The sequence below is a fragment of the Lactuca sativa genome, chromosome 5 (assembly GCF_002870075.4).
Source record: "Lactuca sativa cultivar Salinas chromosome 5, Lsat_Salinas_v11, whole genome shotgun sequence".
Lineage (NCBI taxonomy): Eukaryota > Viridiplantae > Streptophyta > Magnoliopsida > Asterales > Asteraceae > Lactuca > Lactuca sativa.
Genome location: NC_056627.2, coordinates 90,435,952 through 90,508,040, shown reverse-complemented (window position 1 = coordinate 90,508,040; position 72,089 = coordinate 90,435,952). Strand labels below are relative to the sequence as shown.

Below are 72,089 nucleotides of genomic sequence, written 5' to 3'. Positions count from 1 at the left end.
TCGTTCATTCATTCATCGTAGATTCAACATTACTCCTTATGAAATTATCAATAACCAAAAACGTAATGTCAAATTCTTTCATGTTTTTTGTTGCTGGTGTTTTATCATGAATCTTAAGTATAATCTTTCGAAATTTCAGTCTGAAGCTGACGAAGGAATTTTCTTGGGCTATTCTCATAATTTGGTTTCATATAGAGTGTTGAATAAGCGAACACGAAAAGTGGAAGAAACGTTTAATCTCACCTTTGATGATTATTACGTTAAAAGAAACGACAAATGTTTTGATCACAAACCAGTTATTAATGAATCAAATGTTGAATATGAGATTCTGAATTCGACAGATTTTGATTATGAGTTAATTTTTAGTGTTCCAGATAGGGTTGCTGATGCTGAAATTAGTGCTGATGATAATCGAATGTCTGAAGCATCAAAGCATTCTACAAATTCAACATTGACCCAAGATGATACAAATTTGAGTTCAAAATTGAATTATCCAAGAAATAGTGAAAGTCTGCTAAATGATCAAGTGGATGGGGAGCACTTACATTCTTCTTCTCAACTTGAGGGGGAGCATCCTTCCGAGGGGGAGAATAGGAGAATGGATGATGATGTTGAGAGGGAGCATCCTAATGATGATAATGTCGAAGGGGAGCAAAGTGATCCTAACATGTTGAATTTTAATCAAAATGAATCTTTTCATGATTCGAATGATAATATTTCTATTGCAAAACCTGAGAATGATGAAATGTTTGAAGATGCACCATTGGATTATGATCCAGCATATCCACCATTGAAGAAATGGACAAGAAATCATCCAAAGGAACAAGTATTTGGAAATCCTCAAGACGGTGTGTTAACAAGAGCTCAACTACGTGCAAAGAATGAGGTACTTAATGCTCATCAAGAGTTTTGTATGCTTAATGTTTTTATTTCGAAAGTTGAACCAAAGTCAGTTAAGGTTGCAATGGAACACTTGGATTGGGTTGTTGCAATGCAATCTGAATTGGCTGAATTCGAAAGAAACAAGGTTTGGAGATTAATTCCTAAACCAAAAGATGTTTCAATTGTTTGGTTAAAATGGATTTTCAAAAATAAAACAAACAAAGATGGTAATATTGTTCGAAATAAGGCTAGGCTTGTTGTAAAAAGTTATTCGCAACAAGAAGGTATAGACTATGAAGAAACCTTTGCCCCTGTAGCAAGACTCAAGGCTGTTCGAAGTAGAATACGTGGCTTTTACTGCTTGCACTTCTCAAATCATATGGATTCAAAGTCAATTGCATGATTATGCAATCAATATGAAGAAAATTCCTTTGTATTGTGATTCACAAAGTTAAATATGCATTTGTCACAAACGTGTGCAACATTCGAAAACCAAGCTTATTGCTCTTCGTTATCATTTTATCAAAGATCATGTCGATGATGGAAATATTGAATTTCACTTTTTAAAGACAACCGATCAGCTTGCTGATATCTTTACTAAACCATTAGATGAAAAATCGTTTGTTAGAATTTTGACAGGCTTGGGGATGATGGATGCGAGTTCAGTTCCAGGAACTATTTCGAAAGAATAACTCACGGAAGCTAAGAAGAGGATGTCGATTAAGTGGTTATTGTTCATTGATCAACGACTACTGTTCATAGTCAACGCTTCGACATGCTTCACTTTCGACATCATGTTGAGTGGCTAAATGAAAAATCTTCGCAAGTTTGGTACATTTACTTTTCTTATTTTTATTTTCGAAATTTCTCTTTTGAATATTACTTCTTTTCGAAAAATCAAAATTAACAAAAATATTTTACTTTTGTTTAGTCTTTAAATTTCAAAAAATCAAAAACTCCAAAAAGATTTTCTTTTGTTTATATGAGAAAATTCAAAAATCACAAAAAGATTTTCTTAATTTTTGTTATTTTCTTTTCCTAAACAAAAATACAAAAAAAATTTCTTGTTTTTGGTGTTCGTATTTCATATTGTTAATATAGCTTTCAGCGAGGATCATCAATGGTTCATGCTTACAGTTCTAGGGTCAAGTATATTTTCGAAAAACTTTGTACTAGTTAGGATGTCCCTAGAACCATGATGCAGCATGTCGACCCAAGCCTCCTTAGACTCAATGTGAGTTTTCGAAGCCTTAATGAAGTTTTCATCATGAAAATTTCTTCCCAATCAGGCTGTATTCACATTAGTCATTGAGCTACCTTACTCTTCTCATTTGAGTTAAGAGTTTTCTTTTTGGTCCATACATAGCAGAGGTACTTTTGAATCTTTTACCCAATCTTTTTCATCCTAAAGTTCTTGCACTGTCACACAAAATGACACATGTCCAAGAGATTTATGGTATAAACCAATCAGGATCTAGACATATCAAAAATCTGTATTTATGATTTAACATCATGAGACCATGATGAAAGTGAAACCCTAAATGTCGAACCAACTTAAGGAATTGACGAGGAACTTTGTTCCAGATTTAACGAAACATTTGTTTCAGTACGAACCTTTGATACTCCAAATCGTATTCTATCGTTTTGAGTGATCTTGATCAAATGTTCTAATCCCACAACATTTGTTGCCCAACAGGATTCAGCTAATATTTTTTTTCATGAATATGATTTCCGTATGAGATTCATTTGTTATCTTTGTCACTTCAAAAAGTTTTTCCAAAGCCTACTTGTCACTGACTACACTGGTCAAACAAGTAATTTCAGTTACAATTACTCACACTTATGTTAAGTGTTGATATGTAACAAAATCATAAACCACCCAAGAAGCTTGTTAAAAAGAGGCCCTTCGATACTTCTTTACAAGCATTCAATTGTAATTCACGTGAAACCTCGTAAGCTATTAGTCATCTCTCTTGATAAATAACGAAGAAATCTTTGCCCGGGATTTATCTCCCTTTATGTCGAAATAATTTTTATTTACTTGCTTCTTATCTATTTCTTTGGCAAACTTTTCACTCACGAAATCCTTTAGGTTCTGAGTACTACCAACTATGGCTGATGATTTCGAAAGTCTGACATATGACTTTTCTTTTTAACCCAAAAGTGAAAGAGCCTAAACCTCCATTCCGAAGGTTTCTGACGGTTCTCATTCTCTTGGGGAAAGTTAACAGGCTGTATGAAGTGACGCTTTGTATTCTGATCCGGGTTTCAAGGAAAAATGATGATCACTTTATCAAGCGTGGCTATTTTATTGGCTAATTGGTATGATTTTCAAGGAGATACGTTAGTTTTCATTAATGCTGAAACCGCTTCAAATTCAAATTCATGGTCACCTGTATAAAGGGTTTAAGGGGTAATTTCCAAGTTTACACTTTCAGAATATCTTCAAAGTATAAGAACTCTTTTTCTTCTTCATTATTCTTCAAACCCTAATCTTGGCTGCTCCTAACACCGTTGTTGATCCATCCCAACTACTGAAGACATCTCTTCGCAACCATTGATGAAGATCCAGAGTACCAACTTCCAAGTTCAAATTGATATTTTTGTGTATCCAACGGAGTTTCAAATTTTGATAATTGCTCTATAAAACTCAGTTCTTTCAAAGGCGATGCTTGATGCTTTTCCAGTACCAGTTTCATGGCTATCACTTGCTAGATCAACTGCAACATACAACAAAACACCGGATATAGTTACTTTTTCTCTTTTGAATGAGAAGAAATTTCACTTATCAAAGAAGAATTTTGCTCAAATTCTAGGCATCCCTAATGCTGCTCCTTTCTACAAGGTAACCAATGAGCAAATTCTTTACATGTTCAATGAGATGGGTTACCAGCCACCTCTTACCAAAATAAGTGATTTTAAGAAGTCTAAATTGCCATGCTTATGGAATTTCTTCTTTGGCATTTACCTTCAATGTCTAATTGGAAGAACAGTGGGTTTAGACAGGGTAGGTTGGAGGTGTATGTGATGGTCGCAGGGTTGTATTATGATCTATATGTGGATTATGCGACTCAATTATGGAATGAATTTGTTAAAAGTGTTGGGAACATTAATGCTATGGATAGAATTTCTTATGCTCGCTACTGGAGCATCATCTTAAAATTTGCTTATAAGAAGGAGGGTATCGAAGTTCCTCAAGACGAAGAAACTGCATCATTTTCACTATTTCACTTTCCTAAAACAGTTGAGGATGATGTGGATGTTTTTCCCACAGTTGTTCGCATTCTTGATGCGATGCTTCGCAAAATTGATCCAACTCATCCGGTGTTGGTCCAATATTTGAAAACAATTAATCCAGATATCGAAACTGGAGTATTGTTATCTCATTCGAAGACGAAGACGAAGAAAGGTTCCAAGAAGAATGCTAAGAGTACTTCGAAACCATCACCTCCTAAAGTTGTCAAGAAATCCAAGAAGCATGAACACAGTGAGCCACCTCCAATTGTTGCTAAGAAACCAGAAGTAACTTAAGCTGAAGCTACAATTTTACCATCCAAGTCGGGTGTTTTCATGAAGTTGAAAAAGAAGGCTTGTAATCCTCTCCTACTTACAAAGTTAAAACTCGAGTTACTCGAAATGGGGTTATTTTTAGAGAAGTTCAAGAACTAATTTCTCATGCATCAAAGAAACGACGGGCAGAAGATATGGCCAAAAATATTTTGAAAAATCATAAGAAGAAACTTCGAAAGTTGGTTTTAATGATGAATCTACAGAAGACGAAGTGATTCCAGATTCACCTGTGCCAAACTCTCCGGTGAGATCGAATGTCGAAACTTATGTTCCTGTTACAATATCTATTGTTTCTTCGAAAGTTTCTACACCCGAGCAAATTATTCTTACTCCACCTCCGGTGTCAACTATCTAAATTTCCCAAGATCAAGGTACTTCTCATCTTGTTGTTTCTCCTACCCTCGATACTTCCACAATTGATACTTCCACTTCATTGCCTCCATTTGTTTCTACTCCAATTTTTAACCACTCACCCACATTCAAAAATATTCTCAATCAACCCATTACATCATTATTTTCTTCCTAATCCACAGATCCACCCCTTACTCATGAAGAAGAGCAACATCAAACTGATGATGAAGAGAATGAGTTCGATGAAACTTTTTCTGATATTCCATTTTATCCGGAGGAGGAAAATATTCCGGATAATATGCTACTAATTGGGATACAGTTCAAAATCCCCAACCGAAAGCTTAATTCAATTTTACAAATTTAAGCGGATGGTGGTGGTAAACATTCGGTATCTAGTTTAGAGATTGACATGTTGTTAAAACATCAAGAAAATCGTCTTCATGATGCCATTCAAGATGTGGATCGCAACAATGAAAAAAGGGTGAAGGCACAGTCCTCGAATTTTGCTTCTGATCTTAAAGAGTTAAAGGATGTGGCGAAGGAGAGACATATCTTGTTTATACAAGATGTCAAGAAAGTTCGTGAAGATGTAAACTTCAAACTTCAAGTACTCGGAGAGGATATGGGCAAAGAGGTTGCAGTTCTTCAACCAAATTATTCTTCTCTTCATTAGAAAGTTGATATTATCGCTGATGTTGTCACAAAGTTTGTGAAGTTGTATGAAGCTTTGGGTCCAAAGGTCTAGCTGATGGGTGTGGATGATATTCAAAAATTGCCGAACATCAATCAATTGTTAGTCGATTTGAAGGGTTTGGTGCTTAAAATGAGTTTGGTATCATCTCTTTAATCACTCGGGAGCTTCTTTCTCAAAAATTTCTTTGCTGTAATCCACAATCCAAAAGGAGTTATCTCCTTTGTCAAAGTTTCTGACAATACTACCAACAGATGCCCCACCTTTTTCAACAGGTTTGTAAGGGGGAGAGAAAATTGGTGTTGGCGGTGAGTCTTTGTTTGGAATTGGTAGTAGTGGAATGGGTGGTAGCTCTTCAAAGACAAATGAAGAAGATACGAATGTAGTGGGAAAACTGTCTTCAACTCATATTCATACTCCTTTAGTATCTGCTTCAACAATTTTGACTTCCACAACAACAACAACAAGGCCTATAACTAAAGGAATTTCTATTGGTGGTCCTGTTGTTGTGGGATCAAGTTTGAAACCACCTCCCACCACAGAAGAATTACAAAATAAAGGGAAGGGTGTTTTATATGAACCTTCGGCTGAAGAGAAGAAGGTTGCAACTGAACATGAAATGGAGAAACAAAGGCAAATACAAAGCATCCTTCGAATCAGAGAAAGTGATCCTCATGGGATGAACAAAAGAGATCATGCTAAGTATTTTAATTATGAATAAATCAAATCCACCGTTCTATCTGGTGAGATGCATTCTTTTAGCAAGATTCCTAAAAAGAGCTATGATATTGAGAACACGAATATTAATCAGTTAGAGTTTCCCATAAATCTGATGATGTTTTGTGATGAGCAATTTAAGTTGGCAAACAAGTTCAAGGACAAGGAGGAGTTTAGACACTTGAAGTATAGAATTCATGCGGTTTTGGGAAAGAATGAAGATGCAGTTTGGCCTTCTGTGAAAATTGTTCGTATTCTTAATGTTACCAAGGATATGTTATTCGAGGGAATGTTACAGAATTACAGATATGTTTCAGTAAGGGCTAACAATATGGTGTTTGATTTCTCAGTTGCTGATTTCCTGTTGATGAACCTATATGATCTTTTAATTGTTGTGAAGATCTTGAAGTCAATTGATTATTCTAAGATTCAAGAAGTTAACAAGGAGGACTTCATGATAGGTTTTGAACATTTGAGGGTTTTCATTGATGGTTACTATGGAGCCCTTGCCTTAACTGATATTGATCTGGCTACAAAATTGGGAAAGAAAATTTATGTTCCCAAATCAATGATCAAGAATCAGGCTTTTCTTAAAGATTACGAAGATGGGGAAATTTTCTTGAAGCCCTTGGGGATTGTGTTCGTAGGAAATAATAAGAAGGGTACAATAACAAATTTTCTGTTTCAAGTAAACTAAATTGAAAGATATACTTCTTCGAATTATACCAATTTGTTGATTTATATGAAGAATTGTGCGAAGAATAGTGAACAAGAGAAAGCTGAAACACAGAAGATTGTTAAATGGTACACTGAGATAAGAAGAGTGTTACACTAAGCTGCTCAACTGTTCACAACCTGGTTTCGATACTGATTACAAATGGGGAGATTGTAGATGTCGAAGTGTGTTGTAATGTGTCAAAAGTATTTGAGTAGTTTTGAATGTTAGTTATTTATTTACAAAGGCACTTGAGTTTCGAATATGTATTGTAATAGTCCTTTGTATTTTTTGTATGCTTTCTATTTATCCTATAAATAGGGGTTGATACTTAGAGATAGAAAGAACTAAGGCTTGTATTCTGTCTAAACTCTCTCTATATTCTGAAAGCATAAATGAGCTGAAACAAGATTATATTTACTCTCGGTGTTTATAATTCTTTACAACTCTGATTTCATTTCATTACTCGATTGAATTGTTTCTTCATAGTTAACAAAAGAAATCCAAGGTCATCATTGCAGGACATTTTTAAGTTTAGTGTTTTTAAATCTTAATCATAAGAGCTATTTGATTTAACTTACTGATTTATTATTTCCTTTATTCGTGATGTTTTTAAGATGATTCATTTTTCTTAAATTATTACCAACTGAAAATTGTATGTAAGTTGCTATTATGGGTAAAAAGTAAAGCATAAAGATTAAGCATATTGCTATTTCTCGCAACATTAAAAAAATCAACGATACCTATAGGAGTCACTTTCCTTAGCAATGTAAATAAACTTCCAAATGGGTGGTTGCCGACTCTTTCCTCTCTCATCGTCTTTTCTTATACTATTTGAAGCTTCAAAATCTGAAATCAAACTAAAATCTATGAGATTATGACTTGTCAACAATGATTTAGTTATGATTTTGCAGCAAATATGTTTGGGGATGTGCATTTTGAAAGTGATTCTTTCAACTTGAAAAAAGCAAATCAGATAATTAGTCTATTGAACCTATAAATAGTTATATATGCTTACATTTATCTCAATCATTAGTTTTCTTACATTCACTTTTCATCTCCTTTGATTATCATGACCCTAAAAATGGCATAAAGTATAATCATTATTATTTTTACCAAAACACCAACATAACTTTACTATAACCTCATAATAAAGTTTAGTATCTTTGATTGTAATACAAATTCAAGTAGATATTGATTAAATGCAAGTCACTTTCCAAGATATTTTTCATGTACCTCAAGGGCAGTTCCAGTCACATAAGTTGCTACAAAAAGTATACCATTTAGTCTAAGAAAGGTATTAAGTACCAAATCTCCCTTTTACGTGTATTTAGAATTACAATCAAAGTAAAAGAAAAAACACAACCATGATAGATGATAAAAATACTAATAATTTGCAACTGAAAAAACCCAAGAAGCAGAAAGTTCACTTGCCTAATTAAAGAAACTATCAAATATTCTTCATGTTGTTTATAATGAGTTGTAATTTCCAAAACACTTTACAATAACATAAATGGGAAAATGACAAAAACCTTTGAGTAGAGAAGGCGAGATGGAGAGTCTAGAAATAAACTTTACATTTTCTAGTTTTCATTTCCTGCAAGTTAAAGAGAAAAAACTTTTTTGAACCCAATTTCGTTATAAACCATCAGTATCATATAACAGGTGTTGACAAATGGTCTATGGTCAGCTTGACGTTGTTTTATATAAAACCCATGAAAATTGTATACATCAAAGACAATTCAGAATCATTACTGATGTAGAAAAGAGGATGAGAAATAATGATAAAACGAAGTAAGAGGTACCTTGGTCCTAGGTTAGCAAATGAAAGCATCAGGTGGAAAGTTCAGAAAGGGGTATTGGTAGCATTACAATCCTATGCTTCTACACAGTTCCCCATTGTTCCACATGTAACCTGTAGATGAGAGAAGTGTTTGTGGAGTAACTGAATGAAAGGGAAAAACTGACTGTACGTGATGAAATAAGAACGTAAACTGAGACACGTACCTTAGTCGATTTCCTTTTGTTGCCTTCCAGGCTCAATATTTGATGTGTTGGATTTAATCAGTTGTTTAAGGGTAATTTGGATCCATAATTTTCTTTATGCTGAATTTGAATAAGGAAATGTAGGATAAAGTTAATTCACTAATTCTTAATGGGCATGTTGGGTTTAAGAATATGGGTCAATCCTTCTACTGGTTCTTTAGGTAGCAGTGGCTTAGTAGATAGTATTTTATTGCTTGTTTTATGTTGCCACGATTGCTTATTATTGCTAGTTTGTAAGGCTATATAAGGCATATCTTTGATTTAGTTAAAGTAACCCAAGAAAAGCACCTTCAATGCACATCGTGAGTTTTGAGTAGTATGTGTTGTGTGTGTTCTTCAAGGGCCTGTGCCAACATTTGTATCAGAGAGAAGGCTGAAGGTTGAAGAGGGTTGGTTTTTGAGTCGACATTCAAAGGAGGGAGGAAACTTTGACTATAGGGTTGCAAGAGCAGCAGAAGCACGGGTTAAAAACTTTTTTGGAGGTTAAAATTAGAAACAATGTTTTTTTGGCACCGATTTTTTTTCCTGTGGGGAGCAGCAATAGAGGAGCTGTTTTAGGACTCACCTACAGAAGAAGGCGGAGATGTTAAAGTTTCAGCAGGTCAACCGTTGTCGTGGGAAGACGTAGGGTATAGTAAGAGACAACAGGTTCACCTGGTGATAAAAATAAGTGGTCCGTACTTGTTAGTTGTGATCAAAGGGAAGTATATGTGATATTGAAAGCTTCCGGCACTAGGTTGCGGGTATGTCACCGTAAATAGAGAGAGTTACCGGTTATGCATGAGAAAACGAACTGAAAAGATCTGTCAAAGATAGTAGCTTTGGGTTTTTTTTCGTTTTGCAGGTGAAAGTAGACGGGAAAGGCGGGTTGCTTTTTTTTTCTTAATCTATGGAATAAGGCTCTCGTTTCATAGATGTGTTTGGTGAAAATAAATTCTATGTGGCAAGAAAAACATTGGGCGGGTGTGGAACATTTTGGACGTGACCGAGATGAAGGTCGGGTGTCCGGGAAAAGTCAGGATTTGGTGATGACTTTAGATGTGACTGAGGTGGAGGTCGGGTGTCTGGGAAAGGTTAAGAATCAAGTTGAAAAAAGGGGGATTAAAGGCTGTTTTGAACAAATGCTATGAACAACCAATTAAAGGGGCGATTGATGGATTTAATCGATTATTTAAGGGTAATTTGGGTTCATAATTTTCTGTATGAAGAACTTGAATTAGGAAATGTAGGATAAGGTTTATTGACTAATTCTTAAGGGGCATGTTGGGTTTAAGAATATGGGTCAATCCTTGTACCGGTTCTTTAAGTAGTAGTGGCTTAGTAGATAATATTTTATTGCTTGTTTTATGTTGCCACGAATGCTTATATGTTGCTAGTTTGTAAGCCTATATAAGTGTTGGGTCGTGTTTTGTATAAAGTGTTGCGTCTATTGGGCTCGTTAGCTAGTCCATTTTGTATCTCCGGTATGGGCCTGTCCATCTGTGAGTTTAGTAGGGTTTAGTATAAATAAAGGTGCTTGCATGCATCTTAGAAGTTAACGATAGAATAGAACGACCAGAGATTTATTTCAGCAAGTTTATTGTTATCGTTCTTGTAACCCTAAATCCTCTACAGCGGAAGTTCTTAGTCGAGCTCTGCTCGGGATTGTTTGATCTAATCATTCGACATATTTTGATCCACACTTGTGTTATTTATTGTTTTTGTGTTCATCGCAATACCTGTTACAAAGATCTAATCGATCTTCAAGTTTGTTTTATAACTTATCAATTGGTATCAGAGCAGGAGGCTGTATAATTCATACACATCTTTTCTGTAAAAAAAAGGTTGCGATTAGGGTTATTCCGCATTAACTAATATTTATTGAGTCGTCATCTCATAATTGACGTAACTCAGCATTTATTTGTTTTGCCCTAATTTAATATATTACAAGTATGATCTTTCAAACAGGTTATTCGATCAAGCATGGACGAGTCACAATCAAATCCCATTAACATCTCAAACAGCATTGGATCGACGACGAAGATTCCCATCCTTTACACCCAGGATTACGAAGTCTGGGCACATCACTTTGAAGATTATGTCATTGGATTTGAAGACAATGGATATCTTATTTGGGAAGCAATCGTGTCTGGACCATTCGCTGATTCAGCAACGTCAAGAATCAATAAAACTCAGAAAGAGTATAATGATCTGTTGAAAGACATAAAAGATATTGCCCAAGACGAAAAGGATAAATTTCAGTGCAATATTAAAGCATTGAGACTAATCAGATTCACTCTTCAATCTGATACTTTCAGGCTAGTGAGTTCGTGCAGCACTGCTAAAAAAATATGGGATAGGCTGCGAGAGCTATATTCCACGGACAAAGATCTCGAGCATTCCATTCAAACCTTACTTTTGTCTGAGTTTGGTGAATTTAAGCAGAATCCTGAAGAAACTGTTACTCAGACGTTCGATCGCTTCAATCATCTTCTTAGTAAGATGATTAAACACGATATTGAAAGGAAGTTGATTGAACAAAAGGTTACGTTTTTAAACGGTCTTAGATCTGAGTGGAGAGCGGTTGTATCCACTGTTAAAGCACATGAGCAGTTCAAATCTTACTCATTGGCAAAGTTGGTAGGGATTTTGAAATCCCAAGAAAAGATTGTCTTACAAGAGAAAAATGTGGTTTCAATCTTGGGATCATTGGCCCTTCTGTCCAAAGGCAAAGGTGTGGTGGAAGATGAAGACCTTAACTTAGAAGACTATGACCTTACCTCAGAAGACTATGCAATGATGGTGTCAAACCCGAAGAGGTTCATCAAGAAAAGGTTTCCTACCAATAAGAACCGAAATTGGTAGGGAAGTTATAGTTCTGAAAAGGTCAGGGAGGAATCGAAGGTAGAAGAACCAAAGAAAGAACCAAAAGCTGAAGGAGATTCGGGTGTGAACTGCTACTATTGTGGAGGAAAGAACCACTATGCCAAAGACTGTGTCCTAAAGAAAATGGTAGAAAAGGATGAGGAGAAAGATGAAGAAGTTGTGTTAATGAAAAAGTTGGAAGAGATCAAGAGAAAGAAAACTGTCACTAACCCTTCAATGAATGCTCTAATTGTGCAGGGTTTGGTAGCGGATGATGAGTTCGGTGGCGTGGAGGTCTGTTCAACCGACTCTGAGGATGATGAAGTCAGGAAGCCATCTCATGGAAAGGATTATGTTGTGAAAGATGAAGGAAGCGGTGGAAAGTGCTTGATGGTGTCGGATGTATCTCAAATGAGGGGATACAACACAGACGGTGGGAATGAAGACACGAAGGAGCGAGAGGACTTGTGCTTCACAGCAAAACCTCTTAGCGTGCAGTTTAATGAGCTTGATGAATTAATCAAGAAGGTACAATCTATTTTTGCTTCATTCAAATTCCCATAAAATTCATATGAAAAAGAATTAAAAAATGTAAATTCAAGAATCCCTCATCTAGACAGCAGTTTAACTCAAACACGGGTCACCAATTCTAACCTAACTGACCAAATAAGCAGGGTGTCTTCAAAGAGTGAGGAAAGGAGGATGTGGATAGAGCTGAAGGAGTCGGAGTTAATCAAATCCAAGGACGAAAATATTTATTTACAAAGAGACAATTTGAAACTTTTGAAACAGAGAAATGTCTTTTGTTTAATTGCTAAGCGTCTTTACACTAATATCACTCAACTTCATTTGAACTGTGAAATAGGGCAGAAAATTCATCGCATGATTTTGCCCTTCCTTGAGTTTAAGGAGGATGAAATTGACGCTGAAGCATATAATTGCGAAAGTGTAGTTTCGTCTGAGGATGTAAATCCGACATATATGTATGGTCTAGACAAAATCGAATCTTTCATAAAGTCCAAGGGCCATAAGGACATGCTGAAAAATCTTTTGGATGAAAATGATAAACTGAAACTAAGGACCGAAACCATACAAAATTTTGACTCATGAATGCCAACTTGAGCTCAGAAAATAAAATTGATGTTGAAAATGCATCTGAGCTTAATGAGGACGATGATATGAGTGAAATTTCTGTAGAGGATGAAGTTGACTGTTCTGAGTTTGTCAAGAGCGAACCCGAAAACCACAAAAATCTTATTTCAGAAAATTCTGTGGAGTTTGTTCGTCTATCCCAACAAAAGTCCCCGATCCTTGAAGAAAAGGTTGTTGTATACCAAAAGGTAAGGACGGCTCCAAATCAGGTGTATAAGGTCACAGGTGTAACCGAACATCAGACAGCCGAACTCACAGCCATTGTAAATGAAGATAATGCAGATGGTTGTGATGAGTTCTTCTGGTCCGCCCCTATCGACAATGCCGACGAAACCGTTGGTCTGTCAGAAAGGACGTCTTGGAAAACCAAAGGCAGATATGTGCCAGAGCCTTTGAACAAGACTGATAACTTCGACGTGCCAAGTACTAGTGGTACAAAAGATGTTCCTGAAGAAAAAGGAGTTTCTGCAAAAGAAGTCACTCCTTCAGGTGAAACATCATCAGTTCAAAGTGAACCAGCTGACAAAAAGCAAAAGCAAAAAGCGAATATTCATCGACAGCCGAAGCAAGTGAAGAATCAAAAACAGCAAAGGAATCAAAGATACAAGAAGAATCTCTCTGAACGAAAACAGTTTTGGCAATCTCAAAACGCCCATTTCTCTTATCATGACAGAAATTCGAAGTCAGAGAAAAGTACTGTTAGATCGCAAGAAAGTAATACCAACCGAAAGGAGAGGTTCGATTCTGAGGATCATAACAACCGAAAGGACAACTTCGGTTCTGAAAAATATGACAACCGAAGGCAAAGGTTCGATTCAGAGAACAGAAGCTACCAAAAGCATAGGTTCGGTTCCGAGAGAAAAAGTGACCAAAGTTCTAGGTTCGGTCCCACTAATGATCAAAAACAAAAGGGTCACTTAGAACCTCAAGTCAAGAAAACATCTCAGTCTAAATTCTCTCGTTCTACTTCTTCTAATTCTTCTAATTCCTCTCAACCTCATTCTAAATTCAATTCTGTTCACACTCAAAAGCCAAAATCTTCAACAGATCTGAAAGGAAAATCGAAGGTTTCATCAGTCAAGACAGATCAAAATCATCCCAAAGTCCAAATACCTAAACCAGAATCCAAACCGACAGCAACAAATCCCAATAAAATTAAAGTTTTCACCATTAAAAAGAAAGATGAAACAACGTTAATAAAAAGAACATATCTTGTTGACATCTCTCTTACTATTCCTGTACCTGTGAAAGGCTCACGTGGACCCAAGAAACTTTGGGTTCCTAAATCTACTTAATTTTTGCAGGTTATCAGTGACGAGCAGTTCGACGAAGAATGGTATATTGACAGTGGCTGCTCACGTCACATGACAGGAAGGAAGGAAGAGCTGAGGGAATTTCGGTCTCTTTCAAACGGTGGAAATGTCAAGTTCGGGAACAACTCATTCGGCACAATAAAAGGCTATGGAATGATAACAAATGGTGACTTTACGATTAGAAAGGTCGCATACATTGAAGGACTACAGCACAACCTCATCAGTGTATCTCAGCTTGTTGGAGGTATCGGTCTCAAGGTCTCATTCGACGATGAGGGTTCGGAAATAATAGAAAAGAAAACGAAAAAAGTTATTCTCAAATCAGAGCGCAAAGGCGAAATGTTTCCCCTGATTCTCAAACCCATCAAAGGAAATCCAGCTATCTGTCTCTTATCCAAAGCACAATCTGACGAAAGCTGGCTGTGGCACCGAAGGCTCTCTCATCTCAACTTCAAGGATATCAACAAACTTGTCACCGGAGGTCATGTTCGAGGTCTTCCATTTCTCAAGTACGATCGAGAACATTTATGTGTTGCGTGTGAAATGGGGAAGCAGAGTTGTCAAAGTCACCCATCAATTGTAAACACTAAAGTTGTTGAACCACTAGAGTTAATTCACATTGATTTGTGTGGTCCATCATCTATCGAAAGCATCGGCGGTAGCAAGTATATTCTTGTCATTGTTGATGACTTTTCACGTTTTACATGGGTGTACTTTTTGAAGCAACTCTGAAGCTAAAGATGTTTATCAAGCAAGTTGAAGTGCAGCTGAGGAAAGTCGTTCGCAACATCAGGAGCGACATTGGTCTGGAGTTCAAAAATAAAGAATTCGAAGATTTCTTGGCCGAAAAAGGAACCAGTCACAACTTCTCAGCTCCCTACACCCCTCAACAAAACAGGATTTTCGAAAGACGAAACCGATCTTTGTGTGAGGCGGCACGAACCATGCTAAGTTTTGCTTCTTTACCTTTATATTTTTGGGCTGATGCTATTGCTGCAGCATGTTTTACGCAGAACAGGTCATATCTCAATAAGCGCTTCACTCTCACTCCTTATGAGATCATCAACAACAGGAAGCCCAATGTCAAATTCTTCCATGTATTCGGCTCACGGTGCTTCATCTTCAATTCTAAACAACATCGTAACAAGTTCGACGTCAAAGCCGATGAAGGGATTTTCCTGGGATATTCTCTCACTTCGAAAGCCTACCGGGTATTAAACAAGCGCTCGAGGAAGATAGAAGAAACTTATTATGTGACTTTTGATGATAGCTATGTCAAAAAGCTGAAGGCCACCGAAGACACAGTTGGAGAAATTTTTTCTCAAACAGGCCAAGTCACAGCCTCGATCGCAAATCTATTTGAGAAGTTTGTTGAGTTATTCGATGAACCAGAGAAGGCTACTCTCTCGGAAGCTAGTGCAGCAGACAACAAAGTAGATCATCTGAAGCAACTCATCGAAGATGCTGCCAAGCAAATGAATGAAGGAGGATCAAGTCCAAACGAACCTCCACAGCACGAAGCTTCAGTTGAGGGGGAGGATCTATTTTCTTCATCACAGCCGAGCTCACATGTTGAGGGGGAGAACTGTTCTCCAGTTGCTCCTGAAAGCCCTGTTGTACCCGAAAGTCCTATAGTACCCAAAGGTGCTACAACACCCGAAGGTGCTACAACACCCGAAAGCTCGACACCACCCGAAACTCCTGTAGCTCCAGCAACTCAAGACACACCTGATAGCTTATCTGTCGAGGGGGAGAATTCCGTTATGATTTATGACGATGATAGTCAATCCGAACTAGAAGAGATGGTAAATGCTGAATTGGATCCATCTTATGATCCAAATTACCCTCCTCTTGTCAAATGGACCAGAGATCATCCTGTTTCACAGGTTGTTGGTAATGTCTCTGAAAAGGTCCTGACCCGATCACAACTAAAGGCAAAGCAAAATTCCTTATTTTCAAAAGTAGAGTTCTGTATGTTTAACTCCTTCGTCTTAAAAGTTGAACCAAAGACAGTTAACACTGCTCTTGATCACTCTGATTGGGTTCAAGCTATGCAAGACGAACTTAATGAATTCGAAAGGAATAAAGTTTGGCGCCTCATTCCAACTCCTCAAGATGCCTCAGTTGTTGGTCTCAAATGGGTCTTCAGAAATAAGATGGACAAGGAAGGCAATGTGATACGAAACAAAGCTCGTCTAGTGGTGAAAGGATACTGTCAAGAGGAAGGAATCGACTATGAAGAAACTTTTGCTCCTGTAGCTAGGCTGGAATCCGTTAGAATATTTCTTGCCTATGCTGCACACAAGAACTTTGAGGTCTACCAAATGGATGTCAAGTGCGCATTTCTAAATGGAGAACTTGAAGAAATGGTGTACGTGGAGCAACCTCCTGGCTTCGTCAATGAAAGGTACCCCAATCACTGTTATATTTTGGACAAAGCGGTATACGGACTGAAACAAGCTACGAGGGCCTGGTATGAAACGCTAACCAAGTTTTTAAAGATGTCCAAATTCAAACAAGGTTCAGTTGACCCGACCTTCTTTCGTAAGAAGGAAGGTAACCACCTTATGATTGTTCAAATCTATGTCGATGACGTCATCTTTGGCTCAACGAATCCTAGCTTAACGGCTGAACTCAGAAAGCTGATGGAGACTAAATTTGAAATGAGCTCAATGTGTCCGATTAATTTTTTTTCTTGGTTTAAATATTAGACAGGGACTCGAAGGCATCTTTATTAACCAGGAAGCCTACACCAAGACTCTCCTTGCGAAGTTCGGAATGATGGGAGACTCAAAGGTTAAAGTTCCAATGGCGTTCGACACCAAGCTCACTCCATCCTTGGATAAGCCAGCAGTTGATATTACGCTATATCGCCAGATGATCGGCTCTCTAATGTACCTTACTGCTAGCAGGCCTGATATAATGTTCTCTGTTTGTTACTGTGCTAGATTTCAGGCGAATCCTCATGAACCTCATATGCTTGCAGTGAAGAACATACTCCGGTATCTCAAGCGAACTACCTCTCTAGGCTTATGGTATCCATCCAACTCAGGATTCTTTGTTCAAGCCTACTCCGACGCAGACCTTGGAGGTTGTGGACTAGACAGGAAAAGCACCACGAGAGGCTGCCAATTCCTTGACAGGAAGTTGGTTAGCTGGCAATCAAAGAAACAGACTTGTGTGTCTTTGTCTACTTCTGAAGCAGAATACATTGCAGCTGCCTCCTGTACATCTCAAGTGATTTGGATCCAAAGCCAACTCCGGGACTATGGACTCAATATGAAAAAGATCCTACTATATTGTGACTCTGAAAGTGCAACACTCCAAGACTAAGCATATAGCACTGAGGTATCACTTCATTAAGGATCACGTGGAAGATGGGAACGTCGAAATTCATTTTGTTCGAACCACTAATCAACTGGCTGACATCTTCACCAAAGCTCTTCCTGAAGCATCGTTCAACAAAATTCTACAAGGGTTAGGTATGATGAAATCAGAGCCAGTACCAAAAATTACCTCTCAAGATCAAAAGTAAAGAGCGAAATAGACCGAACGTTCGGGTTCGGGTCTTGTACTAATGTACCGAAATGAACCGAATGCTCGGGTTCGGTTGCATAATCTGCTTTTTGCTCATCACTCAAAGGTAGTTTCCTTGGTTGTAGATCTTATGTATAATTGTTCCAAATGCATTTATCTTATTGTCAAAGTTATTCTCTTTTTCAAACCTATTTTCTTTGGCAACCAAAATAAACCGAACGTTCGGGTTCGGTTCGAAAAAAAAATTTCTCACCCGAAACAGACCGAACACTCGGGTTCGGTTCCAAAGTTTTTCTCAACCGAAATAAACCGAACGCTCGGGTTCGGTTCCAACATTTTTTTTGTATTTTTTTTTATGTCTTATTTTTTTTTTATTTTTCATTATCATCAAAAATTCCAAATATATATATATATATATATATATATATATATATATATATATATATATATATATATATATATATATATATATATATATATATATATATATCATAAATTCAAAAACTCCAAAAATATTTTGTTATTTATTTTCTTTTTGGCTCTAATTTTTTTTTGTGTGTTCGTTTATGGGGAAATCGTTTAATTAGCTAAGTGTCCCTAGAAGCATGCTGCTGTATGTGTCCAAAGCCTCACCTGATTCTGAATTAATGACTTGGTATAAACAAACCTTGTCTTCCCAATTAGGCTCTCATATTTATTCTAATCATGAGCTACCTAACTCTCTTCTCACATGAGATAAGAGTTTTATGCTTGGTCCTTCTCTTCACAGTAGAGGTACTTTGGTTTCTTTACAACATCTACGTTACATTTCTCCATCTTCTTCGTTTCACCAACGTAACCCTTGAGACTCTCAAAAATTACCACTGAGGTTTATGGTTACACAATTTCTGTGTTTATGATCTTAGTTTCGTGACTCTACGAACTAAGTGAAATCCAAAATTCAATACCCAATACGCATTGACGGTGAACAATTAATTTGCTCTAGTTTTCACTAATGAATTGATGGACGTACCTCCATGAAATCTCAAAATTTTCTTTTGTGTGATTCCTATGAAATTGTTAAAACCAATAACATATTTTCCCTTGGGATCCAGTTTTAATTTTTGTTGAGATTTTATTTATATATTTCCTAGCCAAATTAAATTATCTCAAACCTACTTGTTCAACAGACTACACCGGTCTCACAAGTACTTCGTTCGATTTCTGTCTTATTTCAAGATTAGGATTTCTGAATCGAAGCGAAAGCCACCCTCATAAGCCTAATTAAAAGAAGCCTTTCAACACTTCTTAATAAGTGTCTGATCGTTATTTAACGGGAAACCACACAAACACTTTAAAGTCTCTCTTGACTTTGAAGGAAGAGATTCGTGCCCGGGATCCATTGTTTCGTGTCTTTATTGATATCACATAATCCCACAAAAAGTGTTGCTTTATTTCTTCTTAATTTTTTTTACACACTCCGCACGAAAATCTTTTTGATTTTCCAAAATTCTGGTTTCATTAATTTCAAGGGGTTTTAATTGGCTTGGTTATTATAAACGATTGTGGTGGATTTTAATCCACGTGGACGAATTTTTAAAAGATGCCGTTACAATTTAAAGGGATAAGATGACGACATGATGACTCAGGCGGGAGTCCAATCGATTTGATTTCAAACGGCGCAAAAGGGAAAGCGTGCGAATCGGAACTGTTTCATCTCCAAACGGCGCCTGATGGGAAGGCATGTAATTAGGGCCTGACACTCTCTCTCATGCGTGATCATCGCCAGCGCCAACTGTCACGCGTCAGTCAACTCCGAAAAACCCTTCGTTTTTCGATCGAAGATTTGGAAAGATTTTTCTCTCTCCTTTACCCTCACTATAAAAGGCAGTGTAAACCACCATTTACCTCTTTACCGTGCCTATATTTCCAGAGAGCCATAACTTCTTCTCCCTTCACGGTTCATCATCTTCTCCACTTTCTTCAAAGCAATGGCAGATTCTTCCTCAGTTCACGCAACATCCCACATTTTGCCCATTCGCCCATAGCAAAGCTTGATCATCGATTTAACCCCACATTCGTATGATGCGTTCATGTTCCCCATCATGGAGTGCCTGAAGTTTTCTCCAATCGCTCCTGCTCTTTCCAGGGTTGAGACTATTCCAATGGAGTTCCTGTCACAGATCTTTGCCACCGCTCACTACGACAAGGTCGTCGACAGAATCTTCTTCGATGTCTTTCAGCACAAGGCGTCGATTTCAAAGCAGCGGTTTTGCTCGCTGTTAGGGTTTGACGCGGATTCTTCCAGGGTCAATCCGGAATCAATCCCCATGGGTCATCTGTTCAACATGTTCTACAACATGGGCTACACGAAGGTGCTTACTACGTTGACGAAATTCAAGAAGTCATGCCTACCTCCACAGTGGAATGGGATGTTCACTGTTTTGTTCAAGGGTTTATCTGAACGAAGTGCCGGGTCCGATGGAGCCAGTCATTTATTTCTCTCCATCATGTATGGAATCTACAATGGCATCAACATGGATTATGGGTCGGTCCTATGGCAACAACTTATTCAGAGTCTCTCCTCAACTTCCCGACACTCGGAGATCTTTTATGCCAGGTTTTGGACTATTATCACGAAATGGGTGATGGACAAGTACCACGTCCCCATTGTCGGTGGTGCTCCAATGTCTTCAATTGGTACCTTCCATACCACGAAGATCATTGTGTCGGACGCTTCAAAGTTTCCTTTCAACGGGTCTATCCTGGAAACCATGTATGGAGATGTTCCTGCTGATAGCCGGATTATCAAGATGTACAAGGAGTTCAAACGTTCGGGTCCGAGGGATCTTACTCCGGAGATGCTGAAATCAATACATGACGCTGACAAGCCTGCTCCAAGAGGCAAGAAGGCTGATAAGGGAAAACAGGTGGCCAAGGGGGCAAAAGGCCCGTCTCCAAAGAAAAGGAAAACCACTAGGCCTGCTCAGTCTCCACAGCAGAAGAGGAGAAAAACTCAACTGAGGCGAAAGCTCGTTATCGCTTCCTCCTCAAGCGAGTCAGAGGGTGAGAGTTCTGATTCTGAAGGCTCTCAACGTGGCAACACTCCACCACGTTCTCCAACCCCTGAAGTTCATGTCTCTACTTCTCCTATTTCCTCTCCACTTAAAACCATTCCTATTTCTATTCCCCCATAACTTCCACTACTCAAATACCATCCACCTCCATCCCAGTACCACCACCAATATTCACTGAAGCAACCACAACAACCACTGCAGATGTTAGAGCCAACGTATCTGATATGGGGGTACATACTAACGCACCAAAATCCACTCCAGCACCCGAAACCACCCAAGCACCCGAACCCACACCTACACCCGAACAAACAACCCAACCCGAACCTACCCATACTACCGAACCACCAGCTTCACCACCACCATCTTCTCCTGGTCATGCATCAGAGGAAGAAGAACCACTCCTTGGCGGGGAAAATATGACTTTTGACTCGGTCTACTATAGCGCGTTTCAAGTACAAAGTGATGACGATGACGACGCTCCTGTCACCAAAAGGCATCTCCAGGAGCTCCATGACAAAATTGACTCGCTCATCGCCTCCTCTTCCACTTCTCAGTCATCCCTATCTGAAGCTGCAGTTCAGAAAATTGTTGAAGCTTTCTCCAAAGCTCAGCAAGCTTCCCTTGCTTCTGCCACCACCGCCATCGATGCCTCAACAAAAGCCTGTCAGGCTGCGACCGAAAAAGTCGATAAACTATTTACTGATGCCTCTTCCCTGTTAAAGTCTAGAGGTGATAAAATTGTGTGTTTCGGATGTCCACTCTGCAATTTCAAACATCCTAGAAGCACATGATCCAATTCTTAACTACACTGTGAGTCGTGACCTTGCAGAGAAGCTCGCTCCTGCTCTTGCCCTGCTTAGCAAAATCGAAGGGCTCCTTGATTTCGTGTCCATTCCGAAACAAGGGGGAGAGAAGGAAACAATGTCTCAACAACCTCCTACCTCAACAGCAACTCACACAACCGAACCTCCTCCAGTAGGCCAAGCCTCCAGTTCTAGTGTGAAAGACAAAGGCAAAAAGATTGCTGAGGAGAGTGAAGATGAAGATAAAGCGACAATCGCCGACCTATTGAAGAGTCAAGGTCGAGACAGAGAGGCTGATATCAGTGCTCGTGTGGCAAGAGAGGCTGAAGAAGCCGAACGAAAACAGAAGGAAGCCCACGACCTTCTTGAGAGTAGGAAAACTCTTTTTCCTGCTTGGACTCTCGAGAGGATGATTAAAGAAGCCATTGACACACCGAGTATCTTGTGGCTGGAACCTGTGATCTCTCTAGATTGTTCCAACACTGTCGACTCACAGTTCGACATGCCACTGACCCGAAAGGCGTTTATCTTTCATGGCTTCTCCAATGTTGCAGAGTTCCCTGATCCTCATCCACAGGTTGATCGGGACTTAATCAATTTCTATCTGAAGGCTGCTCAACCACAATATCAGACTTGGAGCGCTCAGAAAATTGTCAACGTTCGGGTCTTGAAGCCGTACAGTGAAGGTAACTTCATCAACGTTCGGTTCAAGGTACTTTGGGGATCTGCCAAAACCGAACATGCTATTTCCCTTGCAGATGTTCCCAACCTTAATCCCCATGATTGGATTATCTTGCACAACATCCTCTTCACCAACGAAGCTGAATACGGTCCGATCATCGACCATTTCAAGAGGATGCTCGTGTGCTACATCATGGAAGTTGCACTGATGGATCAGGAGATTGCGAGAGTATTTAAGAAGAAACCTATAATATCTCCTGTTGGCTCTGCCAGTGATCTCAATCTGATGCAGATGGGTAAAATTGACCCGAAGAGGAACTCGGTCATGTTTACCAGGAACGAAGGACAGAAATGTCTTTTCGCCTTGGCTGACAAACACCTCTACACCACTTCCTGTTTAGAGCACGTTTTGGGGATCATCCACAGATGCAAGCAGAACACAGCGGATGATGTCAAGTACTTTGATGACATGATTCAATGGTACATTCGGTTTAGACAGACTATCCTGGCGCTAATCTCACGTCTGTTTGATACTACGAAGAAAGTTCCCGCTGCTGGCCCAAGCAAGAAGAAGAAGTAGTCTCGCTCCAATTTGACGCAAAGGGGGAGATAGTTGGGTCGTGTTTTGTATAAAGTGGTGCGTCTATTAGGCTCGTTAGCTAGTCCATTTTGTATCTCCGGTATGGGCCTGTCCATCCGTGAGTTTAGTAGGGTTTAGTATAAATAAAGGTGCTTGCATGCATCTTAGAAGTTAACGATAGAATAGAACGATCAAAGATTTATTTCAGCAAGTTTATTGTTATCGTTCTTGTAACCCTAAATCCTCTACAGCGGAAGTTCATAGTCGAGCTCTGCTGAGGATTGTTTGATCTAATCATTCGACATATTTTGATCCACACTTGTGTTATTTATTGTTTTTGTGTTCATCGCAATACTTGTTACAAAGATCTAATCGATCTTCAAGTTTGTTTTATAACTTATCAATAAGGCATATCTTTAATTTAGATAAAGTAACCCAAGAAAAGAACCTTCAGTGCACATCGTGAGTTTTGAGTAGTGTGTGTTGTGTGTGTTTTTCAAGGGCCTGTGCCAACATTTGGTATCAAAGTAAAGGTTGAAGGTTGAAGAGGGCTGGTTTGATAGTCGACTTTTAAAGGAGGGAGAAGAGTAGCAGAAGCAGCAGGTTAAAAACTGTTTTGGAGGTTAAAATTAAATCAAGGTTTTTTTGGCACCGGTTTTTTTCCTGAGGGGAGCAGCAGCAAGGGAGTTGTTTCAGGACTCGTCTATAGCAGAAGGTCGAGAAGTTAAACTTTCATTAGGTCAACCATTGTCGTGAGGAGACGTGGGGCACCGTAAGAGACAACGGGTTCACCCGGTGATAAAATAACTTGTCCGTAGTTGTTAGTTGTGATCAAAGGGAAGTATATATGGTTTTCAAGGCTTACGGCACTAGGTTGCGGGTATGTCACCAAAAATGGAGAGAGTTACTGGTTATGCATGAGAAAACGAACTGAAAAGATCCGTCAAAGCAGGTAGCTTTGTGTTTGTTTCGTTTTGCAGGTGAAAGAAGACGGGAAAGGCAAGTTGCTTTGTTGTCATCATCTATGGAAAAAGGCTCTCATTTCGTAGACGTGTTTGGTGAAAACTGACGAGATTTGTAATCGAGTTTAAAGATCAATTTATGTAAGAATTAAGAAAGAAGAATCACGATGAACAAGAGAGTAAATATAATCTTTGATCAGCTCATATTATGCTTTCTGATTTACAGAGTATAACAGAATTCTCTGTAAAGTGTGTGAAAGTTCTATTCTCACATCGTACAGACTCCTATTTATAGTTGTACAAAAGCATAATAAAATACTAAGGACTAGACATTAAAGCTTGGTTAAAATGCCTTAGTAAATATAACGTTACATTCGAAGACACAACTTACGAAGACTAACAACCCTTCGTAACAAAAACAATACTTCGACATATTACAATACAAACCCTAACAATCTCCCCCTTTGGAATAAAGGTCGAAGTCTTCATGAAGTAAGTAGTTGTACAACATACATCAGCACTCTTCGAATTTCCATGTACCAAGAGATAACTTTCTTTATCTCCTTCTTGTCTCCTTCTGAATTCTTCTTGCAATGATTCATACGAACAATTAAGTTCGTATATTGGGAGTTTGTATATCTTTATACTTCAGAGGTTTGAAACAAGAATCTCTTGGCCCTTCCAGCTTTGTCTTTTCCAGCGAAGACTATCCCCAACGGCTTTAAACAGATTTCTCCGTCTTCGTATTTCTTCAACTCCACCTGCTTCTTCGTAGGAGCCATTGGAGCAGTGATGTCGATGCCTTTGACAGTAGCAAGCTCGATATTAGTTTGAGCTAGGTATTCGAAATAATTTTCCAAGAAAACTTTTATATGCCTACACCCAAGACTGAATACATCGGGTTCTGTTTCTTGGAGGTATGAAAAGGACTTGTCTTTGAGAATCAGTGCAGCATTGATGAGATCATAGGTGTTCATCAACGGAAAGTCAGCTATGGTGAACTCTTGTATCTTCCCACTTGCCCTTGTCACAACATACTTCAAGTTCTGAAACTTTCCTTCGAAAATGACATCCCTTTTTATGGATATCACCTTCTTAATCTTCTCCAAGTACCAGACTTCTTCTTGAGCTTTAGCTAACACAGCATGAAATCGAATTTTCATCTTCTTTCCTTCTTCGACATCCATATTCTTTGACTCTGCTTTAAACTGTGGCATGACAAACATCATTTCATTGATTGGAAAGTCGAGTTGCCCATAATCAGTGTTTGTCACCACATAACTCTTCTTAGGAATCTTCTCAAAAGAGTACATATGGTCAAACATCACCCTTGATTCGATAGTTTCATAATTGAAAACTTTCAAAGGATCTCCCTTATCGACATTCGAACCTTCAAGAACTCTTTGTCGCATAATGCTCTCCACATGCCTCATTCGTTCCACTTCAGCTGCCACCTCAGCTTTCTTTTCTTTGTTTGTCTTCTCAATCAAGACTCCTTTTCCTTTGTCTTTCACATTCGAAGGAGCTACACTTTTTGATGAAGAAACATTCGAAGAAACAACATTCCCAATTACAATACCTTTTGTACTAGGTCTTGGAATCGGAACCGTTGTAGTCACAGTCGAAATGACTGGAGCAGCTGAAACAATTGTTGGTTTGACTGGAGTTTTCGAAGGATTAACAACTGTTGGTTTGATTGGAGCCTTCGAATCTTCTGGTTTCATCTCATGTTCCCCAGCCTTTGCTTGAACACTCTTTTCTCCCCCTTGCACCCATGTGACAACAGGTGGGGCATCTGATACACTTGGCAATAGGCTTGAGATTCGAAGTAGCGGAGTAAGATGCTTTTGAAGAATGGCTTCGAAATGAAGAAATTTCTGAGATAGAAATTCTTGAGAGATAATCGGAGAAGAGGATTTCGAAGAGATTTCTTTGATTTCCTTCAGCAGATTCACCAACTCTCCAAAATGTTGAACTTCAGTTCCTGAAAGAGAGATCATTTGTGGGTTGAGTTGTTCAAACATCTTGACACACTGAACAACTGCATCACAAATGATGTCAATCTTCTGATGTGCGGAATCATACCCCTGGTGAATAGTTTGAACTTCCTTCGTCATTTCTTCACGAAGTTCTCTAATCTGCATATTCACATCCTCTCTAACCTTCTTCACCTCCTGTACGAAGAGCACATGATGCTCCTTCGTAACCATCTTCAAATCTTTAACTTCCTTCAGGAAATCAGTTCTAAGAGAATTAATTCTATTCTCAGTAGAACTATCAGACTGATCAGTCTTCTCTAAAATCCGGCTTTCTGAATCACGAATGAGCCCTGAACTCTTCGATAGCAGCCTGTTTTCCATCTCTTTCATCAATGAATCAACTTCCAAAAGATTGATTCCAGCACTTCCAACATCCGCTTGAGATTGCAAGATTGAATTCAATTTTGAATTCAAAATCTTGAACTGCTTCATCGTCATTAGCATATGATCCGGAAAATCTTCTTCTGTTTTATCAAAAGAAAGGTCTTCAAAAGTTCCTCCAAACCCTTCGTTGTCGGTTTCTTCATCAATTGCCATTGTTTCAGCAATAGGTGATGAAGGATGTGGTGGTTCAGTGGATTGTGTTGAGAAAATGGTGGTGAAGGGTTGATCCATGATAGATTGGAATGTAGGAGAATCGGTGGTAGAAGTAACCTGTGGTAGAGTCGTTGATTCAAGAATCTTGACGTCAGTAGGTTTCGAAATCTCAGTAGATTGAAAGATTTCGACTTCTTTTGGAATATCATCTTCAGGGGTCTCAGGCACACGTTCTTCATCTTCTACACGTTTGGTTTTCTTCAAGAACTTAGCCATTTCTTCAGCCCTTCTCTTTTTCGAAGATGGAGACACAGGAGCTGGAACTTCACCAACTGTAACCCCTTGGTGAGTAACCTGCGTTTTCTTCACCAATTGAGACTTTCGCTTTTTCTTGATTCTTCGAAAAACCCCCGTCTTCGAAGGAATCATTTCCTTTGATGGAGAGGCTTCAATTACCGGTGTATCTGCAACTGAGGTTAAGACCGGAGACACCTCTTCGATAGTTGTAGAAGTAACAATGAGTGCCTGATTCTGTTGTTCATCTTTCACCCCTTTTTCCGAAGAGTCCCCTTCCGTCTTCTTGGACTTCTTCGACTTTTTCTTGATTTCGTGTTGTAACATCCCAGTCACAACTGTTGTGTCAATTGATTGTAAGTATGACACCAACACGTTGTTCGTAGGATCCACCTTCTTTAACATAGCATCTGGAATCCGAGCTACTGAGGTAAAAATGGCCGGATCGTCATGTACTTCCTTCGGACTCCCGTACATATGGAATACAGCTTTTTCTTCGTAATCCGGTACCTCAACCTTTTCCTTCTGATATACATATTGGACAATCAAACTCCAATATCGAGCACAAGAAATTCCTTGTTTGGCACTTGTCTTCGAAATGCTTGTAATAAACTCTGTCCATAACTGCTCAGAGTAATCCACCTGTAAGTCATAGTATAGCCCTGCAACCATTGCGTATACCTCCATTCTTCTTTTATCTAACCCCACCGTTCTTCCAGTAAGACATCTAAGGAAGATGCCAAATAAAAAATTCCAGATAGTTGGTAGCCCTGACTTTTTGAAATCACTTATACGTGTCAATGGAGGTTGGTGACCCATCTCATTGAACATGTATACCACTTGCGAAGACGTGAGTTCATCGTATGGACCTGAATTTGGAATTCCCAAAATCTTGCAAAACAATCTTTTGGAAACCCTAATTCTTGTGTCGGTAACCATGGTGAATTCCACGCACCCGGTTTCTTTGTTGTAGGAAGCTGTAGAACCTGCCTTCGATAACCAGGACATTGGTGCAGCAAATGATTCAAACATGGCTTTAGACAGAACAGAGTTCTGTAAAGCAACCACCAGCATCTGTAGTTCTTCCGGATATTTCGACAAATCCGATTCTACTTGATAGTTTGAACCCTGGATCTTCAAGATTGGAACACTGATGACCTCATCGGTTGTTGGTGATGAAGTAGCCGCCATTGTAGATGAGTTGAAGAAATGAACTTTGTGAAGAAGATGATTTGCAGAGAGAGTTTTTGTTTTTCTGAAAGTTTGATCGCGTAAAGGGTTATGAAGTTGTAATTTGCCCTTTTATATGTAACCCTAGAATTTTTGAATTTGAAGCGGGATGCATTAAATGCTTGCTGACATGGCACCTTGAAACCCGGAATGCACTCATCAAAAAGTAACAATCGTAACTGTCAACACGCCTTACACGCTTATCCTACACCATGCGTCATCAAGAGATAGGACTGTTTGATGTTCCCTAAAAGAATTATAACCGTCGGATACCTTCGGAATTGAGGTCAGGCTCTTTCACTTTGGGGTTTAAAAAGCGAAGTCATTTGCCAGATTTTCGAAATCGTCAGTTTAAGTTGGTGTTACTCAAACCTCAAGGATTTCGTGTGTGCTGTGTTCCAAAAGAAATTAGATGAGAAGCAAAAAAAACTTTTGAAAACTCGTGATGTCAACAATTTCTTTGTGACACAAAAACAGTTTTATCCCAGGCAAAGATATCTTCGAAAATTATCAAGAGAGATAATTATCAGCTTGTGTGGTTTCCCGTGAAATACAATCGATAACTTGTAAAGAAGTTTCGAAGGGTTTCTTTTATTGGACACAAGGGGTGACTTCGAAAATTTTGTTACATATCAACCTTAAAATAAGGTGAGTAATTGTAAACAAAATTAGTTGTATGACCAGTGTAGTCAGTGACAACTTGGTTGCGAATGATTTTCAAATTAGCAAAGATTTTGAAAATATACTCACACGGAAATCATATTCATAAAAAAATTTATGCAGGATCTATTTGGGAACAAACATTGTAGTGTTCGAATGTTTGATTAAGATCACTCAAAAGAAATGAATATGATTTGGAGTATAAAAAGGTACTAAAGCAAAAGCTTCGTAAGATCTGGAACATTGTTCCCCGTCAATTCCTTAAGGTTTATGAAATTTTGGGTTTCACTTCTATCACGGACTCATGATATTAGATCATAAACACAGAGTTGTGATTTGTCTAGGTTTTGATTGGTTTGATCAAAGACCTCAAGGACAAATCTCTTCAAAAAAAAATTTGGATTTTAAGAACTATTTGGTTTAAAAAGATTGTTTAAGAATCGAATTGTACCTCTGTTATATTTGAACAAAACAGAAAACTCTTAACTCATTTGAGAAGAGTAAGGTAGCTCTTGTTGATTTATGCGAATACAAGCCTTGTTGGGTAGAAATGTTCATGAGATAATTTCATCAAGACTTTCATTTCTCACACATAGAATCATTCGAGGCTTTAGGTCTACATACAGCAGCATGCTTCTAGGGACATCCTAACTAGTTTGTAAAAGAAATTTAATACCTTCCCACAGAAACACAAATGTATGACCTCTTCGCATTGTTGCCCTGTATTAAATTCTCAACACACACAGTTTAAAAAACAAAAAAATATATATTTTTGTGATTTTTGAATTTTTCAAAATGAAAGAAAAAAATAAAATCTTTTTGTAGTTTTGATTTTTCAAAATTAAAGAACAAAAATAAAATCTTTTTGGATTTTTGATTTTTCAATTAAAAGAAAATATTTTTGATTTTTCAGGTTTTTCAAAAAAAATAAAAAAATCTAACCTTAGTTGGAATGTGTTAAAAATGTTTCGAATACGAAGCGTTCGAAGCGTTGACCTGAACAGTAACCTCTTATGATTTGTTAAAAACCTTCGAATGCGAAGCGTTCGAAGGGTTGACCATGAACAGTAACCTCTGAACACTTAATCATTCTTTCCACCCATTCACCAAATGATTCAGACTACCACTCTTCGTTTTTAGCGGTCTGAAGAGAATTTCCATCAATCATTCCCAATCCATCTAATATCCAAAGAAACGCTTTTTCATCCAAAGCCTTTGTAAAAATATCTGCCAATTGATCCGTTGTTTTCACAAAATGAACTTCAATATTGCCTTCTTCAACATGATCTTTGATGAAATGATATTGAAGAGCAATGTGCTTTGTCTTTGAATGCTGCACAGGATTATAACAAATTCTTATTGCACTTTGTGAGTCACAATATAAAGGAATCTTTTTCATATTAATTGCATAATCTCTTAATTGACTTTGAATCCAAATTATTTGTGATGTACACGCAGCTGCAGCAACATATTCAGCTTCAGCGGTTGATATTGATACACATGTTTGCTTCTTCGATTGCCAGCTGACTAGCTTTCCATCTAGAAATTGACACCCACCAGTTGTGCTTTTACGATCAAGACTACATCCTCCAAGATCCGCATCTGAATAGGCTTGTACAAAGAACCCTATTTTCGAAGGATACCACAATCCTAACGAAGTAGTGCCTTTCAAATATCTGAAAATATTCTTTACTGCTATTAGATGTGGTTCTCGTGGATTGGATTGATACCTAGCACAATTACAAATAGAATACATAATATCAGGTCTACTTGTAGTTAAATACAATAAAGACCCAATCATGCTTCGATATAAAGTAATATCAACAGCAGATTTATCTAACGAAGGAGTTAGCTTTATGCCCGTTGCCATTGGTATTCGTAACCTTGTGCTATTTGTCATTCTAAACTTTTCTAATAGATTCTTCGTATATTTCTCTTGATTGATGAATATCCCTTCCCTGTTTTGTCTAATATTTAAACCCAAAAAGTTATTAATTTTGCCCATCATACTCATTTCAAATTTGCTTTTCATCAAATCTTCGAATTCTTTAGATAAAGCAGGGTCAGTTGAGCCAAAAATTATATCATCAACATAAATTTGAACAAGCATCAGATGATTCCCAATTTTCTTTCGAAATAAAGTCGGATCAACTGAACCTTGTTTAAATTTAGATTGTTTCAAAAATGATGTAAGAGTTGCATACCATGCTCTTGGTGCTTGTTTTAACCCATATACAGCTTTATCTAAAATATAAAGATGATCAGGATGCTCAGAGTTTATAAAACCTGGAGGTTGTTCAACATATACTGTTTCTTCGAGTTCTCCATTTAAGAATGCGCATTTGACGTCCATTTGATAGACATCAAAATCTTTATGAGCTGCAAAAGCCAGAAAAATACGAACAGCCTCGAGTCTTGCGACAGGGGCAAATGTTTCTTCGTAATCAATTCCTTCTTGTTGAGAATATCCTTTAACAACAAGTCTGGCCTTATTTCGAATAATGTTGCCATCTTTGTCAGTTTTGTTTTTATAAATCCATTGAAGTCCAACAACTGACACATCATTAGGCTTTGGAATTAATCTCCAAACCTTGTTTCTTTCGAATTCAGACAATTCAGCTTGCATAGCAACAACCCAATCAGAGTGTTCCATTGCATTCTTAACTGTCTTTGGTTCAATTTTGGAAATAAAAACATTAAACATGCAAAACTCTTGATGATTGTTCAGTACCTCATTTCGTGCATGTAGTTGTGCTCTCGTCATGATTCATGCTTGTGGATCACCAAGAATTTGATCCTTTGGATGATTTCTTGTCCATTTATCCAATGGTGGATAATTAGGATCAAAATCCAAAAGTGCATCTTCGAACATGACATCTGTTTCTGATCCATTTATAGAAATAGAATCATCAGCATCATCAAAATGTTCTTCAAGAATTGGAACATTCTCTAGTATTTGCTCCCCCTCGATGATTGACTCTGTTTCGATATTTTTCTCTGGTTCATTGATCGGTTCTTCTTCAATAATTTGCTCCTCTTCGACACTAACATTTGTTGACATGTTATCTCTTTCACCATAACGCTCCCCCTCAACAAAAGTATTTGATTCCAAGTGCTACCCCTCCACTGAATCATCAGCTTGTTCATTTGTGTTTTGATTCAAATTCGAAGTTGAATCATTATTATACTTCGAATTTTCTGATGTTTGATTATCAGTTGCCTTGCTTTCTGCATCAATTGCGTGATCTGAAATACCAAAAATCGAATCATAATCAACATCATTCATTTCAATTGAATCATTTATATTTGAAGAATTTTGAAAAATAGGATAATTCACGAATTGATGATTTGACTTTTTAATGTAATGATCATCAAATGTCAAATTAAAAGTTTCTTCCACTTTGCGAGTTCGCTTATTTAATACTCTATAAGCAACTGAATTGTGTGAATATCCCAAGAAAATTCCTTCATCCGCTTTTGTTTGAAACTTCGAAAGATTATCCTTGAGATTCATTATGAAACACCTGCATCCAAAAACATGGAAAAATTTGACATTAGGTTTTCGATTATTGATGATTTCATAAGGAGTAACATTAAACCGTCGATGAATGAATGATCGATTTTGAGTAAAACATGCAGTTGAAACAGCTTCAGCCCAAAGATATTGAGGTAGATTCGAAAAAGCCAACATTGTTCTTGCAGCTTCACATAATGATCGATTTCTTCTCTCAACTACACCATTTTGTTGTGGTGTATAAGGAGATGAAAAATTATGCGAAATTCCTTTTTCCACCAGAAATGTATCGAAGACATGATTTTTAAATTCAGTTCCATGGTCACTTTTAATTTTTCGAACTGTCTTCCTCAATGAAACTTCCATCTTTTTGATAAAATCAATCATCACTTGTGGAACTTCGGATTTTAACCTGAGAAAATAAACCCATGTGAATCTTGAAAAATCATCTACTATTACCAAAATGTACCTTTTCTTGTTAAGAGTAGCAACTGTTGAAGGACCACATAAATCTATATGTAGGAGTTCAAGAGGTTCAACAATCTTCGAATCTATTGTGATTGGATGACCTTGTTTATGTTGTTTTCCTACTTCGCAAGCTGCACACAAACTGTCATTATCATATTTAAGAATGGGTAAACCTCTTACCAGATCTTGTATGACAAGTTTGTTGATGTTTCGAAAATTGAGATGTGATAATCTCCTGTGCCATAACCAGCTAACATCAGCAGCAGCCTTCGAAAGTAGACACACAGCAGGTTTGCCTACAATAGGAACAATATCCAATGTAAACATATCACCTCTTCTTTTTGACTTTAGTAACACTTCCTTAGTCTTGATATTTGAAATAACACTTCCTTCTTCATTAAAAAGAACTTGATTGCCAGTACCCACAACAAGTTGTGAAACACTTATCAAGTTGTGTTGCAAACCTTCAACAAATGCAACTCTGTTGTTAGTAAAATTTCCATTTGTTATTTTCCCATAACCCTTGACTTTGCATTTGTGATTATTACCAAACTTAACCACTCCTCCATTTTCTAGGCTTCGAAAATCACGCAAGTTTTCCTTCTTCCCAGTCATGTGACGTGAGCAACCGCTATCAATGTACCATTTGTTATCATATTGCTCGTCACAAAGTACCTGCAATCATTGGAAAAATTTAGGTACCCAAGCTTTGTTGGGTCCATTCATATTAGGTTTATGATTCAGTTGTAAGTTACAACCATTAACCCAATCATATACTTTGTTTTTGAAACTGTCAATAAATCTAACATTTTCATTCGAAGGGTCAGATATATGAGTTTTTATTATTTTCGAATTGTGACTAACTTCACCCTTCGCATCTTGAGTTTGTGATTCTTCTCTTTTTGCTTTTGAGACCGGTTGCCAAACTTTAACTGATATATTTGACTCTTTGGATGATGAACTTCCATTTGTTGAAGGATTGGCATATTTGTCATATGCTTCTTTTATCTGTTCTTTCGAATATTTGCTTGATTGATACATTTTTCCTTTTCCTTCCAACCAATGATCAATATTTCTCTTTTTTGTTATACCCTTTGCATATGAAACTTTGTCAGCTTGTTTCTTCAAAGGAATATAATATTTTGCTGAATTTGGAACATAATCAACTGTTGGTTTTGAAAGATATGATTCATGATAAGATGTCTTGCTTTGAACCTTTGTAGTTTGATTTCCAACCTTTTTCTGAAAAAAAAATTCTTGGTATTGTAGATTTTATTTCTTTGGAAACTTTTGAATTTTTATTTAAAAACAAAGCACTTTTCTCTTCAAAAATTTGAGATTTTTCTTTAAAAACTTTTCTTCTTTTTGAAAAATTTGTTGATCTTATTTTTGATGGTTCAACAGTTTGCCAAAAAATTGTTTTTCTCGCTTGACGTTTCGAAATATTATTCTCCTTTGAAAAATTTACAACTTGATCTTTAAATTCTTTTGAATTTAGTTTTATTGTTTTGTTAATTGTTTTAACATCTTGTTTTGAAAATATATTTGCATTTGAAACAACTTCCTTCTTTTCAACTTTTGACTTTTCAATCCAAACTCTTTTTGATTTATGATGTTGAAATTTATATGAATTCTTTGTAAGATTATTCTCAATTGTACTTTGATTTGAAAAGAATCCTTCATTTGAAGTTTGCTTATTGTCTTCTTCCACCATCTTTTTGAATTCAGGTTTTACATTTTCAACATTCCCTGTTGTTACGAAGACTTGATTTGGAAACACAACATCATCAGTGCATTTGAAGATTGGATAAACAACAGTGTTTGATTCAAGAAAATGAGCACCTTTTTCACTAAGAATTTTCTCAAATTCTTGTGTATCCAAATAAACTTGATCAACTACCACTCGAGGAATATCAATTTCTTTCGAGTTTTGAATCGGCTTCGCTTTTGAATTTTACTCCTCCTTGTCACTATCATCCGTTTGACTCTCATGTATTTCCACAAACTCCATATCACAAACTTTCGAAGTTGAGGGTTTATTAGTTTCAATTTTCATTAATAAATCTTCACATTTTTCTTTCCCTTTAAATGAATTTGCAATATTTATGACAGACAACTGTGAACAATCTACATCTTCTAAATCACTAATTTCACTAATATTATCATAATTATCTTTAATATCAGCAATATTAGTTTCACTATTAGATGTAGAATTCTCAGTCTTTTTCAAAATTCGAAGTTGTTCTGATTTAGTTAAGGTTTCATTTACAATTTTTACTAAATCAGCAGCATCAAGATAATCTTCAACTTTTGCAATTCCATATCTAAATCTATCATCTGGGACTTTGTTAAAATCAGAGATTTCTTTTTCACAATCATATGAAATACTATCAACGTTAGCTCTATCATAAGCTAAAAAAGGTAGTAATTTTCTATGTTGTTCCTTACTAATTTCACATGAATGATGTAACTCAGTTAATTTTCCATATAATCTTTATGTAAGAATTAAGAAAGAAGAATCACGATGAACAAGAGAGTAAATATAATCTTTTTGCTGAATTACAAAAGATATTTCTCTGGGCTAACAACAAATTTATTTCTTTTCCTAATTTTTCTCTATCTTCCATGATATTTGAAACTTGCAATTCTAAGTAATCAATTCTGGTGACTTTTGAATCCAACATTTTTCTTGTCTCTAGTAATTGATCACTTAACTTTTTGGCTTCATTGCTAGCAGACACAACGATTGAATCAAAGTAAATAACAGTTTCATCAAAAGATACTAACTCAGAATTATAAGCAGAAACTGGAATGTTAAAAGATTCAAGAATGTTACGTACCTTAGTAGTCATAGGCGACTTGTCAGTAGACTTCGAAACGAAGCATCGCCCACACACTTCGTCAGTCTGTTCATCATCTGAATCTTCTTCCATTTTTGCATACATGGCTCCATGAGTTGGATTTTTCATCTCTTCATCATCTGAACCCGAAGACCATATTTGATATGTGCCGTCTGATTCAGTTTCTCCATGAGCCACCAATGACAAATTTTTTGCTTTCTTCTTGACTTCCTCCAGTTTCTCTGTGTAGTAAGCTTCATCTTTTGTTTTACTCTTCTTTTCTTCCTTCTTTCTCAACAGACAATCCACAGCCAAATGATTTGCTCCATAGCAATAATGACAATTTATCCCCGTATCACCTTTCAATAGCATTTTCATTTTCTCCATCTCATTCTTCGAATCTGTCTTCATTTCTATTTTCTTCTCATCCAGTTTATTTTTGTTCTCAAAGTTACCCTTTGAATCTGATGACTTCTTTGGATTAGAAGGTTTCTTAAAAAATTTCTTTACTCTATTGTTTGAGTAAAAAGCAACAACCTCATCATCAGAATTCATCAAAAAACCTTCTTCTTCATCAGACTTCGATTTATCATTCTCTCTTTCAGAGACCTTTGAAACTAGAGCCAAAGGACCACCAAGATTTGTTGTAGCTTCTTCAGCTATTTCATTAACTTCATTTTCATGAGATTTCAATTGATTGTATAAGTCATTCAAAGTCGAAGTGTCAAAACTTTGTTGATTTTTCACCATCATACTCACAATCCTCCACTCCTTTCGAAGTCCCATAACAAATATCAAATTGTACTCCATTGATGACCTGATTATACTATAACGATTACAACGATATATTAACTCGTTGAACCTATCATAGTATGCTTCAATTGACTTATTTTCTTTTTGTTTAAAGTCTTTGAGTTCCACCAGGCATTGTTTTACAGATGTGATTTTCGTCTTTTCACTTCCTTGAAATTTATCTTTGAGATTGTTCTAGATTTCTTTAGCTGTTTTGCAAGTTCTGACATAATTGTACACAACAGGAGGTAATGCACCTCTTAATTCCCTCATGCATTTCTTCTCCAGACGTTTTAAACGATCGGTTTGATTATCAACTTCTGAACTGCTTGAAGACATGCCAATTGGTTGAACTTGTGCAGGTTGATGAACTTCTCCTGTGATACACTTCTATAATTCTTCATCCAATCCGTTCAAGTAATCTTCCATACGATCTGCCCATTGATCATAATATTCTGGAATAAGCATTGGAATTTTTGTGGATGATCCAAGCAAATGAGAAAATGAAGTCATTGAATTAAGATTGAATGACGCCATTGTTGTACGGACAAAAACTTCAAGATGAAACTCGACTTTTGAGAATTTTGAAAATCAAATTGTATAATTCAATTCAGAATTACACAAAGAACACTCGATTAACAAAAATTTTTGCAGAATCAAATCCTAGATTGAGATCTAGATGAAAATTTCAAATTCAAAAAGGACGGAAACTTTTTGAATCAAACAGTGGATTCAAAAACCTTTTTGATCGAATGAAAATCAGATCACAGAAAGGATTCCTGCTCTGATACCAATTCACGAGATTTGTAATCGAGTTTAAAGATCAATTTATGTAAGAATTAAGAAAGAAGAATCACGATGAACAAGAGAGTAAATATAATCTTTGATCAGCTCATATTATGCTTTCTGATTTACAGAGTATAACAGAATTCTCTGTAAAGTGTGTGAAAAAGTTACTTTCTGATCAGAGCAAAGAAGCGTTTGGAGGGTGGGAGAAAGGTAGTAAATGATGTCTATGACGGTAACAACTGAATTAGGTGAGAGAGGCGGTGCAATGGTCTACCGCGCAGCTACGTGTGTAAGATACCAACCCACACGTGTACAACTCTGGGACCAATTTGGACAGGCACTAAAATTTAAAACCTCTATTAGAATGACTGAAAATGACAACCATTTTAAAAATATGTGGCAAATGTCCAAGGCAGTAGAAGTTCACTATTCTTAAAGGAACACAAAATTAATATATATAAAGAATTATATTGGATTTAAGGGAAGGCATTATTGTATTGAATTAGAGTGTTGGGTCCACAAAAGATGACGTGCAGCCCACCATAGTGTTTTTGGAAACTACTTCTTATGTATTGAATAAATCAATTTTCTTATAAAGCATAAAAATATATATTTTATCCGTACAAACACGTAACCATATAACTAGAAATATAAAGTACGAAAAAAATATTTAAATTTACATTAATAATCAGCAAGCAGTACATCAGCATCCGTGAGAGCAGGCACAAATCCAATAGGATTAATAGCTAATAAAATATTTATGTTAAAAAAACTGCAATAACTGAGAGATTTGTGAGCAAAAGCTTGTAATTCAATCAAAAGTTGAATCTTTCCGACTTACTCGTCCTCTTTAAACATAAATTTGTTAATTGCTACGTTATCCCACTACAAGAAAATTTTGATTTAGCTACGGAAAAATTCCGTAGCAAAAAACTGAAATTTTGTAGCTAAACATAAATAACTACGGAAGTTGCTACAAAATTTGTCATGAATATTTCGTAGCTATATTTCTTGTAGCAAATTGTTTAGCTATGGAATTACAGTTCCGTAGCAATTTTTCTACGGCCCTTGCTACCTCATCTATTACGTAGCAAGTTAACTACAACAAAGTTCCATAATAATTACGTAACAATGGGTTCCGTAGCAAATTCCGTAACTGTTTGTTCCATAGCAAATTTTGTAGCTGTTTGTTCCGTAGCAAATTCCGTAGCTACCTGATTCGTAGCAAATTCCATAGTTGTTGTTTCGTAGCCAATTTCGTAGCTGTTGTTTCGTAACAAATTTCGTAGCTACTTGTTCCGTAGCAAATTTCGTAGCTACTTGTTCCGTAGTAAATTTCATAGCTACTTGTTCCGTAGCAAATTTCGTAGTTGTTTGTTCCGTAGCAAAATCCATAGTTGTTTGTTCGTAACAAATTTCGTAGCCATTTTTCCGTAGCAAATTCCATAGCTATTTGCTATTTTTTTCGTAGCCATTATGCCACAACAATAGGTTCAGAGCAAATCACTATGGTAAAAATATTCATTAAATCAAAATATTCAATTATAATTTTCATAAAAAATATATAAAAATATAAATTTAATAGTTACATCGATTTTTATAGATATATTACATCATAAAAATTCTTCTACAAGGTTACCAAACCATCAAAACTAAATATTAATTAAAAATAAAGTCACACAGTTCAGATTTAAACCATCACAAACACACATATAGCCACAAGTACTCAGCCAAAATGTAAAATCTGCAAAACCAAATTTACAATCAACATGATTAAAAATCAATCTCTTGTATGTTAATAACGGCCAAAAATGAAAGTACTTTAATTTTGGACAAAAAAACCGTAAATGTTATAAATACAAGGACCATTTTTGTAATTATACTTGACAATTTTATCAAATAAATCAAAATATAAATGCACTTACAACACGTACCACTTTCTTGGAGGATTTCATGTGATACATTAAAGGGAAGATCATTGGAGTCAATAACATGTGTCACAAAACTTAGGTACCGTGGAAGGTAAAGAAAATATAAAAAGAAAAAGAAAACGGTTAAAAGTAAAAATAAAAAAAATAAATTATTTTATCCCGCAAAAGTACATTGCTATTAATCTTACCAATTTTCCATCAAAATCATATGAATTGAAGACACATTTGCCATATAGTCTTAGATTCTAGGTACTCATTAATCGTCTTCTTGTAGATATCATGATATTCCTATGTTATAACTTTTTTAGGATTTCTAAGCTGCAAAAAAAAAAAAAAAAAAAAAAAAAAGTTACACATATCCAAAAAACTTGAATATTATTTTAAAAACATAAACTTTAAATTCAATGATTTGTAAATTACCCATATATGTTGTGTATTGTTAGTGAGATCCCACTTCCAGTACTTCTCAATAACTTTCTTGATTTTCTTCTTTTTCTGTTACAAACAAAGAAACTATATAAAAATTAGATCTCCATCTTACGTTGATTTTGTTGCAAATGAACTCAATTTTATAAATAAAAAAATGTTTTTACCTCAACATTGTAATCAGTCCCACTCAGACCGATCTTCATCAACCTCGACTTCTTTTGTGTATCCCTATTCTATTGTGGGTAAAAGAAAAAGTACGTTGCCTATTTAGTAGTGTGACTAAAGTACAAGGCTATTTCCCACAATTTGAACATTAAAAGAGCAAAAATCATGCCTTTAGTTTGAAGTTCAATGAGAAGTTCATTAACATCACCATTTTGCAGCAACTCTTCATGAACAAGAAGAGTTTCCTTGTAACAAAAAGCATATTAAATAAAATAAATAAATAAAACAACAAAAATATGTTTTTTGCACAAGATATGTTAAGGAAGATAAATACCATAACATTACAGGCTACTGGGTAATCTGTTTTTGCATCCAAAATTATGTTTTTTCCTTTTTCCATGTGAGTAGATTTTAAAACATAGACATGACAAATTTCATCTAGAAAGTTAAAAAAAAAAAAAAAAAAAAAAAAAAGCAAAATTACTAAATTGTCCTCAAACATCTTTTAATTTACGGAGAACATAAATCTTACCACATGAGTGAATGACCAAGAACATGTATTATTATTGCAGACTTTATTTAAGAAATCAGTTTATTGTTGCCTCTTAGAATCATAAGATTAACCCTTTACCAACTCCATATGGGAGACATTAATATGTTTCAATCACTAAAAGGTTAATTAAGAATTTAGTGCTTCTTGTCCGGTTGGTTCTAGAATGATAATACAAAACAATGTTGATTATAGTACCATATTCATGAAGAATGGAGATAATGAGTGCGTTAAAAATGTGTTTAAGGTAAAAAAGAAAATATAAGTGAGGTGTTTGTAATGTGATGTACCACACAAAAGCATAGTTACTGCATAAACTTATGAAGCTCAGTATTGCAATTATTACCCATTATTGTGTATAATTCACAATGCTTGAGCAGGGTCTGATGATCACATGAGCACAGGAACAAACAACTATCGACTTATATAGATTTACTTGCATTGACAAAAATGGAAAGCAATGGAAGTAATCAGTTGGATGTCTCAACTGCTCACCAGAGTTTTCAAAACATGGATGTTGATCTTTGTTTCAAAACTAATGATGATCAGAATCAGATTAGCCCTTTCAGAAACTTCCTACAGAGGGACTTTGGTCATAACATGACCCAATCATCAGTTGTTGGCTCATCTTGTGCTACCACAACATTAATGAATTCACAAAATGCTCCCTAATTCTAATACTCCCTTACAATTGGAGTCCTAATAATCATCCCAAAATAAGAAGTAAAAAATCACAGGTATCCTCACAAATTACATAAATGGACTCTAGTTAGGAATGGTGAATGTAGTACAAAAATAGCTACAAGTCCAAGAGACATTGATTTGACGAATAAACATGGTAAAAGATCTCAGAAGACTATAATCAAACAAACTAATCACAAATCCCGAATAGACATACGATATTCCAAGCAGAGGAACTATAATCAAGAGCAATGTCATCACTAATTAGAAATTGGTTCATGTAAATGCCGATCAAAAATCATATATTTTTTCTCAGCAATCAAGCGTGAAACCACTAAATTGGCAAACAATTTGACTCAATCGATTGATTTTCTCCACTACTACATAAAAGTTAAGAACTGTTCAACCAAATCTGCATTGCAAGTAGATAATCGATTGCAAAAAAAATAAATTTGAGCAAATAAGAAACTTATGACTTATTTATGTTGAATAATCTAATGGAGAGATCAATATCCTCTGATCCATTGGATGATAGAACGAGAAAATGGAGCAAAAAGAAGAGAGAAGAATGTTACCTGGTGAATGCGAAATCCCCAGGAGCTTTAGATTTGCTTGAAAAGATGCTTGTATTGGGACGAACGGAGTTGATTTCGATATGTGTAGGGAGAATGCGAAATCGATTAACATGGTGTTCAGTTCGCTTATATGAACGAATTGATGAATTCGATTTGGATTTGACTTTTTGGAGTCAAATAAGGTTCAACTGATTTTGGTTGTTCACAGCAGGGACGTTAAATTCCTTGGGGACGATCGGGTTTCGCATTGAATGCTTATACTTCGGGTCAAAATTGAGTTCGCATCTACGATCAGCTATTGGGGTTGTTGATGCTTTGCTTTGCTACTGCTGTGTGGTTTGTTCATTCGCATCTAGTAACAAATTTGGCGAAGAAAGAAAAGTGTTTGCATATGGTCCTTACAGTTTCAGTGTTTTGGCAGTTACTACCCACTTTCGCAATAGGAGTAAAGTTTTGTGAAGTATGCAGAATTTTCTATTCGAATCCCTACAGTTTATGCGAAGTGGCAAATTTTACACAGTTTCACATTTGGCGTATTTTTACCAAATAGCTTCCTCTGGTATTTTAACGACGACGTGATGGGTAGCTGAGCAACAACGGCGGCAAGTTGAGAGAGGGAGAGATGCGATCGTCGTCCGACGACGATGGGTTTGAACGGGACACCTCTAATTTGGGGTTGGTAGGAAGTAGATTTGTGTGGATTTACTAATTTACCCTTAATAAAACATTGAAACAAACGTCATGGCTCAAGTTCATCAAAGGATTCTTTCTCTTTTTTTTTTTTACTAAAAAACCAAAATAAAACAATTTTTTTTTTTAGAAAAAGCCGGTACAAGACTGAGGTAAATAAATTTTGATTTAGGGGTAATAATTTTCAAAGCCTAAAAAATATGGGGATAATATTATTATACGAAAATTAGCAAATGAATGTCATCAACATCTAAAAATTACAAAATATTTATAATGCAGAAATTATATTATAATTAAATTTTCAAAGCAATTAAAAATAATATTTTATTTTTGTTGTTGAGTTTTCAAAGATAATTGTATATTTTTAATATTTGCTACGAAAACATATTTCGTAACTACTTGACTACGGAATTTTCCGTAGCCAAATACCAATGGATTTTGATTTCGTAGCTATTTTGCAAATTCACCTTTTTGTAACAAGTTCCATAATAGATTAGCTACAAAATTTTATTTTGTAGCAAATTTTCCTAGCAAAATAGCTACGGATCCCAATTCCATAGCTAACTAGCTACGTATTTTTATTTCGTAGCCAACTAGCTACATACATGGATTTTGTAACAAGTTTCATAGAGAACTAGCTACAACCAAAAAATTTGTAACATTATTTGTAGTAAACTAGCTACGGATTTTAATTCCGTAGCAACTATTCAAGATTTAGCTACGGAATGCAATTCCGTAGCCATTTCCGTAGCAAATTAGTTACAACCAACCATTTTGTAACATATTCCGTAGTAAAATAACTATAAATTTAGATTATGTAACAACTTTATGTAGCTACTTAAGATTTAGCTACAAAATGCAATTTCGTAACCATTTATATAGCAAAATAGCTACGACAAGTCGTTTCGTAGCGTATTCCGTAGTAAAATAGCAACGGGTTTTTATTTCATAGTAACTTTCCGTAGCAATTTATGAATTTTCTTGTAGTGTCCGTATAGGAATAGGGTAAGGTGAGGTTAATAAATACCACATATTCTAACGTAGAGAGAGTGTCAACTTAACCCATTTCTTAATATATCCTGCAAAACAACATACAAGTCAAGAACATTCAAGAAACCCTTAAAATCAAAATACATGTGTAATGTGTAAATTAAAGAGATAAATTATACTTGTTCCTTAAGATAGTACCTTTTTGTTTATGGTGGCAATTTACTTTTCGATTTCCAGAATCAAATCGGATTTGGATACAATAAAAAATAACCTTATATTCTTAAGTTGGTGTACACATCATCTAAAACAAACTTATGAACCATTGCCATGCTTGCAGTTGTAAAATCGAGCCACATCTCAACCTTATTAGCAAATAGATTATGTAATCATGCCTAGTAAGAAAAAATAGAATTTTATATCTCCAGCTCAATGCAAAAATCGAAAATCATTTGCAATTACTAAAATATATTTTGTATACCAAGTAAACCCAAATTGAAACCTGATTCGCAAAATGAACCCATAACAATTTTTAATTATAAGAAACGTGTTGGGTTTGGAGAAAATTGAGAAGGTAACAGAAAATACAGAAAATAGAATTTTTTTAGCTAAAAGTGGAGATGGACATGCACAAGATGGAAATAACTTCAGGGATTTTGTTAGGCAACATCGGTCAGCGAACATCGCGTATTTGTGGCTAAGAGAAAAGACGTGTAGACGAAACTCGTATGGTGACACTCGTATGGTGGTTGCCAACATTCATAGTGATTGAAGAGAGAAAGTGACGGAGGAAGTAAGAGGTGGAGATATCGAGCAAAGGATATAGGATTAAAAGCGGATCAAAAAGTATTCAGGTGAAGCGATGGAAAAGAAATATCGTTGCAACAGGAAAAGAACACGTAGAATTATCGTGGAGACAGGCAGATGACAATGAGGCTCACGAACCAGCAAAAAGTAAAAAGGGGAAAACAAAAATCCATAAAACCAGCAAGAGAAATACCGATAGATAAAAAAACCACAAACGACAATGAAGTACTGTTCACAAGGGATTATATATATATATATATATATATATATATATATATATATATATATATATATATATATATATATATATATATATATATATATATATATATAAACCTTATTTATTTGGTGTTGTCAAAACCAAAAAGATACAATTCTAATACTTCCATGTACCCCGTCCTCAAAACGATACAACTTAACACTACGCCGATTCAATCTTTTCTAACGCCTCAAATTCTGCAATGTCAAATATCCATCGTAAGGGTGTTTGTTTGGATGGATCAGTTTGATCCGATCCAATCAAGTAAATCCAAATGGATTTCGGTTTCAAAGCATGGATCTAAATAGTTCAAACTAAATTCAAATCCGATCCGATCCAACCAAATTACACTTCGGTTGGATCGGCTTTTACAATTCGGTTTTTAAGAAGCAAGATATTTTAAATATTGTATAACTTAAATATTAGCTAACACTTTAAAAGTAACTAAATAAAACTTTTTTAGCTATGAATTATAATTTATAAACAACTATTAAAAAAAATTAATTATAGTTTAATGTTTCATTGACAAAAAACTTTTGATAAGAAGTACATATTAAAGTACTATCTTGGTTGAAAGTTTCTAATAATTAAAAAAATAATTTAGTAAATTTATAAACAATTAAAGATATATATTAAAAATAAATAGTAAGTTGTTATTTGGTTTTTTTGGACTATTTGGTTCTTATTTTATAAAACAAAACCAATTCGAAATCTAAAAATAATAATTCGGTTTAGCTTAAAATCAATCCAAAAATCCGAATATCCGAACCAAATAGTCCAATCCAGATTGTCCGATTGGACAATTCTGTTTTAACCAAAATCCAAAATCAATCATAATCCATCAAATGTCCAACTCCTCCGATCGTGAGTCCGAGTTCCTTTTTCACAATGCCTCATGTTCTGTTGTGTCGTATCCGCATAAAGTTTTGGATATTCTGAATGCACACGCTCTGATGGCTTTGGAGATGACCATCTACATACGATCTTCTCCCTTATGGATCGTTGCTCTTTAGAGATCGGACATTTGTTATACTACGACATTGCCCATCTTCTCTCCATTCAAGAAGGTTTCGATTTCTTAATTCTTTGGCGTCGTCAAGAAATTCCGTCATCTAAAACTTAGATCCTAAAATTCTCTTCTTGGTGACTGATTTCTTCTCTCTTCGGGTGCATTACACCCTCTTTCTGTCACATTACCAATCGATTTCTCTTCCTTTCTTGCATCTCTCAAGAAATTGATTCTATTTCTTTCTGTTATTAATTTCATTTTAGGGCAAGAAAACTATGGAGAAATTGAAGTCGTTAGAAAGCTTTTGCCACCGAAGAGTTTGATTCCCACCCATCTGATGTTAGATAAACCATAGTCATATTCGTCTCTCATCTCTGCCATTACGTCATACTTAATAAACAGAACCCAACCTTTATTTCTCAATCTCAAGTTTAATTTATAATTGTTTACTCTCACATACTTTGCTTTGGGTTTACTTTTTTCACTTTAATAAGTGGGGGCCATTTTTTTTATCCACTCCCCTATGAGATTTGACGTTATTTAATATTTATATATTATAAATATGGTCCGTCAACTTAACTCAATTTCTTTATTATCCCCTTACTTTATTGAATGTGTTAAATTCCACTCATGAACTTGGGTTAAATTCCAATTCCACCACATCAACTTTAGTTTCCAATTCCATTTGATCTTTATTAAATATATAATTATATAGGTATATTTTTTAATAAATATTATTATAAATAAAAAACAATTATAAATAATTAATCAACGTTGCAATTAAATTGTCAAACAATAAAACTAAAAAAATAATTATTATTATACATATTTAACCATTAAAACTAGAACGATAATAATTATTATACATATTTAGACGTTAAAACTAGAACGATAATAATGATTATACATATTTAGCCATTAAAACTAGCACGATAATAATGATTATACATATTTAACCGTTCGATATACGGGGTGACCCATTCAGCTGCACATGGACGTTTGCAATGAATCCATTGTGGTGCAATAGGAGGCATCGGGTACTCTCCTTCTAGCTCTAGCTTGACATAATGATTACCATAGACGAGGCCAATTGCAATAACAATGTGTTCATGGGCTGGTGGTGGAGTAGATCGAAGTGGTAAGTACGTTGTGCTTGCGTGTCGGCTAAAACAATGTAATACCATGTTGTATCTTGAAGCAATTAGGACACCTGTATCAGGCATAATCATCCAGTTTTAAAGCGGCGCTTCTTCGGCAAAGAAATTCAAAGAGTTATATAATTGAAACTGATATTCACTTCCAAACATGTCGCCATATTCAGTAGTATGTGTTTCTAACTCTTCCATTAAATTAACTCGAAGTTGGTACCATTCATCTTGATGAAGACCAAGACAAGAAGCGATTGCACGAAATCCGCAATGTCCATCACCTTCTACATTGTGTACCTGCTTAATGTAAGGATGTAGTACCTTTGGAAATTCATTCATATATGAATATGAATAGTTTTGTTGGTTTGCATACGAGCTATGTCGGCCACCAAACGAAATTCATTATCAGTCAATCGCATTGCAAATGCATGAACCTCCATGTCTTCTGCGGGTTCATGGTTATGTATTTCACATACCACACTTAACATCCCAGAATCATTTAATTTGGAATATTTACCCTTCAATTCAAAAGGACAATTAATTTTTTTTTGTGCCAGTATTTCTACTGGAGGTTTTTTTTACTTTTATAAATACCACCACGATCGCATATAAGATTAACTTTAGTTAAGAGCCCACTTCCTCTTATCTTTTTTCTTCTTATGATAATAATGTACCCAAGCACACGTCCCATCTTTTGCACCCATTCTATTAAATCGTCATAGGATTTGAACACCTGAAAATGATTGTTTGGTTAAAAAAAATTATAATGTCATTTGACAATTTATGAAGGTAAAATATATGCTAATACCTTTTTTGCAAAACATTCTGACGAGTTATTGACAGCTTCATTTCTTTCGTTTGGTTGAAAACTCGCCATTATATTGATGAAAATTGTTACAAAAGTTATATAGGAGTAATAATTGAGAATTATAAAAAGATGGGTAATGGTAAGTATTGTTGTGTAGTACTTGACATTTATATAGAGATGAATTATTTTTTTAAAAGTGTTAGAGCTATATATGAAGTGATATGTTATTCTTTCAAAATTACAAGTTGTAAAAAAAGTGATGAATTATTTTTTGAAATTTGTAAAAATCCAAAAACGAAGTGATATGTTATTCTTTCAAAATTACAAGTTGTAAAATAAGTGATTAATTATTTTTTGAAATTTATAAAAATCTAAAAACGAAGTGATGTTTTATTCTTTGAAATTGCAAGTGGTAAAATCAGTGGTGAATTATTTTTTAAAATTTGTAAAAGTCCAAAAACGAAGTGATGTTTTATTCTTTGAAATTGAAAGTTGTAAAATAAGTGATGAATTATTTTTTGAATTTTGTAAAAGTTATATGAAATGATATGTTATTCTTTTGAATTAATAGGGCTATATAAAATTTAAGTTATTGTTTGGTGTCAAAAATTAAAATACTTAAATGGGTTATAAAAGAATAATGAAAATATTGTTAATAAGTATAAATAAATTGAAAAACTCCAAAAGTAAAGAGACCATAAATGTAAAATATAGATTTTGTATGTAAAAGAAAAAAATTAAAATAAATCGGGCGATTGACTTAAAAGCAAAAAAAAGCGCGTGATATAGGTTTCATAGGGAGGGGGGGGGGCGGAATAACAGGACCTTAATAAGTGCAATGGTTTATTTGTTTGTGTTGATAAGATGTGGAGGTCATTATATCTTTAAATACTATTTGTGAATTAAGTGTGCTCAATCATTATATGCAGGTTATTGATATAAGATCTTATTCAAAGGTTATTGATATATGATCTTAATTAGAAACATATATCCTGTTAAACGGACCCAAATTAAATGATATACTGAACAGGTAACATCACATAGAACATCATATCCGATAACTACCATCTTTATTTATCATGTAGTGATCTGAAATTTGCAATTAGAGGAGTATGCTTTTTGTGGTTGGACCAAGTCATGTTATAATTTGAAGTTTTTTTTTTTATTTTTTTGATACAAAATATGGATTTCATCATTCATGAAATGGAATGAAATTCATAAAAAACGTGAAAACTCCCTGACCTTTTTTTCTTAGTTTTTATAACATGGTCTTCCATTTCTAGGGTTATATTTTTGTTAATAATACATGATGTTCAGTCGTTTGTAGAGACTTTAGGGTAAACTTCATCCCACCTCAAATTTGAACACTTTTAGCCTCCCACTCTTTAATTATCATTGATCATCATTTTTTTGGTTTTAGGTTAAAGGATCTTAAATTGTAACTTGCGGTGGACGTTCCGATGGGTCATCATAATCATAGACCATATCTTCTTTTAGCTTATCCCTTTTCATATCATACCCTTCTTCATTCACTGGTTGTGTTGCAATGGTAATAACAGCCTTAAATCTACTCATTTTGTTTTCCATTGTTATATTATCAATGTTATCATAACTGTAACTATTGTTCAGTGCGGGACATGAACCCACTATCTTAAGGAGACAATAAGAGAATGCAAACTGGATACCGCTAGGCTAGAAGTCCTTTCGTGCATATGATTTAATTAACAATGATTATCCAAATCAAAATCCATTTATCAAATTTGCACCCCAATATAATAATACAATCAACCAAGACTATTGTTCTTCTTAGTTTGAAAAACAAGCAAAACCAAAACCATTTTAGGTTTTGTGTGTTCTCGTCCTTGGAAGAGATAATAGAGAATGAGAGGGAGAAAATTCCATATCAACACTGTCAACATGTGTTTATATAAGTTGTGTTTGAAACTTTTGGTTTCCTAACATCATCAGAGGTCTTGAAGTATCTCAATAGAATCCAACAGATCATGAGTAGTAATATTATGACCTCAATTATTATACATACTTATATTATTCTAGACTAACATTATTATACATACAACTTAATCTATCTTTATGCACTTAATCTATCTTCAAACCAATCAGACAAAAGAAAAAAAGAAACATGATCTTGAAGCTACGTGTTTTAGTGCAACCTATATAAAATATAATAACAATCGATAAAAAAATGGTACATCCCATAATGTGTGTGTGTGTATATATATATATATATATATATATATATATATATATATATATATATATATATATATATATATATAGTGATAAGTTCAAAATGTGGATGGACAACTATCGTGCGGACGTATGGACAATGCTATTATATAAGAACAACTAAGAAAATATTATGTTTGATAATATTAATACGTTCAAACTAACATAACTATTGTAATTTCACTAATTAAATCGTCAATACGGGTCTTATAAACTTTTTTTTATGATTCTCAATCTGTCAGAATATTGTCGGATTGTGTTATTAATAATTGTATTTCATAAGAATAAAAATGAGTGATAACGATATGTTGGAACAAAAATTAATATGAATATTGAGAATACATGATACTGATGATAGTTATATGAGGTTGAACGTATTCATATTATAAAACGACCTATACTATTAGTTATTCACATAGAACAGTACCATCCACATAATAGATGTTATCCACATTTTAATATATATATATATATATATATATATATATATATATATATATATATATATATATATATATATATATATATATATTGAAATGAAACAAGGTAATTTATGAGACACATAGAATTATTCTTTGTTGATCTTTTCGGATGTCAACAAGGAATATTTTTAAATAAAAAATAAATTGAAAATGTCGAAAAAAAAATATTATTTTGGTCATTAGTATCCAAAAAAAGTAAAAAATAATAAGCATTTTTTTTCATTTAAATGTAATATTCTAACATGATAGTACTCGTGTGTGTGTGTATATATATATATATATATATATATATATATATATATATATATATATATATATATATATATATACTTGTTGTGTGCCCGCGCAAAGCAACGGTGACAAATAGTTTCCGGACGCTGATTAATATATTTTGTTGAATTGTTTTCTTATGGCTATCAGATCAAACAATAAAAACCCATAAGTATAACCAAGTTACAATATTGATAATTTTTTGGTTTTTACAATCCTCAAACGTTGATAAATTCATTTATGTTTCACTTTCTTTCAAATTGCAATTAATCACTCATTCATAATGTGAACTTCTAATAATCATAACATCTTAACTTGTTTCAGAACTTTTGACCTGTCTGGTGGGTTGTAGGTTGTGAATAATTCAATCCGATTTTTTTCAATCTATTTTAATTTGTTTTTGTAGTCCTGAAACCATTTTAATTTGTATATTTAACACAAATTTTTATCTATTTATTTGTTTGTTATAGAACTTTACTTTTAGTTTTTTAACAAGATTCTGAATTATATAGGACCACTAAAATCCTAGATGCTTGTTACAAATCAAAACAAATAAAATCCAACAATACAAACAAATGGATAAAATGGAAATATGTTTTACTTTGTTTTTGCTTTAAAAAAGATTCTTACCATATAGGTTCTTAGACAGATGACAAAATTCCACATAAAAATCCAAAGCCATCTCCAACCTTGAGAAAACAAAGAATGCAACTATTGAAAAATGTCAATATGATCATATATGATTATAAGTGGATTATAAAAAAGCCACAAATTTGAAATAGAAATGCAAAAATAGATTAAATATAACCTTCAACAATTAAGCTCATGATTAGTTACCGAGAACAAAACAGAGACCACCTATAACATTGAAACTCATGGTTGCTTACCAAGATGACCCTATGCAACCATGATGGGTTTAGCACTCCTGATGACTGAAAAAATCGACATCTTGACATTCTTGGCAGATGAGGCCGCATCTAAATCCCTAAAATCGTGGTTCAAAGAAGAAAATTTATAGAGATAAATGGAATGGAGGATTACTGTGGTGTCGTTAATAATTTGATCATGATGTGGGAGAAGATAAATCATATCGTCATCACCATCGAGACCTAAAATTACCATTGTTTCCATTGAGGGCACATTTTTTTAACAAGAACTCCAATTAGGTCTATGGTAAGAAAAAAAAAGCAACATTCAGAGAAAGAATATAATAGAAAGAATATTATATAAATTTTACCTGAGCCATAAATTGTTTTATTATGTGTCTATATTCTTCGGAACTTTGTAAACATAGAATATGAGATTTTAGGATTAAAAATTTGAAATTGAAATGGCTAGATCAACTGAGTGTGAGTTTTAATAGGGGAAGGTTCGAGATAACAACACGTGATTGGGGGAATAAAGAAGGAAAGTCATTTAATTGAGGGAAGAGTATCGTTTGATTATTTATGAAACATTAATGTTTAATGTGATTAGTTTCTAAAATGGAAATGTAATATTTGTATTGAATGGTAACCATCAGTTGGTTGTACACAATGTAGTATTAGTGATACCTCTTAAATTTCAAGAAATGTTTCAAATGCTTTATATAGTAGTAAAGATACACACACACACATATATATATATATATATATATATATATATATATATATATATATATATATATATATATATATATATATATATATATAGATAAAGTATTGAGAAATTAAAAAAGAAACTCTATCTTCTTCTGTTTTTACTTGAAATATTTTATCAGCTTTTTCCTCATCTTCCTTGCATATTTTGGTTTCTTTTTTTTAGATTGTTTTATAAAAAATATAAAAATAGATTAGATTAGTTATGTAGCTTCCTTATCTTGTAAGGATAGAAGAGGTGATATACATCTTTTAATCTTTAAACAAAGAACAACTATTCCTTTAATTCATACCTTATCATGTTTTTTTTTGTTTTTTCAGCAAATAACAATTATCATCATTGATGATGCACCTTTTTGTTGAAATAATCATTTTTGTGCTTTTTAATTATTTTTTTTGTCCGTTGAGTCTGATATTTTTTAAATAAAAAAACATACAAAAATCAAATTCTTACGTTGTAACTTTAAAATATACGATATTATATATTGATTCGTAATATATATATATATATATATATATATATATATATATATATATATATTCATTAGTAATATCCACGATATTATATATTCATGTGTTACTAGCATCCATTGTGTGCTGGTAAACATAAATCTGGATCAACATATGAAATATAATCAATGATCATGATTTCAGAGTGCATGATATTACAATATGTAAACATGTATGTCACACCCCCGAACCAGACGGCGGAAACGTCCGAGGGCTCGCGCGACTTAAATTGAATATGATCACAATGAATATACATGAATCATAATATAAATGTCACCATGCATCAATATATTACAACTGGAATTGTTCACAATAAGTACATTGTTTTAACATTACATATTCATAACATAAATATTTTGAGTGTTCTTAACAACATAACATCTAACATTACTTCGTATTACTCATCCGCTTACCTGTTAGCTGAGAATACAAGTTATTTTGGAAAAACGTAAACATATGAAATGTTGGTGAGTTCATAAGCAATGTTGTGATAAAATGATTTGTGTAGTTTGTAAAACCCAGAAAATCCGATATTTTATGAAAAGACTTTTGTTTATCAAAGTGTGAGATCCATAAGTTGATGCATGAATAATTTCAAAAACATATATATATATATATATATATATATATATATATATATATATATATATATATATATATATATATATATGAAGGGTATTTTGTATTATAGTTATGAAATTTTGAACGAGTAGTATTGAATTCCCCGGAAAACCCGATGTTTTCCGATGTTGAAATGTATTCGTGATTACTGATTTTTGTATTGTCTTAATGAATGAATATTGATTAATCCCCATTGTATATCGTCCTAAAATTTGTCTAATTTGATTTCTCGTAAGCCTTAGCGTACGGAGAGAAGGGGAGCATTATGTCCCACTACTATCGTAAGTACCTTAGGCTGTCGTGGACGCGAAATACACGATGGTCCAAGTCGCAGCTGATTACTCTGACCTTACTAGCTTTTCTAACGGGACACTTTGGCTCACTAGCACATAAAAGCTATTGAAAGTCCTTTTATAAAATATTGGGCCATTGAAGGCCCAATAACATATAAGCGTTATCTCTTTGGGCCCAAAGATCATGTTGGTGGGCTTGCAAGGCCCAACAAGCATGATTTGAAACTCATCAGCCCAAAGTTTAAAGGTTTATTCATTTTAGTCATCACATATCTATTGGAGAGTTTTGATTTAACGATTGTTGTTTTGTATTGATTCGAGACCGAATCAATTCGTTTATAACGATTTTTGGTGTTGAATGTGTATTCGTATTCCGTTTTGTCGGTATTCGGGTATCTTGTATTTTGTCTTAATGAATTTATTTGTTTAAAAGTATGATTTTGACCTTTTCACTACCTTTATTTTATAAAAGTAACACTTTTAGTCCTTTATATAATAGAATTTCATTTTTAGTCCTTAAAAAATTTTCTTGACACTTTTGTATCATAAACTTGTTGAAAAGACAGTTTTAACCCAAAATTTATTTTGTAACAACTTTAGCCCTTTCACAATGGTGTTTCTCGATTAGAACCCCAAATTTTGCAACTCTTATAGTTTTGGCCCAAAATATAAAAAAAGTTTACATTTTTTACCCTTTTTGGAATTTAAAAGCATTTTTGACCTTTGAAATAGTTTTATTTCACTTCATATCCCCTGTTTTACAGAATGTTACCATTCAGCCCCTTAAAACCTCAATTTTCACAAATTTGGGCTTATTGGGCCGAAAAGCCCAAATTTAGCCCAATAAGTTAAATTTTTGCATTTCAAGTCCTTTGAAAATTTTAATATTCAGAAAAATGATTATAAAAACTATTTTGACTCCTTTGTCCCTCAAGAAACCGTGAGTTGACAGTTTTTACCCAAGTTTTGTAATTTTTGACAATTTAAGCCCTAAAATGGGTTTTATGTTAGAATATGATCCTCATATCCTTATAAGTTATTTTTCTTCACTTGTTTAGTGTAAAATAACTAAGATTATGTTTGTTTCCTTTCTCAAGTCATAGATCTCAAGTTATCACCCCTTTTGGTTACATATTTATCACAAAAACACATAAAATCACACATATACATGCATAAAATCACACATAGCATACACATACACATATATCTACAAATTTTCTTGTATTCTCCCCCATAAAACATATGAAAACCAAAAAGAGAGGGGTGTGAAGCTCACCTTGAGTTGTGTTTTTGGTTTTGAAGAAGAATAGAAGGAGTTTCATGCTATTTCTCGGCTTTAGCAACCTTCCTTGGAAGATCTTGAACTTAGATGATTTTTAAGAGGGTGATCACGATCTGGTATGGATTAGAAAGAGGTTTTTGATAAAACAAAGAGTCTAAGTCATAGATCCAAGCATGAACTTACCTTAGATGATGAGTTTTGTGGAATAGTCTCTTTGAAAGCTTCCTAGATCTCGAAAATTTGGAGAGGAATGGGGAGAGTTTCTTTGAGAGAGTTTGAGTGAATGGAATGAATTTTTGTGAGTGTGTGTGTGTTGTGTTCGTCCGAGAGAAGAAGATAGGAGAGCAGAGAGAAGGTTGATGAGATAGGTGCATGGAAACATGACAGTATGCATGGAAGACCATTAAACAAAAATGAGTTGGCACACACAAAGTCAACTCTTCCTTATTTGTGGGCTTGGGGCGAGAGTGGAGAGGGAAAAGAGAAAGAATTGGGTCTTTAGTGTTTAGCCCATATTGTGACTCGCTTTGGATTATGTTTGGTCCTAATTAAATCAAGGTGTAATTTTTATGACCTATTAGGGCTAAATTAAGTTATCCTAGTATATTTTGGGCTCATAAGGCCCAAAAATATTATGCTTCATGTATATGGGTCCATTTAGGTCCCATTAGGGAGTTCTGGATTTAAGATGGATAATTTGGAAGTTTATTAGTCCATTAAGCCCACTAAGGAAATCCTAGTCCAAAATGAACTCAAATTAGGATTTCAAAGGTTTCCAATTCTTTGTTGACCATATGTAGGACTAGAATGAAGTATTTGGTGTAGTTTTGTTGTTATAGAATAAGCATCACACATTCTTTCATGTTATTGATTCATAGTTGTTATAAGTGTTGTAGTTACAAGGCACCAAATTTTCTAGTTGTGACATCATCCCCCCGTTAGAGGGAATTTCGTCCCAAAATTCTTTTGAAAGCTATATTTGAGAATGCGAGAATAGATAAGGGTACTTCTGCTTCATTTGATCTTCGCGTTCCCATGTGAATTCTGGTCCGCATCTCGCGTCCCATCGAACTTTCACAAATGGAATGTGGCTTTGCTTGGTACGCTTTACCTCTCGGTCCGTGATTTCAACCGGCTCCTCGATGAACAGAAGGTTCTCATCGATTTCGATTTCCTCTAATGGAATGACGAGAGTCTCATCGAATAAGCACTTCTTTAGGTTGGAGACGTGAAACACAGGGTATACACTGCTGAGCTCGGCGGGTAGTTGTATTAAGGGTTCAGTTTGCCCCGTTTCCCAAAACTAATAACTCCTTTCCAAGGAGAGACTTTTATTAACACCCTATCTCCGACTTCGAATTCCAAGGGCTTTCGTCATTTATCGGCGTAGCTCTTTTGTCTGTCTCGGGATGATTGCAGTCGTGCTCTGATCTGAATTATCTTCTCGGTCGTCTCGCGTATGATTTCCGGTCCCGTTAATGCATTGTTTGACGTTTGCCCTCTTGCTAGCTGGGTGTCTCCTACCTCAGCCCAACACAATGGTGATCTACATTTACACCCGTATAATGCTTCGAAAGGAGCAACTTTGATACTCGAGTGATAACTGTTGTTATACAAGAACTCGATCAAAGGCAAGTGGGTATCCCATGATCTTCCAAAGTCTATTACACGTGCTCGGAGAATATCTTCTAGTGTTTGAATGGTTCCCTCACTTTGACCATCTGTTTGTGGGTGGTAGGCAGTGCTCATATCGAGTTGTGTTCCCACAACTTTCTGAAGCGATTGCCAAAAGCGTGAAGTAAATCTACTATCTTTATCTGAGATGATAGATACCGGTACTCCGTGGGAGTCTCACGATTTCTTTGATGTAGATTCTTGTTAGGCGCTCCATCTTGTATGATTCTTTTATTGGTAAAAAATGGGAGGATTTCGTTAGTCTATCAACTATTACCCAGATCGTGTCCAAACCGTCCGTCGACTTGGGTAGTTTGGTCACAAAATCCATGGGGATCCTTTCCTATTTCCACTCGGGAATTACTGGCTGCTGTAGTAATCCGGAGGGCTTCTGATATTCCACCTTTACTTTAGCACAAGTGAGGCACTTGCTCACGTAAGTGGCAATCTCTGCCTTCATATTTGGCCACCAATAATGTTGCTTAACATCCAAGTACATCTTGTCTGAACCCGTATCGCTGGAGTATCGCATCTTGTGAGCCTCGTTCATGACTACCTCTCTGAATCCCCCAAGTTTAGGGACCCATATGCGGTTCATGAAGTAGTATGCTCCATCTTCCTTCACCTCCAAGTTCTTCTCCATTCCATGCAGCGCTTCACTTGTTTTGTTTTCCACCTTCATGGCATCCAACTGAGCGGTTTTGATTTGTGAGGTCAGGTGGGATTGGATGGTTACCGAGAGAGTTTTCACACGCCGAGTTGAGTATTCTTTTCGACTCAAGGCATCGACTACCACGTTAGCCTTGCCTGGGTGGTACTTGATTTCGCACTCGTAGTCGTTTAGCATTTCGACCCATCTTCGTTGCCTCATGTTTAGCTCTTTTTGATTCAAGATGTGCTTGAGACTCTTGTGGTCGGTGAAGATAGTACCCTTGGTACCATACATGTAGTGTCTCCAAATCTTCAAGGCGAAGACCACTGCTCCCAGCTCCAGATCGTGGGTCGTATAATTCACTTCGCGTGTCTTTAGCTATCGGGACACGTAAGCTATCACCTTTCCACGTTGCATGAGTACACAGCCGAAACCATGATTTGACACATCGCAGTAGACTATAAAGTCTTATGTTCCTTCGGGTAGTGATAGCACCGGCGCACTGCAGAGTGATTGCTTTAGAGATCGAAACACGGCTTCCTGCTTGTCCATCCATATGAAGGGTACACCTTTTTGTGTAAGCGAGGTAAGTGGCTTGGCGGTCTTAGAGAAGTTTTGGATGAATCTCCTGTAATAGCCTGCAAGACCCAGAAATTGGCGAATTTCTGTGGGTGTTGTTGGAATAGCCCATCCTTTGATAGCTTGGATTTTAGAAGGATCCACATGAATTCCTTCCTGACTAACAACATGTCCCAAAAAGTTCACGCTTCGGAGCCAAAACTCGCACTTGGAGAGTTTCACGTAAAACTTTTTGGTTCGCAGCTTTCCAGGATTTGTCGAAGATGTTGGTTGTGTTCTTCTTCACTTCGGGAATACACTAGGATATCATCGATGAAAACGATAACGAAATTATCAAGAAAAGGTTGGCAGATTCGATTCATTAGGTCCATGAATGCGGCAGGAGCATTTGTTAGACCGAAGGGCATTACGACAAATTCATAATGTACATATCGAGTTCGAAAGGCAATTTTTGGAATATCCTCCTCCCGGACCTTGAGTTGGTGTTATCCGGATCGCAGATCTATCTTTGAGAAGTGACTAGGTCCTTGGAGCTGGTTGAATAGGTCGTCGATTCGTGGCAGCGAATATCGGTTTTTGACAGTGAGCTTGGTAAGTTCTCTGTAGTCGATACACATCCTGAATGTACCGTCTTTCTTCTTGACAAAGAAAGCTGGGGCTCCCCAAGGTGAGAAACTGGGTCGGATGAATCCTTTATCCAAAAGCTCACTGAGTTGGGTGGACAACTCTTGCATCTCCGCAGAGCCAATCTGTAGGGCGATTTGGCGATGGGAGTAGCTCCTGGTACGAGGTCAATTCGAAACTCGACTTGTCTTTCTGGGGGTATCCCCGGAAGATCATCGGGAAAGACATCTGGGAATTCACAAGCTACTGGAATGTCTTGAATGTTGATCTCTTTCTTGGATTTGTCTACTATGTGAGCCAGGATTGTCAAGTCTTTCTTTTGTAGGTACTTTTGTGCTTTAATGCTCAAGATAAGACGAAGGTTCATGCTGGGTTTGTCCCCGTAAACAACTAGGGTTTCATGATTTGGGAGATGAAGGTGAACGGCCTTCTCGTGGCACATAATTTCAGCATGGTGGGGGCTTAACCAATCCATGCCGATAATCACATCAAAACTCCTAATGGAAACAGGCATTAAGTCGATTTGAACGATGTGGTGATTTAAAGCTAGGGTACATCCGATATAGATTTCCCCAGTGGACTCTGTCTTCCCATTGGCCATTTCCACCATGAAGGATTCATTAAGCTTCTAGGGTTGTTGTTTTAATAAATGTTTGAATTTATTACTCAAGAAACTTCGTTCCGCCCCGGTATCAAATAGGATGCATGCATAAGTGTGGTTTAGGAGAAATGTACTGGTAACAACAGTGGGATCCTGAATCACTTCTCCCTGACCCATAGTTAGCACCCTTCCTGTTCCTGTGTTCCCAGGGTTGTTGGTGTCGGGGCAGTTCGGACGGATATGCCCTGTCCTTCCACATCCGTAGCAAGTGGGGCTTGATCCCGCGTTATCGTTGTTGTTGTTGTTGTTGTTGTTGTTCTTGCGGTTGTTGTTGTTATTCTTGTTTCCTTTTGTTCGACTTTTGGGAGGATAGGTCCTGCTATACTTTGCTCTGTGACCCTTCCGATTGCAACTGGTGTAATGCATTTCTCTGCATTCTCCGTTATGGTGCAGACTGCATTTCTTGCACTTTGGAAGAGTTCCCAAATACTGCCTAGGAGCATTGGGATTAGCTGAGGCTAGAGCATGTGGTGTGAAGGGTACTTGAGTGGTTGTAGGATTAACAGTCACCGTTTGTTGCTGCTTTGCCGATTCCGAGCCTTGTCACCCTTTTATCTTATTGTTCTTCCCTTTCTTGTTGTCATTCTCTTTCTTGCCCTCGATTTCCACTGGCTTCTCGCCCTTTATGTTGTTGTGGTCATACAGCTTCTTGGCCAATCCCTTGGCACTATCGAACATTTCAGGTTTTGCAGCGATCACATTTCCTTGAATTGGGCAGGTCAGTCCCTAGATGAATCGTTCGATTTTCTTTTCTTCAGACGTAATCATGCCAGCGCACAATAATGACAGCTCGCTAAACTTTGATATGTATGCATCTATATTAGAGTTTTGGACGGTGAGATCCCACAGCTCTTGCTCTATTTTTTGAATTTCGCCACGAGGGAAGTACTCAACCATCATCATTTCCTTCAGCTCCATCCATGGCATCGAGTTGGCTACAGGGAGAGTCATGGCCTCTATATGTCCATTCCACCAGGTGAGAGCCTGGTTGACAAAGGTGCACGCGGAAAACTTCACCTTCAATTCCTCGGGGCTTCACATATTTCGAACACTGATTCCACCTTCTCAATCCACTTTTTCAGGGCTATTACACCACCCGTGCCATTAAAGGTTCGCGGCTTGGCATTGTTGAAATGTTTGTAGGTGCATGTTTTGGTTGGTCCTTGATTTATCCCGTTATTTGAACTTCCGGCCCCTTGTCCGTTGACTCCTCCATTGTTCCTTTGGTGAATTTGTGCCATAGCTGTGGTGACCGCAGCTGACACAGCAGCTTGGAATGCATCTGAGTCAACTTCTGGAGGGGTTTGTCCAGGGTTACCGCAAGTTGGTCGTCGAGGCATCTTTCTGTCATGGAACGGAAAGATGTTGAGTGCCTATGGTTTTGTGAGATTGTGATCCTATAAACTAGGTGGGTGATGCGAACTTAAGCAATTTCACAACTTAGTATACAATCATGGATATGTAACACATAGCAGATTACAACATCACAGTAGAACACATAAAACCTTTCATTAATATTATTCGCATTTTTGATACATGAAAATTTTGCTCGAAAGAGCATACATAAGTGGTGCAAATTTGGCAGCATAACGGCTCTATGAGTAGTGTAGTCACTTAAACATAGAGTTGGGGTACATAGCATAGATCCTAGTGACATAGTACTAAAGACGAGTATGACTAGTCCCTCGTACGGTGAGACCTATATAGCAGGTAGTAGAGCAGGTCCTATTAGTAAGGATGACGATGACGCTCAATCGTCGAGGTGACGTACCAGAAGTTCAGCCAGTTCATCCACCTCTTGGGTGATTACCTCTACTTTTCGCTCGGCTCGCACAGCCCTTGCCTTGGCCATGATGAGTTGAAGCTTCAGGCTGATAACTGCCTCCTCGAGAGCGCGTAGATTGTCTGTATCCACCCCTTGAAACATGCGGAAATTTGACGAGGCTTCCGACTGGTGAGGTTCACTACGCGCCTCCTCTACGCCCTTTTCCTCGTTTAACTCCTGGTCTAGTTCATCATAATCGAAATCAACTATCACATATTCGTCCTGTTCCTCTTCAGGTCCAATGTCGAGTGCCCCTCCGTGATCTACCTTTGGCTCATCCTTGATCCTCTCGTGGGCTACTAGGACTTGATGAAACTGAATGCCCTGGTTTCCTCCTTCCATGTCGACTGGGAGGGGCATGCGAATAACTATCGTTACCCCTATGACGCTTCTACTATTGTATAGATTAAGTTGTTGTGCTCTTTTTGGTGATAAAGGGGTATGATTTTAGGTTTCCTACCATCTCGATTTCCTCGGGACACGTGATAATTATACCTTGGAGGAAATGTAGTTGATCAAGCTACATCCTCTCCTTGATACAACCATGAACAGTCCCGGCTTAACCGAGATGCTAGCATTATCTTGTTTGGTTCAGTATTATATTATGTTTCCTAATTCACATAGGCAAAGATGTTTTATAGTTGTGTTTTTATTTGTTATGTTTTGTTCAGAGTTGGGTTAGTCCCTCTTTGGTTTATAGTTGCATATCAATGTGTGGTTAGATATGCTAGTTCACTATAAACAATGCTCTGATACCAACTTGTCACACTCCAGAACCAGACGGAGGAAACGTTCGAGGGCTCGCGTGACTTAAATTCAATATCATCACAATGAATATACATTAATCATAACATAAACGTCACATGCATCATTATATTATAACTGGAATTGTTCACAATAAGTACATTGTTTTAACCTTACACATTCATAACATAAATAGTTTGAGTGTTCTTAACAACATAACATCTAACATTACTTCGTATTACTCATCCGCTTACCAGTTACCTGAGAATACAAGTTTTTTTTTGGAAAAACGTCAACATATGAAATGTTGGTGAGTTCATAAGCAATGTTGTGATAAAATGATTTGTGTAGTTTGTAAAACCCAGAAAATCCGATATTTTCTGAAAAGACTTTTGTTTATCAAAGTGTGAGATCCATAAGTTGATGCATGAATGATTTCATATATATATATATATATATATATATATATATATATATATATATATATATATATATATATATATATATATATATATATATATATATATATATATGAAGGGTATTTTGTATTATAGTTATGAAATTTCGAACGAGTAGTATTGAATTCTCCGGAAAACCCGATGTTGAAATGTATTCGTGATTACTTATTTTTGTATTGTCTTAACAAATGAATATTGATTAATCCTTATTGTATATCATCCTAAAATTTTTCTACTTTGATTTCTCGTAAGCCTTAGCGTACGGAGAGAAGGGGAGCATTATGTCCCACTACTATCGTAAGTACCTTAGGCTGTCGTGGACGCGAAATACACGATGGTCCAAGTCACAGCTGATTACTCTGACCTTACTAACTTTTCTAACGAGACACTTTGGCCGACTAGCACATAAAAGCTATTGAAAGTCCTTTTATAAAATATTGGGCCATTGAAGGCCCAATAACATATAAGCGTTATCCCTTTGGGCCCAAAGATCATGTTGGTGGGCTTGCAAGGCCCAACAAGCATGATTTGAAACTCATCAACCCAAAGTTTGAAGGTTTATTCATTTTAGTCATCACATATCTATTGGAGAGTTTTGATTTAACGATTGTTGTTTTGTATTGATTCGAGACCGAATCAATTCGTTTATAACGATTTTTGGTGTTGAATGTGTATTCGTATTCCATTTTGTCGCTATTCGGGTATCTTGTATTTTGTCTTAATGAATTTATTTGTTTAAAAGTATGATTTTGACCTTTTCACTACCTTTATTTTATAAAAGTAACACTTTTAGTCCTTTATATAAAAGAATTTCATTTTTAGTCCTTAAAAAATTTTCTTGAAACTTTTGTATCATAAACTTGTAGAAAAGACAGTTTTAACTCAAAATTTATTTTGTAACAGCTTTAGACCTTCCACAATGGTGTTTCTCGATTAGAACCCCACATTTTGCAACTCTTATAGTTTTGGCCCAAAATATAAAAAAAGTTTACAATTTTTTTTCCTTTTTGGAATTTAAAAGCATTTTTGACCTTTGAAATAGATTTATTTCACTTCATATCCCCTGTTTTACAGAATGTTACCATTAAGCCCCTTAAAACCTCAATTTTCGCAATTTTGGGCTTATTGGGTCAAAAAGCCCAATAAGTTAAATTTTTGCATTTCAAGTCCTTTGAAAATTTTAATATTCAGAAGAATGATTATAAAAACTGTTTTGACTCCTTTGTCCCTTAAGAAACCGTGACTTGACAGTTTTTACCCAAGTTTTGTAATTTTTGACAATTTAAGCCCTAAAATGGGTTTTATGTTAGAATATGATCCTCATATCCTTATAAGTTATTTTTCTTCACTTTTTTAGTGTAAAATAACTAAGATTATGTTTGTTTCTTTTCTCAAGTCATAGATCTCGAGTTATCACCCCTTTTGGTTACATATTTATCACAAAAACACATAAAATCACACACATACATGCATAAAATCACACATAGCATACACATACACATATATCTATAAATTTTCTTGTATTCTCCCCCATAAAACATATGAAAACCGAAAAGACAAGGGTATGAAGCTCACCTTGAGTTGTGTTTTCGGTTTTGAAGAAGAATAGAAGGAGTTTCATGCTATTTCTCGGCTTTAGCAACCTTCCTTGGAAGATCTTGAACTTAGATGATTTCTAAGAGGGTGATCATGATCTGCTATGGATTAGAAAGAGGTTTTTGATAAAACAAAGAGTCTAAGTCATAGATCCAAGCATGAACTTACCTTAGATGATGAGTTTTGTGGAATAGTCTCTTTGAAAGCTTCCTAGATCTCGAAAATTTGGAGAGGAATGGGGAGAGTTTCTTTGAGAGAGTTTGAGTGAATGGAATGAATTTTTGTGAGTGTGTGTGTGTTATGTTCGGCCGAGAGATGAAGAGAGGAGAGAAGATAGAAGGTTGATGAGATAGGTGCATGGAAACATTAGAGTATGCATGGAAGACCATTAAACAAAAATGAGTTGGCACACACAAAGTTACCTCTTCCTTCTTTGTGGGCTTGGGGCGAGAGTGGAGAGGGAAAAGAGAAAGAATTGGGTCTTGAGTGTTTAGCCCATATTATGACTGACTTTGGATGACGTTTGGTCCCAATTAAATCAAGGTGTAATTTTTATGACCTATTAGGGCTAAATTAAGTTATCCTAGTATATTTTGGGCTCATAAGGCCCAAAAATATTATGTTTCATGTATATGGGTCCATTTAGGTCTCACTAGGGAGTTCTGGATTTAAGATGGATAATTTGGAAGTTTATTAGTCCATTAGGCCTAATAAGGAAATCCTAGTCCAAAATGAACTCAAATTGGGATTTCAAAGGTTTCCAATTCTTTGTTGACCATATGTAGGGCTAGAATGAAGTATTTGGTGAAGTTTTTTTGTTATAGAATAAGCGTCACACATGCTTACATGCTTTCATGTTATTGATTCATAGTTGTTATAAGTGTAGTAGTTACAAGGCACCAAATTTTCTAGTTGTGACAATGTACCATATAATCACACAAAAATCAACACAAATGGTATTTTGGAGACTCAACTATATTTAAAACTGGTAATTTGGATTTTTAGGGTTAATCAATTCTCCTAATTTTTAATTTTTGAATTTTTAAAATTTATATCATTTTTAATTAAACATAATTTTATATAATAAGCGAATTTGTTCTATGACAAAATGTCAGCCATAAACTAATAAAGATATTCCTGATTTTATACATACAAAGTATAGTTTCGTTTAAGATATTTTTGATAATTAACATGATTTAAGAATTCTACAATATATATTATTAAGAATAACAATTTCTAAAGAATACAGACTTTATATAAACATATTTTATTCTGTAAGAATCACAAATTGCATTAACTCTTGAAGAATAAGAATATAAAAAATAATTACATTCATTCTGGAAACAAAAATATGACTAACAATGTTTATGAATTATGTTTATTCTTAAATATTAAAACTAGCAATTGTTAAAAAATAAAAAAAAATAAAAATCTAACAAAATCATTAAACCATTCTGAAAGATATATAATATTTAAGAATCGTTTTATACATTATGGTAGAATACAATCTCCTTTTGGTGTTCTTTCTTTTCCACATTCCAGACAATATTATTAAAATCTAAAAAAAACATTATTAAAACCTAAAAGAACATCAACATCTAACATAAAACTAATTAATTATGAAAAATTATTATTGCTACGAAATCGCTTTATACAATCTGGCAGAATATCAATGCTACAAATCACCTTATAAAACATTAGGAACATGAAACCAGTTAAAAGTATGAATCATGTATTCTTAAAGAATACATTTAACATATTCTTAAGGAATCAACTAGCATATATATATATATATATATATATATATATATATATATATATATATATATATATATATATATATATATATATATATATATATATATATATATATATATTGGTAAAAGGCCCTTATAATTTTTTTATAAAACATATTCTTAAAGAATCAAGAACTAACAAATACTTTTACTATTATATATATATATATATATATATATATATATATATATATATATATATATATATATATATATATATATATATATATATATATATATATATATATATATATATATTCCAATTAGAGAAGGCAATTTATAAGAGATGGAGATTTATTCTTTGTGGATCATTTCATGATTCAACTAAGAATAATTCAAAATGAAAAATAAATCGGAAATGTCGAAAAAAAAATATTATTTTGGTCATTTGTATCCAAAAAGGTAAGAAACAATTATGGTTTTTTATCATTACATGTAATATTCTAACAAGATATTACTCGTATATATATATATATATATATATATATATATATATATATATATATATATATATATATATATATATATATATATATATATATATATATATATATATATATATATATATATATATATATATATATAGTATTAAGAAATAAAAAAAGAACTCTATCTTCTTTTTATACAGTTTTTTTTTCTTGAAATATTTTTTCACTTTTTTCCTTATCTTCCTCGTAGCTTTTTATTTCTTTTTTAGATGGTTTATAATAAATATAAAAACCGAGTAGATTAGTTATGGAGCTTCCTTATCTTGTAGGGATAAGGGGAGGTGATATACATCTTTTACTCGTTCAACAAAGAACAACTATCCCTATAATTCATATTTTATCATGTTTTTTCTGTTCTTTTCAACAAATAACAATTATCATTATTCATGATGCACGTTTTGTTCCTTCTAATTATTCCTTTTTCTTTTGAGTGTTACCTTTTGTAATAAAAAAAAATCAAATGGTTACATTGTAAATTTAAAATATCGAAGATATTGTATTTTCATATATATATATATATATATATATATATATATATATATATATATATATATATATATATATATATATATATATATAGCTAGGTTCGTGTGTTCCTAGCATCCATTTTATGGTCGTAAGCAAAAATCTTCTAAAACAACAGATGAAATATAATCAATTATCATGAATAATAGGGTAACATGTATCATATAATCACACAATTTCAGCACAATGGTATTTTGGACACTTAATTATATATATAAAAGGTAATATTTGGATTTTTAGGGATAATTAATTTTCCTAATTTTAAAATTTTAATTTTAATTATATCGGTTTTAATTATACGTAATTTTATATAATAACCAAATTTATTCTAATATAATGACAAAATATCAGCCATAAACTAGGTAATATATTCCTGATTTTGTTGTTACTGAGTATAGTTTCATTTAAGATATTTTTTATAATTAACCTGATTTAAGAATTCTACAACATATATTATTAAAAGTACCAATTTCTAAAGAATACAGACTTTATATGAAACATATTTTATTCTTTAAGAATATCAGATTACATTAGCTATTGAAGAATAAGACTAAAAACAATAATTACATTCATCTTGGAAACGAAAATATGACTAACAATGTTTATGAATTACACTTATTCTTAAAGATTAAAACAAACAGTGGTTAAAATGAAAAATAAAACATCAAAATCTAACAAGAACAATAAACCATTCTGAAAGAATATTATAGTTAAGAATCGTTTTATACATTCTGGTATAATACAATCTCGTTATGTTGTTCTTTCTTTTCCACATTCAGACAACCTTTTTAAAACCTATAAAGAAAAAAAAACATCAACATCTAACATAAAACTAATTCATTCTGAAAAAATACTATTGCTACAGAATCGTTTTATATATTCTGGCAGAATATTAATTCTACGAATCACCTTATACAACATTAGGTACATGAAACCAAGTTGAAAGTGTGAATCATGTATTATTAAAGAATACATTAAACATATTGTTAAAGAGTCAATAACTAACAAATACTTCTAATGTTATATATATATATATATATATATATATATATATATATATATATATATATATATATATATATATATATATATATATATTCAAATGAGAGAAGGTAATTTATGAGACATAGAGAATTACTCTTTAAGGATAATTTCAGGTGTCAACAAAGAATATTTTAAAAAGAAAAATAAATTGGAAATGTCTAAAAAGAATATTATTTTAGTCATTTGTATCCAAAAAAGTAAAAAAAGTAAAAAAAAAAACATGTAACGCCCCGATTCTCAGGTATTGTTCAATTATAGTTTCTTGGTTTTGGCCCTACTCGACGAGTTGGTTGCCTTACTCGTCGAGTAGCATCAGGATTGGATCGCAACTTAAGTGACTGACTCGGCGAGTCCACTAGTGGGACTCGGCGAGTAGGAGCTGGCAAGTGAAACCCTAACTCCCGGGGTTTGTGTCCCTATTTAAAAGAACCTTAGCCTCCCTTGGGCTTCATTACAGTCTTAGAGAGTCCCTGATTCGAGTGTGTGTACTTTGGTGAGTGTGTGAAGCTTGATTTGAAGATTTTAAAGGAGAAGGCTTGAAGGAAGAGGAGGTTGGAGCAAGTAAGGTGGGGAAATCAGCAATATTTTCAGTGGTCATCTTCCAGAGGTATCCTAAATCACCATCTCTTCTGTGAGTTTTCCTTTTTATGAAGTTCTAGGGTTTCTATGGACCTTAAGGGTTGATAAGTTGAACAATGAGCTGGATATGACGTTGTAACTTCAGATCTGAACCCTCTCTAAGCTCTAGCAACATAAAGTCGCGGAATTGATCTTGTATGAGCTCCCTCTTGGGCATGAAGCCCCATTAAGAGCTTAGACTTGGCATTTAGAGTCTTAAAGGCAATGCATGTATGTAAAGTTTGTGACTTTACGTGATAAGTATGCCTTAGAAGCCTAGATCTACGAATTGGAGCCACTGCATGGCTCACAATAAGTCTGTATGGAAAAAGGACCGAACGGACTCGGCGAGTCACAAGGATGACTCGGCGAGTCTGATGAAGAAAGCCGTGAACTCGCCGAGTTGGATGAACAACACGGCGAGTCCGATGAAGATCATCATGAAACTCGGTGAGTTGATGAACAACTCGGCGAGTCGGATGAATTTCCCCTAAAGCTATATACACGTGTGTACCCGTCGAGTTTCGTTTAGGAAACCCGACGAGTAGCTTTTGAGTTCAGTCGAAAAACGAGGGAAACTCGACGAGTTACTCGATGACTCGGCGAGTGCATCGGAAGCCAAGGAAACTCGGCAAGTAGCCGAGGGAATTCGGCGAGTCAAGTCAACATGGACTGTTGACCTTGACTGTTGACTTTGACCATTGACCAGGTTGACCCGTTGACTTTTGAGGACAATTCTAGAAGGATCAGAAACTTACGTATGCAATTTGTGATAAATATAGGTGGTGGGATTCATGACAGTAACTCGAAGGTTGGAACTATTTTCTGTGAGTCGACGTTTCGAGGTGAGTTATCCTTACTGTACTAAGGGGTCTAAGGTACCAAGGGCGGCCCATTGGATTTGATATCCTAGTCATTATTGATATGTTGAGTTGAGTTAGTAATGTATGCCAGTTGATATGCTAGTCGGGTAGATCTGTAAGACTGCCTGTGATACTGATTGATTACATGTATGTGCATTTGTCTATTACATGTCGACATGTTATGTGGGGTGGGTTGAGGTTGTACTGCTCCGTGCGGTAGCCAACAAACCCGAGAGTATTCCAGATATGAGTTGAGGGCCCGGTAGGCATTCCAGACTCATACTGAGGACTCGAGAGCATTCCAGATACGAGCTGAGGGCCCGGTAGGCATTCTAGACTCGTACTGAGGTCTCGATGGCATTCCAGATATGAGCTGGGGGCTCAGTAGGCATTCCACACTCATACTGAGGGCCCGGGGGTAGTCCAGCTTGTAAAGCTGTGGACCCAGTGCATGTTTTTCTGTTTTGATTGATATGATATGCTAATGTTGATATTGCTATGTGGACTGTATGTGTATCAGTATTTTAGGGTGACTCACTAAGCTTTCGGGCTTACAGTTTCAGTTTATTGTTTCAGGTACCTCAGGGGATCGCGGCCAGGCCAAGGCGTGATCATATAGCTCCTCCTATTATGTTATGTTTCTGGGAAAAGACTCTGATAATCAATGTTTTTAAAAAAAAAGTTGTAATATTCTGATGAACTCGACATGTTTTTAAAAGTTTAAATTTGTTTGAAATTTTGGATGTTACAAGTTGGTATCAGAGACTTGGTTTGAGTGAATTGGAGGAACATTCGTGTGAATCCAGCTCAAATCAAGGAGTTATTTTCAAAAAAGATTGTTTTAATAAATTGGCTTTCAAAATAAATAAGGAGGATGCAGGGTGTACGATCAGCCGGAGCCAGTAACCAAACCTCAAAATACCATATAGTTACTTGATTATGTGACATGTTAGAACAACATGCTAGTACTAGGCTAGGGATCTTCAGGAATTGCATGATAAAATTGCCTGATTACGTGGTGCCTGTTAGCCTAGGGTTTCCTTTACATGAAATTGACATCATTACTGTAGTGATTTAGTGTATGCATCACGGTTGTACATAATTAGGACCTTATAGCATGAGAATGTCTGATTTAGCCTTATGTTCTGTTCTTGTTTGATTGGGAGCTTAGGGTAGAATTGAATATTCAAAAGTCTATCGGGTCCACTAGTGCTGCAGGGTTAGTGGAAGTTTCGTGAGTGGGTAGGTTGTTGGGATAAGTCCACCAATTTCGAGTCGTTTAGCATTCCTTTAGGAATCAGACTTGAGTGCTCGATGTGATTATATGTATTGTTCGGGCGTTGTGGTGATACTTGGAACAAATATGGGTAGGTGTGGAAGGTAGTATGGGCCCATACTACTGATAGCACAGGACCATACGTGTGACAAGGAAGTCACAACTCCCAGGGTTTTATTGGGGGTTGGTCCCTAGTTATTGTGTATGAAGTTATCTAATACCTTGTGTTGTGTTTCAGAATGGTGATGACTAGGCGCTTTGTGATTGGATCCGGGTCAGGATCAGGGTCGTGATCAGGAGAGGGCGGACAGGGGGAGCTGACAGCACTCGAGACGATCGGCCAAATGAGGCCGAAGGAGATGGACGACAGGATTCGAGCAATCCCGCATGACGAGGTTGTTGCGTTGTTCCGGACTGAATTGCCGAAAATGTTCGGGTAAATTAAGACCGCCATGGTGGAGTATTCCGATGAGCGTTACGCAGCCCTCGCAGAGACAACCGCCGCAGCAGCTGCATCAGCTGTAACTACGACAGGGGGAGGAGTAGGTAGGGGTTTTCAGTACCAGGACTTCGACAACACGAAGCCCCATACTTTTGATGGGACACAGGATCCCATCAAGGCTATGAGATGGATTTCAAATGTGGAGGGGGTGTTTCTTCACCTACTCGTGTCCTACTGACCAAAAGGTCAGGTGTGCTCTTAACCTTCATAGGTCCAGAGCCAAGGATTGGTGGAGACTTGCGACTGGGGCTTATACTGATGATCAGAGAGCTGCTATTTCTTGGGAGCAGTTCAGGGATATGTTCCGCGCTCATTACATTCCGAGGCTTGAGCGGGAACGTTTGGCACAAGAGTTTCTGAGTGTGAGACAGGATGGATAGTCGGTGACGGAGATCACCCGTATGTTCACTGAGAGGGCGATGTTCTGCCCCGAGTTTGCTTCCGAGCAGTCTCAGATGACCCGTTATCTGAGTATACTCACGACTGATATCCGACAGTTCGTATCCACCCAGCGATGTGATACTCTTCTTGAGTTACAAGAGGCCGCCAGACGGCGGGAGTTGGAAATTGAGCTGCAGCTGAGGGAGCAGCGGCCGGCCTCGATACTGTCACAGCCGGCGCCGAAGCAGCCTAAGATCGCAGATGCTAGGACCGGGGGTCAACAGGGCTGCACTTATGGGAAGTGTGGCAAGGATCATTCTGGGGTATGTCGGGCTGGTAGTGGGTGCCACAAATGTGGCAAGGAGGGGCATTACGCGAAGGATTATCGCCAGACTGCCACAGTTCATGGTATGAGGTTATGCTATCACTGCAACCAAGTCGGCCGCATGAGGGCCAACTGTCCACTACTTACCGCCAAGCCGCTGCAGGCTGCAACACCAGCTACTTTGAGGATCACAGATGGGAGACCAGACAGGACAAAGCCTCCGAAGGCTTAGGGTCATGCTTTCCAGCTTACAGCGGAGGAGGCCAGAGCAGCACCAGATGTGGTTTCTGGTATGTTTCTATCCTCACCTTGTTTTATTTATCTGTTATATGCTTATCTGTTGTACTTGTAATTAGGTACACTTTTGGTGAATTGTTTGCCTACTTTGGTCTTATTTGACTCGGGGGGCGAGTCGATCTTTTGTGTCTTAGTTTTTTAGTGGGGAGTTCAGTATGCCTATGGGCGAGTTAGAGTGTCCGTTGCGATTGTCCATCGCTAACGAACACGGGGTTTCTACTTCTTCAGTTTATCAAGGATGTGACTTGGAGATTTTTGGTCTCCGATGTACCAGTGGTCAGGGAGTTCGCAGATGTGTTTCCGGAGGAGTTGCCAGGGATACCTCCAGAGAGGCAGGTCGAGTTCAGGATCGACCTAGTGCCAGGTGCGGCCCCTATCACTAAGGCGCCGTACCGATTGGCGCCGCCTGAGATGCAGGAACTGTCGTCGCAGCTGCAGGAACTGCTGGGCAAGCAGTTCATTTGACCTAGCAGTTCTCCATGGGGAGCGCCGATTCTTTTCGTCGGGAAGAAGGACGGTTCACACCGGATGTGCATTGATTACCGGGAGTTAAACAAGCTAATAATGAAGAACCGTTATCCACTCCTGAGGATAGACGACCCCTTTGATCAGCTGCAGGGCGCATCTTGGTTTTCCAAGATCGATTTGAGGTCCGGGTACCACCAGGTCGGGGTTAGGGAGAAGGACGTGGAGATGACCGCATTCCGAACTCGTTAT

The 72,089-nt window shown here is 35.8% G+C and overlaps 2 long non-coding RNA genes across 5 annotated transcripts; both read right to left on the bottom strand.

Annotated features, from left to right (window-relative positions):
* Positions 1-38,587: 38,587 nt before the first annotated feature.
* On the bottom strand, positions 38,588-44,019 carry LOC111897844 (uncharacterized). Of its 3 annotated transcripts, none has more exons than XR_002852406.3 (6): positions 43,273-44,019; positions 41,395-43,163; positions 39,588-39,833; positions 39,415-39,489; positions 38,998-39,312; positions 38,588-38,807 (listed from the first exon to the last, which is right to left on the bottom strand). It is a non-coding gene; the product is annotated as an uncharacterized LOC111897844 (long non-coding RNA). The 3 variants fall into 3 exon arrangements; XR_002852408.3 differs by having other exon boundaries at positions 38,998-39,068; positions 39,183-39,312; positions 39,588-43,163; positions 43,273-44,013; XR_008224294.1 differs by having other exon boundaries at positions 39,588-43,163; positions 43,273-44,011.
* Positions 44,020-45,948: 1,929 nt separating this feature from the next.
* Positions 45,949-51,506, bottom strand: LOC111897841 (uncharacterized). 2 transcript variants are annotated; one of them, XR_008224293.1, is made up of 5 exons: positions 51,339-51,506; positions 50,910-51,269; positions 50,732-50,790; positions 47,103-49,273; positions 45,949-47,027 (listed from the first exon to the last, which is right to left on the bottom strand). It is a non-coding gene; the product is annotated as an uncharacterized LOC111897841 (long non-coding RNA). The 2 variants fall into 2 exon arrangements; XR_006192261.1 differs by having other exon boundaries at positions 50,732-51,269.
* Positions 51,507-72,089: the final 20,583 nt, after the last annotated feature.